The sequence below is a fragment of the Canis aureus genome, chromosome 37, assembly GCF_053574225.1.
Source record: "Canis aureus isolate CA01 chromosome 37, VMU_Caureus_v.1.0, whole genome shotgun sequence".
Lineage (NCBI taxonomy): Eukaryota > Metazoa > Chordata > Mammalia > Carnivora > Canidae > Canis > Canis aureus.
In genome coordinates, this window is record NC_135647.1 from 17554602 (window position 1) to 17626690 (window position 72089).

General features: G+C 36.6%; 1 long non-coding RNA gene across 1 annotated transcript; it reads right to left on the reverse strand.

Annotated features, from left to right (window-relative positions):
* Window positions 1–17270: 17270 nt before the first annotated feature.
* Window positions 17271–40535, reverse strand: LOC144306872 (uncharacterized). Its single transcript, XR_013373933.1, has 4 exons — window positions 39998–40535; window positions 27535–27706; window positions 23636–23701; window positions 17271–17467 (listed from the first exon to the last, which is right to left on the reverse strand). It is a non-coding gene; the product is annotated as an uncharacterized LOC144306872 (long non-coding RNA).
* Window positions 40536–72089: the final 31554 nt, after the last annotated feature.

Consider the following 72089-nt stretch of genomic DNA (forward strand, 5'->3'; position numbering starts at 1 on the left):
TGCTTATATGAAGCACCTACACATTTTTCATGAGCAAAATACATTTTTATTCCTGCAGCAACTACGTGAATACTTTTTTTCATACTTCCCTCCCTCATATAGAATGAGATAGTATAGATTTGTGTATTCTCTGTTCCATCAATAATTTTTTTTTTGCATTAAGAAATGTGTATGATTTTCAAGCCACATAATGCATTTCCCAAGCAGATTAGGAGTCTCCAAAAGGTACGACTGAGGAGAAACATGAGCATTGGATTGAGCAAAACTTGAACCAGTTGGGAGCTGAAATTTTATATATATATATATATATATATATATATATACACACATATGTATACATAGAGTAATTTTGTTTATTACTTATGCAACAATATTGCAGGATATATGATTGCTTTAGGGTAAAATGATCTCTTCTGATTCTGAAAGATTGAAATGAAATTAATCTCAATTCTTAAGTTATCTATTATGATAAATTATGCCATTATTATTTGCAATTATCAAAGTATAATGTGCATTAGATATGTGGCATGCATATAAAAGACTTTGTCAAGCTATTTTTATATTTATTTTATTAAGTGCTTATATTGTGTTGGGTGTTAGTATGTACATTTTTAAGGCTTTATAAATCTAGATCCACAGTCCTTTATCTGGAATCCTTGGTGCTGGATATGTTTTGGAAGTCTGACTTATTTTTTTCATATTTCACAAGGGTAATACACAGCAGATAGTGCACAGTATATTACAAAACACTTTCGGACAGCTCTAGGACAACATGCTGTTACTAAGTGCATTAATATACCTACAGAAGAAATCTAAATAACCACCCCAAGTTGAACAAATTAAGACTAAAAAGTATTTTTGCATCAAGTAATTTTGCTGCCAAATTAATTCATACCAGGTAAGACTTGGCCAAATTTCTATGTACGCACACACACACAATCTGTATGTATGTGTATAATGTATATATCTGTGTATATATATAGATACACATATGTGTCTGTATATATATATATATATATATATATAATACACACACACATATAATGAATTAGAGATGTAGCCAAGTGTAAGCTTTTTGGGTTATTTTTTCTTCCAATTTAAGAAAATATAAATCCATATTACAATTCTCCATATTGATAGCAAAAACACACTAAAGACACATCAAGTCTCTAATAAAGTACATTTTCAAAAACTATCAAGAAGTATCTCAGTAAGAGGAAAAAAATTAACTACATATAGGGCTCTGTAATTTTTTTGTCTAGCAGTTTTACCACAAAGATGTTTTAACAGACTAAGGGTTTAGTAAGGGGATATAAAAACAAGCTTTTACTAAAAGAAAATCCGTGGTTCTTTTTAAATCTGCTGATTTGATCTGTAACTATAGAAGCATTCTTCATTTATTAAGCTAATATTCTGGAGGTAAATGGTCTACTCAGGAGAGGCTAGTATAAACTACAAAAGCTAATTCTTCTAGATTGTCTTTTTCTCCAGACAGGCTAATTCATGAAATCGTGTATAACTTAAAAAGCATCAATAGCTAAAAGGATCCCAAATAGTCTGGAAGTTTTCAATGCTAATGATTGCACTACCAATGATGTCAGTCGCTTGGTGGTGGGTTGCTGATGTCTCCCTTACACTTTCTCTCTAAGACCCCTGGGTCCATCCTGTGACTTGGATGACCCTTCCACACAATGACAGCCTCACTTGCTTCATGATGCTGCAAGGTAATAATTGCAAGCCACAGCAGCTTCAGAATTTTATAGCTGAGAGAAAAACTAGAAACTTTCCAGACAAAAACCCCAAATTTTCTAGCCCCAAACCATGATTCGGAGAGAATAAACATGTTTGAGGGTGACATGAGAATCCCTTTTGAGGATTTCGAGGTTTGAAATGTGAAAGTTTGAAGCTCTGCTGTCTGCCTTAGTGAGTGACACTGGGTCCCTGGGTTTATAAATCTCTAAAATGGTTTAAAATGAGGATGGTGATGCATATCTCACAGGGTGGCCATGATGATTAAATGAGATCACAAAGGGATAAAGTGTCTGACAAATAATGGGGTAAATTAAGGGCTGTTATAATTTTTAAATAGAAAGGGCCATGTTCCTATGAGGTAGAATTGTGACGATGATTCAGGTTTCTTGGCTTTTAGCCCACTATTTATTTTTATTTCTATTTATTTATTTTTGTTATTATTATTTTTTAAGTAGGCTCCCTCCCTGGGTGGCGCAGCGGTTTGGTGCCTGCCTTTGGCCCAGGGCGCGATCCTGGAGACCCGGGATCGAGTCCCACGTCAGGCTCCCGGTGCATGGAGCCTGCTTCTCCCTCTGCCTGTGTCTCTGCCTCTCTCTCTCTCTGTAACTATCATAAATAAATAAAAATTTAAAAAAAAAAAGTAGGCTCCCTCCCTCTTCGCCGCCCCCCGCTTGTCCCAGGATGGATGAACCCAATGCTGGGTTTGACTCACAACCCTGAGATCAAGACCTGAGCTGACATCAAGAGTCAGACACTCAACAGACTGAGCCACCCAAGTACCCCTGTGCACTATTCTTATCCACATTTATCTGGAGGTAAGGAACCATATAGGAATATATAATTTTACCTGCTAAAAATAAGAGATGCAGTTTTGTTTGGCTCACAGCAAGCCTCAAAAAGTATAAGCATATGAAAAAGTCTAACAAATTTAAGAAAGGAAAACAAACAAACAACAATATACATTTTAAAATTCTGGACAGCCTGCAAAGGAATGTATAAAAATCTAGGGAAATATTATCATTTATTTTAATCCTATGGACTTGAAAACACTTTTTGAATAATGTTCGCACCCAAAAGAAATTTTGTAAACCAGAAACCGAATATTCTTGAGTTTTTTAAAGCAGTATTTCCTTAAGAAGAAAGCGGCTTAGTTCTTCAGTGACACAGAAAATTCCTATCATTTTCACTTTGTTCCAAAATTATATTAATGGAGTTTTTGTCATGGGAATAAATTAAAATGGGGCATACAGCATGTGGAACGTGATGGTATTTCTGCACCATGCCATTTACAAGAAAACAATCTCATTTAGATTTTATCACTGACCGCGTGGCCCGCACGGGGCATCACCTGGAGCCCATGTGGAACCTCCTAACGCACACGGGTTCATTCAGTGAGAAGCATGTGATTTTTTAAAAGGTTTCATTTAGAATTTCTCAGAGCAAGTTTATGAAAGGATCACTTATATTTAGATTAGAATGGGCTATTCCTTGAAGCTATGCAAATTTCAGATATACTGTATTTAAATCCTAGTTTTCTGACAGAAATGGAAGTTGAATGACAGTGACCAAAAACAAAACAAAACAAAACAACAACAACAACAACAAAAAACCCACCAAAACAAAACAAAACAAACAAACAAAAATAGAGATACTTTGGTAAAGAGAACCAAAAACTGGGACTTTAAATATAAAAATATCTAAGCTTCTTTAGGATCTTCCATCTAATCTTGTTGCTGCTCAATATGCTCCTTTCTTATGTAAAGGATAAAATATACCATTATATTAAGCCTCCATGTAATTTAATAACGGCAGTAAGAAAGGATCTAAGAACAAATCACAGATCGGAACAAATCAAATTCAGATACAATTATATGCAGGCCATATTAAAATATAAGAATTGTCATCAAAGTATTTATTTATGTTTAATGAGCTTTTAAATGTTAAAAGGTAAAATATACATTTTTTAAAATGTTTTTAGGATTTGGATGGTTGCTTTATTTTTATCATGGGCATATCCCCATATAATCCAATTGTGATGCAAATCGACATATTATCAAACCACAGTATATTCAGTGCACCCATAAATTAGAATCTTCCAAATTTGTCCTTTTCTTCAGATGTTTTAGGAATAAGGAAAATCAATAAACGAGAGTAACTCTTATTTTTCTAGAACTTGATTGGAGCCTAACATTACATGGACTTAGAAAACTTTCAATGAAAAAAAAAAAGATTCTGAAACCACCTATTTACCATATCTCACAAAATCCTAAATGCTTGCACAGGAGGTCCTCTAAGTGCTGAGGTGGATGGGGTGCGAAGGGGGGAAGAACACACCATGAAGGAGAACTTTTTAATCAGCATCACTGTATTCAACAAGTTTCAAGCTGATTGTTCCTCTGGTTCTGTGAAATTTATGCCTTTAGCTACTATGCTTCAAAGGAAACAGAACCACCCACTGGGTGTGACAGTCAATATCCTTCTCTCTTCCATTTTTTTCTGCTTTTCTAGCCACAATTAAAAAAAAAAAAAAAGTTTCACATATACTTTGGAAAGAAACTGTGTATGACCCAGCAAATCACACCGAGACATCAGGGCTCAGAAGAGCCAGGAAAGAGGCCAAAGACGGAGTGGAAGAGAGAGAGCAAGAATACAACACACGTTCCCAGGATAAATCCGACAGGAAATCGCAGAAGTGAGGCACTCAGCCAACTGCCATATGCCCTGACAAAGATACCAACAGCAGCAATGAGCACAGGGAGCTGTTTTATCATTAGCCCCTCACCCAGCAGTGGTGGAAACTCATTTAGCCCCATGCTGGACTTTCATTAGGCCAGACTCGCATCAGATGGTCCTGTGTCTTGGCTCCAGAGCAGTGTGGCCCTGTGCTGGGGGAGGCAGCCACGGCTCAGCTCAGCAGGGAGCCCAGATTGGAGCCTTCCTCTCCGACAGATGCCAGGGCCGCAGTGGAGGCACAGTGGCAAAGGAGGCTCAGTACCAGGCTATCCTTTATGTTGGCATTTTGTGACATGAACCCTTTGGAAAAGGGAAAAAAAAAATTAAACCTTCAAGTTTGTTTTTTAACCTTACTTCTGAAGAATAAAAGGTAGAGCAAGGGAAAAAAAAAATCCACAAAACTGAAAGCAAAGAGGAAATGCCAGACATCTTCCCTTGGAACCATAGAAAAGGAGCTGAGCAGACACTGGCAATCTTCTTCTTTTTTTTTTTTTTCCACCTCAGGACTGTAATAAAAAGTCAACGAAGCAAGGGATGTCAATACAGTCTAATAGCAAAGATGTGAAATTTTAGAGGACCTCTTTTCTTCTCTTTCTTCAGGGTGTTAAGTGGAAAAATATTCAGAAATAGGAATTGTGTATTAAGTCAAATAGACACACACTCGTAGGGCAGAGATATTTCTTAAGAGAATCTGAAACTTACATCATAGCTGTGATTTATAGGAAGGAGGGATTTTCAAAATTGAATTGGAGTTGATTTCTTTTAAATCAGTAATCATTCTATTAAGAACTATACAAAAAAAGAATAAAGACAGCTGACGCTATTTTTTGCTCTATTGGCCTTTTCAAAGAGGTAAAAATCATGTTCAATATTTGAATCAGTGGTTATTTTAAACTCCTGATATCACTATGCTTTATTATGTTATTATGTTTCATTCTCGGAAAGTTTGTTTTTAAATATAATAGAACCCAAAATGTATCCTTTCTTATTTTTTGTTTACATTTCTATGAATTGCAGAACAAAGAGCAATGATCTAAGTGAAAAACATCATTTTTGCTCTTTTATTTCATTCATTGAGTTTACTTAACATCAATCATAAATGTTATTACCTTATATATAAATTTAACTTTCATATCAATATGATATATTAAATAATGGTTGTGCAAGTTATTTCATATTCACTTGCTATCCTATCCAATATCCTAAAATGTATATTTCAATATAATTTATTTGCTTGCAGCCGATTGAAAGGCAAAGGTTTATAAGAAAGAAGCAGGGAGGGGTTTCCTAATATTCCTATATTTTCAAGTGGAAGATCTGTTTAATGTATATTTAGAAGATTTCAAGAAAACAGTAGCAAATTACACAAAACCTAAATTATCTGTAAGGATATTCTGAACTCTGAGTGTTAGGCAACAAACCGAGGGAAAAATTAAAGAGTTGTCAGCTTCTAATTTTTTTAAGAGACGAGTGACTAGTTATTGCTAAAGTATCCGGTTCTCTTTCCTAGTCTTCTCTTGGAATGAAGTTTGCCGATATCTTTAGGTCAATGGACCATGGGCAGCATCCTTGGTGCAGTGAAGCCCCTTTTAGTACATTTCACTCCAGGCGTCTCTATTCCTGTTTGTCAATGACACGTGGCTTATCGTCCACTTAATCATCCTGGTTTATGTCAATTTATGGACATGTTAGGGAACACTGCTGCAGATGGTTCCTTTTACTGTTTTTTTTTTTTTTTTCAAAAGAGCTGCTGGCATTTTCATATATTCTTTCACTTATTTAAATAAAAAAATGATTTGGAAAAGGAAAGGCCTATTTTTTTCCACTAAGTGCTGCAAAAATAATGCAAAATTGTGTTTTAAGGAAAAAAACATGACAAGCATATATGCAAATACGATATAATTCAGTCACTCAATCAAAAAGTAAAGGATAGTGAAGCTGAAATTCCTGAACTACCGTTGAAATGTTAAGATCAATTTTTTTTCTGATTTTTAATCTTAGAGGTAGAGCTAGTAGACATATGTATGATGTGTGTGCATTAAAATAATGACCAAGGATTATACATACAGTCCTGCTGTCTAGATGTTTCAGCTGCTGTGGGGTAGTTATTAGCAGAGACAACAATCTAGCTGTACCATTAGCAAACTGGGCCAAGCCTCTTCCATGCACCTCAGGTATGAGAAAGTTGAGTACGCATCACCCCGTAGAGCAGGTGGGCTGTGTTGAAGCGCCACCTACTGAAACGTCGTGTTCTCCAATCCTGCATGCCCAGAGTTGGCATTTCCTATAGCATTGGCAAAACTGGTTCAGGGGAAAAAAATGACAGTACAAATGAAATCCTATTTTTGGCAAGCAGGGCTCTATAAGTGTGTCAGCTTCAAACTTTACTGATTACAGCAGTTTGTCTACGCTAATGCATTTGTGATCTACCTTTTCCAAAGAAGAATAAAAACCAGAAAGGAGCATATTAGCTTGCACGTTCATAAACTGGGTTGTTTATGGGTATATGAAAAAGAAGGGAAGGGAAAGAGGAGGGTGGGACGGTTTTCAGTGCATTTTACACATTTGCAAGATTTGGTTCCGAATGAAACAGATCTGTTTTTGAAAATCATACGATCTCACACACACAAACACACACACACACACACACACACACACACACGCACAGCTCTAACAGATTAGAAGATTCTAATGAAGCAGGTTAGATTAACAAGTAGATCTAAATTCACCCGAGCCTTTACCTCTTCCAACTCTCTATTCCCATATTTAAAGCATCTGAAAGAAAAAAGTCCTTAGAAAGAACTGGATATTTTATCTCACCTTAAAAGTGAGAATAAGAATGTCATCCAGCCACATTGCAAACAGGATGGCTAACTTGTGACCAACTGGACAAGCTTCAGTGACTGATTTTGAGATTGGTGGAGGTATTTTTAGAAGTTTTAAAACAGAATATCATGTTGCATCTTGTGGATATCCGTTGAACAAAATTATTTTCTTTCTAAAACAACACCTTAAAAATATAATGCAGCATTTCTTCTACAAACTAGGCTTGACCTTAATGGGGAAAGTCATTCAGCTTGAAAGCATATGAGTTTCTGTTTGTAGAATTTAGAGAAGGGCATCATTTTATTTTGTTTTTCTTTTGACCTGGATTTTTAAAGTGATGCAAGCAGCAAATCCATGTTTCGTAGAAGTATAAGCTATCTATTTAAATAATACGTAGCAGGCTAATTCTGACAGTGCTAATATGATTTTGTGAATACATCCTTAAAGTTTATTTTTAAATAGCCAAAGTAAAAGCTCCCAGGTATATATTCTTAAAGGTAAATATATATTTGCATGATATACTTAGGAGTAGGGCAGAAGTAAATATTAAGCAGGAAAGTCATTTATATACTTAACCACCATGGTATCACCTTTACACAGCCTCCCTTTTAGGCTGTTGTCTTTTACGATGTTAACTTTTAGATTCAAAAACTTCCAAAGGTTATATCCCTTGCAACACTTACTCTCTTCTATGAACAACCACTGCGTTTTCACTACATAGGAAGTTTATTTGCCAAAATCAAAATTAAAACATATTAAGGGAATCCTTCAAAGTCACAGAAGAGCAAAATAAATTTTAGAAAATGGCTTAATCCTCTGCCTCAAATATAATTGTTCAACTATGCATTGTGTCTTCAATGCAAAAAGAACTCGTAATTTAAGGATTTAAAATATTTTTTCACATGTAACATTTTAGGGATTGTTCTAATGTATTTTTAGGCCATTGTCCTTAATCAGAATTGAAAGTTGCACCCTTAGGAATTGTGACCCTCACAAGCACTGGGACTCGCTTTTTGTGGCCTCCACTAACTCATTTAGCTTAAAAAGAAAGAGAGGGAGAGAGAGAGAATCCTTTTCCCTATTCTCTATGAAATGAGAGTCATATTAACTACTATTTCTCCCTGTAAAAATACAAAAAAAAAAAAAAAAAAGAACACACTTAAATCATCAAGGTTTTTAGTGGGTCTTTTCAAAACCAAAATTTCAGTACTTTGCTGAAAATGCAAATTTAATTTTGAGCTTAACTGATGCAGAGTTACATTTGGAGATAGGTACCAACACCTATGCTGGACATGGTCCTATCAGAAGAGCAGCTTCAAAAACCATCCTTTTACCAGTTTTATGTAAATGACTGAGAACTAGTGCCAGGTTCAGTATGCCGTGCTATCCAAAAGCAAAATTACAGATATGATTTGTCAAAAGCAAGTTTTCATTCTGCAATGGACTTTTAAGGTTTTTCAAATATCTACCAGAATAGAAAAGGAAAATCAGGGCAAGAAACACCTGTGACCCTGAATAGCAGTCCATCTCACTTAGCAGATAGGAAAGAACAGAATCCCACATAAGAAGGAGCTTTCTCTCATTTAATGGAAGCATATGGTGTTCAAATCTGCCCTTGCAGAAGAACACAGTGATCAAAATATGCACGTTTTGGGTCCTAATAACTAACACCTAAAATAACAAAGCACAGAAGCACAAACAGAATCGTGAACATATTGATACAATGGATTAGCCTGTACCTTCTACTGTGTCTCAAACACCATATCACTCGTTCAGTAGTTCAGCCCCTGGGCAGAACCCTGAGTAAATAAATGGACCCTGCCCCATGCTCTAGGGTCACCATGCTGTAGCTTGTCTTACTGAATGGAGAGCAAATTCCAACATGGAGAGCACCCTGCCTCATTGCTCTGAGTAGGACTGCGAGCCATCCAAGGCAGCTGGTTACTTCCTGGCCATACACTATGGGCAAGTAATTCCGAAATTAAGTACTTAAACCCATCCATCTAGTTGATAAGCAAAGGTACACTTAGGTGATTCCTATGACTATTAGACAATTATTTGAAATAATTATGCTTTCTTTACAAACCTCAAAATTGGCTTAATTTGTGTACTTTGCTAAAAGATCAGTGCGTAATCAGTATCTTTAAGGAATGGTTCTAATTTACCATATTCTGGATTTCATTTAAAGAAATCTGGAAGGACTTTCAAAGCAATGTGGCTTTTTCAGAGCAAAGGAAAAGTATATCTTAAATGGTATTTGGCAGCTAACATCCCCCAAACAACACCATCACTAACTTGTTTGCAAACTATGATTCCCATTAACTGGACAGAAATGCCCAGTTTTCTCTGAGGAGAGTCCTGATCCGCTCAGCGAAACAACCCTAGGGCAGAAGTTGACGTAGTAAAGTGAGGCCCAAGGGTTAAGCATTTAAGCAAAGGACTCAGGGAAGGTATGTACATGGCACAGATCAAACTAAATTACTAATATATTTTCAATGTGCAACATCAACCAGGGCATTTGGGTATTATTATTTTAAGAAATTAGTATTGGGGCTCTATTATTATTGGTGAACAGTGGATTCCTAATCAGAAGACACACTATTGAGCATCTCTATATGCCAGGATTTTGTAAGGCCTTTGCATACATTACTTTACTAATACTCACAATAATTATATAAACATTAAGCCATTTTACAGATGGAAAACATGCTCAGAGAAATTAAATGAACTTAAAAATAAATAACTAGGAAGTAGCAGACCCCTGATCTATATACAAATATTTCTGATTCAAAATGGATCTATTCCAAAAAAAACCAAAACCAAAAACAAAATGGATCTATTCCATTTGTAATTTACTCTTAGTTGACGATTTTTGATGCAAACAATTTGATTTTTATATATTTGCAGCTTAGAATAAAATTCTAGATACCTTTCCTTTCTTAAAAGCAAGTAACTTGTTCTCTCTATATATGCGATTTTTATGATCTCTATAGACAAAATTTTACTAAAGAATATTTCCACTTATTAACCTAAATACTTGTCAGAAATTGCTTTTCTTTATAAAAATAACAAAATATATAGCTAATTAAAAAAACAAAACTTTTCTATACTTACAAACCAAGAGAATTCTATAACCATTCAAAGACTATTACTCAAAGTAATGTATATATAAAAAGAAAAGCATACTAAAATGTTGGTAATTGATCCAAATAAAATCAATGTGACATTCGTTTGCAGTTATTTATATTACTTTTCTGAACTTCAAAGCAGCAGCATCTAAATGTTTGTCCAAAGTTCCCAGTTTTAGTTTTAACTGTGGTTATTTAGCTTGTAAAGCACAATGCTGGCCTAATTTTCAAGCTCTAGACCTTATTAGTGAACAAATTTCTATATTTAGAACTTCATATTAGTACTTGATTCCTCGCATACCTAATTTTTGGTGCCAAGACCCTGATTTAGGTTCTTAAATGCATATTTTAAGCAGCCAACTATTTCTTGTTGTAATTGGATTAAGTTGTCAATGATAGATAATAAAGCAGATAAGATATGCCAAAAATGTTTATACAAAAATTTTAAGATTCCAAGTTAGCAGAATTTCATTTCACTTATTACCATAATCCTACAAAAACCCTAAAGTCATCATTAATAATTAGTTAGGTTTATAAATTAAGTTACTAAATTAGCAGATCTAAAATGATATCACTGATTCCTTTCCTCAATTTGAGACACCTTATATTTATAATAATCCTACTGGATTTACAGCATGAGAAATTGGCAACCACCCAGGTTACCTGATATCTAGATATTTTACTTACATAATGGCAGAACTGAAGGCAAGCTTAGGAAACAGCAAGCACATCCTCTCATTTCATAGAGGAGGTCAAGTGACTTACCAGGATCACACAGAGAACCCAGGATTCTTGGTTTCTGGTCCACTGGGTTTGCTGCTCCCTTTGCTGCATTTAATTTAAAGATGAACGCATAACAATATTTTGTGGTGGAGCTCTCTAATAGAACTATGTTCAAAAATCATCCATCTATACTAAAATGCAACTCTTCTCAAATCTGGATGTAAATTTGTCTGAGAAACACATAATTTGCTGTATGTGTTTACAGATTTGGAACTACATGCCAGGGCCAGTTGTTTTGAGGGGGGGTATAAATTATAGTTATGTGAAGATTATGCCTACCACCCACCCAGTCGCCACACATTGTAGGGGTTATCTGGTTTACCTGTGATGGAAATGGCATTGCTGATGGTGGTTTTATGATTGGACTTAAATTACACGCCCAACGGGGAGTAACTCTTTGGAAAATGAGGTCACTGAAGATTTCTCCTGACTAGGTGAAGTACAAGAAAAGCAGGGGAAGAGATGAAGTGATAGAACTGAGTCAAGATGGTAGGTACCTGAAACCAAGAGAGCCTCGGGTCTCCAAAATAAACCAAAGGCAAATTAAGAGGCATTCTTTTAGCTCTTTCCTTCCATCTTTCATCCCCCAAAACAGTAGAAATATTCTCCTTCCTTATGTGACGTCATCTGCTTCAGTTGGGTGCTTTGAGTCTATAACCTGAAAGAGCTTGTCCTTAGCTTTCTCATTGCTCTTCCTCTCTTAGACTTGGGAGCAGCCAGGAAAGAACTATCTCTATTTGTGACACTCAAAGGCACAAGGTTTCCTAAATAAATGAACATGGAAACTCCTTCACCAAGAAAATTCCAACATCAGAGAATTCATAGGAAAACAAAGGGAAAGGCTTCTACAGGGATTTATCCCTACTGCTCTATGGGAAAGAAAAGTGATGTGACTCTATCCAATGCAAGGACTTCTTCAGAGGTAATGTTTGCTTTAAGCTTGAAATATTTTCAAACTCTTCAATGTTATGGAATGTCTCCTATGTGAACCTTTCTCTAGTTTTCTCAAGGAATCTAATTATCCCTTATCTCTTTCTTTCTAAAATATGGGATATTCCATATATTGTCCTATAATTACTTACAAGCCTGCCCTCAACAGCCCACTCAACTAACAGCTCACAGAAAGTTTGCTATGTTTTTATCTTCCTCCATGGGTACAGGCTCTGTCTACCTGGAAAATCCATCCTCTCCCTGTCCAACACCCACAGGAAATGCACATTTGTCTTGAGAGACCCAGCTCCTCTGTAGAGTACGTGGGTGTTCTTTTGTTTCCTAACATACTCACCCCAAATAGAATTAACCACATTCCAACCTGCCAAGTGTGATATTCCAGCACTTTTATAAACTATTTAATATGGAGTCTGGCGTATATTAGATGTCATTATAGTATAGAATTAAGAACACAATATCTTGAAATGGTTCCTAGATTTTTTTTTAAACTCCTGGCTTAATTGTCTTGAGGGATTTCATATAGAACATAATGGGTATTTAATAAAACAGAACAAAATACAAATGAAGCCAGGCTTTCTTTTATAAATGCTTTTATTCTCCCAAGAACTAGGGATAAAAAAAATGAACATTTCAATTCCAAAGAGAGAAATAAGGAAAATGCATGGAAAACAATTTTTTTAAATAGAAAATCCCCCCTTTTATTTTCTTTTTCATTGTTTCTTACTAAATGTTTTTATTTTATTTTTTTTTAATTTTATTTATTTATTCATGATAGAGAGAGAGAGAGACAGAGACACAGGCAGAGGGAGAAGCAGGCTCCATGCAGGGAGCCTGACACGGGACTCAATCCCTGATCCCCAGGATCGTGCCCCAGGGCCAAAGGCAGGTGCTAAACCACTGAGTCACCCAGGGATCCCCCTAAATGTTTTTAAAAATGTTAAAAAATTATGTCACCAGAAGGTCTTTGCTGTGACCATAGCCCATATTCAGGAGATTAAAAAATATGATTTAAAATCAGATACTCTTGGGGCCCCTGGGTCGCTCAGTCAGTTTAGTGTCTGACTCTGATTTTGACCCAGATCATGATCTCAGGATCATAGGATTGAGTCCCATGACAGGCTCTGCGCTCAGCACAGAGTCTGCTTGGAATTCTCTCTCTCCCTCTGTGTCTACCCCTCATCCATGTGCATGCACTCTCTCTGAAACAGATAAATAATATATTTTTAAAAAGAAAAATAAGTAAAATAAAAATAAACAAAAATAGATACTCTCTGACCACTTTATTGAAAATATTTGGTATTAATTTTAAATAGCATTTTTTAAACCTCTTGATATGCAGATAAACTGGACAATGAAGATGCAAGCCACCCTATTTTCAAACCCTATTTTCAAAAAGTACCATTCAGTCAGGTTGCCTAAAGCATGTTTATTTAGCAGACATTTATGTTGTGCTTACTATGAGCTAGGAATCATTCCAAACTTTTAACCTACCAATGTGTGTAATGACATCACTACCTTCTTGTCACAGTTGAGGAAACTGAGGCACACAGAAATTAAGCAAGGCCCAAAGTTACATAGTAAGTGGTAGAATTGGCCTGGTAACTCAGACATTCTGCTTGTGGCATTCACACAATGGTGCCATGTAACAACCAGCTGATGACTAAGGACTCCACATGTCCCTTGGCTTAAATGGGAAATAAAAGAAATATGTCCTAGTAAAAGAGATTTTAGAGTTTAAAACTTTGATTGAGGAGATGATTAAGATGCATTCTTCCTTTGTGGCAAATGATGTTGTTGAGGAGTACTGATCTATAGCAGGATTTTGCTTCCACACAAAATACTTCCTCTGTTTATGGTTAAAGTGCACAGTTACAAGTCATTTCCCCATCATTTCCCAACTGAGTGACCACCACTACCCAGGCACCCAGGCATGAACTTCAGAAACCTGCCTCTTCTTCTCACACCCTTCCCTCCCCAGCCCCACCCTTTCCTCCGTCACCCAAACCAGTGCATTTGGCTTCCTTACCCTCCTTTGACTCCATTCACCTCTCCATCTGCATTGCTGCAACCTTATTCCAGCCCCCAAGTCCTCATCTTGGTAACCACCAAGGATGGTCCCCTGGTTTGGGGCTCTGTTTGCCTACTTCACCCACTTCGTCCATCATATAGCTAGCTACAGCACTGGGTGAACTTTCTAAAAGGTAAATGTTGGCATTCCATCTCTCTGCTATCTCATTTTCTATCCATCCAGGATAAAGTATGAATCCCCTAGGCTGGACTAAAAGGCAATAAATGACCATCTAGCCTTCCATCGCCAAATATGGTAGCTAGTAGCTACATGTACATTTGGCTCTTGATATGTGGCTAGTCCAAAATGAAACGCGCTCTAAATATCACATATGCTAGATTTCAAAAGTTTGGTATGAACAAAAGAATGTAAAACATCTCTTTAATGTGCTTATATTAGCATATTGAAATGTGAGCATTTGTCACTTTGGACATATTGGGTTAAATGGAATATATTATTAAAATTGATTCTTTTTTCTTTTCACTTTTTTAAAAATGTGGCTATAAAAAAATTCAAATTACATATGTGTCTTGTATCAAAATTTGTGTCACGCTGTGCTGACTAGCTCTGTTGAACTCTGGGCAGCTAAAAAATACATCACTGTGCCTTGAATGCCCTTCTTCTACCTCTCCACCCCACAACCCGCCTTGGTAGAGGCCCATTCATCTTGAAACATACAGTTTCCCTACAAAGGTTTTATTACTGTTCCTGCAGTCTGAAAAGACCTTCACTATGTGGGCACATACTGACTTCCATTCCCACAGTCTATGCCTCAAGTACATCATCATCATCATCATCATTATCATCATCACAGCTAATGTCTATGTGCGACGTACTGTTTTAAGGGCTTCCCATATACTCATTGAATCTTTGCAAGAACTCTAAGGAGGCCTCCAGAACTATTTAATGCTCAGAGCAGTCCTCTGTAATGGGTGCTATTCTTCTCCCCATTTCACAGATGAGGCAGAGATAGAATATCCCCGGTCCCTCTTCCAGGTCCTTGCACCCGAACCCTGCCAGCCCTCTAATTTCCAGCCCTCAACGACCCTACTCCAATTCTCCCTGCCTCATGCTTTTGCTCATGTTGAACTTTTGCTCTGCAGAATTGTCACACTTAATTATCCTATACCAGTTGTTTGCTAGCTAATAATAATGCCCATGAGAGTTGTGGTTAAAATCCTCTTGTTCACTGAAATATTAGTGCCTAACAGATACCCAGCACGTAATAACCAGTCAATACTTCCAAACAAAGAAAACATAATTACAGGCTCATTTTTCCTCCTTCTGGACTTTGTAGGAACTGTAAGACAACAAGCAAAACATAAAAGTAACAGTGATGTTAGTAATACTCAAAACCACCTTCTATTGAATACCTGTTGTGACAGGTGTCATATACATTTACCCCTGATCCTTACAACCCCGTGAGCTGGACATTACTGTCCTCATTTTCAGAGGGGAGTACTCAAATCATTACGTGTCTTGTTGAAGAAAACATAGCTTGTTAATGCCAGGGGAATGATTTAAACCTCAATTTGTCTGGCACTATTTCACAAGCTTGTGAAGCTACAGGAAAAACACTTCCTGAAATGAAGAGGCTCAAAAGAGTAGGTGGAAAGAACCTTGAGTCCTTCTTCACAAAAAGTCCCTCAGTGCTGTTTCTTATGAGTAAAAAGCTGACTCTAAGCGGACACTGGCCAGCCTTCCTCTTCCTCCCCTAGCATGCACAGAAATGAGAAGCAGAGGAGGCTAAACATAAAATGCTCTTTTTCTGGGTCTGTGCAGTGCTGACTGCCATTCACTCCAACACTCTGCGGAAGTTCTCTGGTGACTCTCCCCACCTCACCTGCCTGCTCAGGGGGTTTCCTTATGACCCTATTTGGTTACATAATATACATGAGCTTTTTTTTAAAAAAAGTAGACATTTTTCTATATTTAAGGATTATCTAAACTAATCGTGAAATGGAACTATTGTCCATTGTACAATTCTGTATGCATTTCACAAGTTCCTGAGTACCGATTAATTTAACAAATACTAGTTTAGGTGCTTAGCAATCCAGAAACTCTCAATATAAACTCTTAAAGATTTACAGTCTAATGAGGCACTGGGGATGCTCAGGGCTAAATATATTGCATACTTGCTATTTGCTAGGTGTGGATCAAGGCATGATTTTAAGTGTTCATTCATATATGCCCTTAAAACAGCCAATATCATTCCCAATTTACACATGAGAAGACTGAGGCACAATCAGAATGTTACACGGGTACTTTAATACAAACAATATGATTGGCATCACAATAGATTTTGGTATTGCATAGCAAGGGGGTCTAACAGAAAATCTGATGATTCTAACCAAAACAAATCATGCCAATTGACTGGTTTCTTTGTTCTTCCTAGATGACAATGATTGCTAAGTTATTAACAAGAAAATATTTCCTCCTCCTTATCCAATACTAGAATCTTCATAATATGCCAATCGCATGTCATATAGGTATGTCCATTTTGTTAAAAGCATCACATTTATTTTTTAAATGACATGTAGGGTGATAGATTTCTGCACCACTAAAATGTTAAATAATATTCAAAATCTCCTGAAGTTATTTAGATGCTATCTTTATTTAATATACTCATAAAATGCTTTTCAAGTATGCTTTTCAGAGTGTCTAAAATAATTATTTGACTCACGCCAGTCGTTCAGACATTCAGTGGTAAATAAAATCAAATGCAATTATGTGAATGGGCATAATTTTATTGACAGAGGGGTTTAGGCTAAGCCAGAGAGCTGAGGACAGCATTTTGGCTCCAGAGTTGGTCAGATGCTCTTTTTTTTTATGATATTCTGCAGGCTTTGGAGGAGGCTGTGGTAGAAAGACTCCAAGATATGAATTTAACCCCTGTATTCAAACCCATCAAAAAACCAGCAGAGAGATAAACCATCTAATAAGGGTAGAAACAGTGGGGGGAAAATGCAGCTTAATGTCTGCAGGGCGCTCTCTAGGCGATGATAAAGAAAATCACGGAAGTTTAGGGATTGTGGATCTAAAGTTGATTTATTAAACAGTCAGAAGATTTTTTTGCACGATATACTAGCTGTTAATGCATAAAAAAACCTGCAGGACTTCTCTGGAAATGTTTCTGTATTGATTTCATCGTTGCTTGAGTCAGATATGGATGTTTTCCTTTTATGCAAAATGCTGATGTGTACCGATTTGTGACTTCAGGAATTCTCTGTAGGGCATGAAAGTAACCATATTGTAACAGTTTGAAATTGGAAGAACCGCATTTTCCATTTATTTTCACTTACTCAGCAACAAAGCGCTAAAGGCCAATGACAATCCTTCTCCTTCCAACTCATCTCATCCCCAAAGACAGAAAACAAACACTTCTGTTCTTTGACACGTTGGATCCATTTCTTGGACTTTTACCCCTTATTAGCACTGCATTAATTCTTCCTGCTTCTGGATTCTTTCTAAAAATAGCTACTCCTTAGAGTCCACTGTTTATTTATCGAGAAACATTATCTCCCAGAGAAAACAATTACCAGGTGATGTTCTAACAGGTTATGGGTGATATTGATTTGAAATGTTCCATTTGCAGTGCTCAGTAGAGGGTTAAGTAAAGGGACAAATTAAGTTGTGCAGTCAGTTGAGATTTATAATGCATATATGGTCCATCCTTCTTTTCGAGAAAGGCTTTGCATTTTTCCTTTACTTGTGCACTTTTAATTTCTAGGACCTATGTCAGTGTTTGTGTACATCTTCATCGAGAATGTCTTTGTGGCAGTTGCGGACATTTAACAGGTAAGCCACAGTGATTCTAATCACATCTCTGTATCTGTAAAGCAAGATGGACCTTGTCCTAGTCTTTGAAAGTCAAAAGGTCAAACTGTTGAGAAAGGGGATTTCCTTGATGGGTTTGATGTCTAGGTGCTGCTTGTGACAGTTCAGCATGTCCACTGCTTAGTAAAAAAATGACTGAGCCTCCATTCATTGGTCCTTGAGTGAGTTGACTCGACCTGGATGCATGGACATTTTGTGTCCTTGATACTCCTGAGCCATTAGAGCCCAAAAATGCAAAGATAAAAAAAAGAAGAAAGCACAATGAGCCAACTACCTAAGCAATAAAAATTTCTTTATATACATGTGTGTATATATCTATTTGTATATGTATGTATCTATCTATATATCCATATCTATCTTTCTATATATAGATCTCTCTATCATCTATCTATCATCTATCTACATAAACAATGGTAGCAAGGGAGTATGGCTGCAGGAAATGAACTAAATGTAACGCTCTGAGTTGGACTGATATCTTCAGGTTGACTCTCTTCAATTGCAAGCATCATATTAGATTCAAGGGGCACACTCCTTATACCCAGTAAAGATTTGAATCCAGGGAAAGGCAAAGTTTAAGAGTATAAACTATCCTGGGCTCAAACCCCATTTCTGCTCTTGCTATCTCTATGATCTAGAGCATGTTACTTAATCTTACTGAAATGCCTTAGATAGACTTACTGAAAAGCGGGTAGCAATCACAATATCTACCTCATAGAGTTTTGGTGATGAGTAAGATAATCCATATGAAGTGCTCAGTTCGGAGTCTGATAACATTAGGTAAAAGCTTGGTGAGTATTGCGGAACAATATATTATTGCATTAAACAAAACCATTAATTGATTTCTGCTTACCACCATACTTTAGTGATGAAATTTTTTTAAAAGAAGTTTTTATTAAACACTGGAATTTATTTTTCTGAGGCCGCTGTAATTCAGAAACTATTTGTGTTCACTTATGTAAGATGCATACCTGCACACAACATATAAATCAAAAAGAGAACTTAAAACTGTGTGTGAATCTGTAGTTACTTAAAAAGAAGCTTAGCTAAAGATACAAGAGCATCATGTCTGAATTCTCGATGATAATAAACATGTTGTAAAGAAAAAATAAGGGGCACCTAGGTGACCCATTTGGTTAAGCATCTGCCTTTGACTCAGGTTATGATATCAGAGTCCTAGGATTGAGCCCTGCATTATTGGGCCCTACTCAGGGAGGCATCTGCTTCTCCCTCTGCCCCTCACTCTGCTCATACTCCCTCTCTCATGCATGTGCTCTCTCTCTCTCTCAAATAAATTAAAACCTTAAAAAATAAAGAGAAAATAAATGTATCAGAATAATACAATGATATATTACTCCCTTTAATAGTGATAGTGAATATGAAATCTATTTAACTTTAAGGGTCACTATGTTTTAGATATTTATTTAGAAAACAACTCACAGGGACACCTGGGTGGCTCAGCAGTTGAACGCCTGATGCCTTTGGCTCAGGGAGTGATCCCAGATTCCCAGGATCGAGTCCCACATCGGGATCCCTGCATGGAGCCTGCTTCTCCTCCCTCTGCCTGTGTCTCTTTCTGTGTCTCTCATGAATAAATAAATAAAATCTTTATTTAAAAAACTCACAAATTAATAGCTAAATTGAAGAAACTTATGAAGTTTTACTCAGATTGTGGATTTCTACCATTTAAAAGGCAAATATAATTATTTATAATTTATAGTAAATATTGATACATTAAATTTCTATTATTTTATTTTTATTATACTATTCTATTTTTTTAAAAAAATCACTCTTTCCACCTTTCCATTAAACTTTCCACATTTATTTTAGTCTTTTGTTCTCTCTCCTTTCTCCCTATTTGGAATCCCTTTTTTAAACTTGCATTATTGGCACACCTGGATGACTCAGCGGTTGAGAATCTGCCTTTGGCTCAGGGCGTGATCCCAGGTCCCCGGATTGAGTCCAGCATCAGGGTCCTTGCATGGAGCCTACTTCTCTTTCTGTTTATGTCTTTGCCTCTCTATCCCTCCCTTTCTCTCTCTGTGTATCTTTCATGAATAAATAAATAAAATCTTAAAAAATAATAAATTTGCCTTATTTTTGTAGTTCTCCCTAAAAACATAACATGCACTCACAAAAACTTTAGAGCTAATATTCATCAGCTTCCTTACCAACAATAGAGGAAACAAACCAAGAAAAAAAAAAAAAAAGAAGACTGAGGAAAAATGTACCTCAGAAGGAAGAAGTAGAATATGGATTTGAAGATGATAGAGTCTGTATCAAGTGGTCAAAAGGCAGAAACCACACCAGCTCCAGAAGCAGAGAGCATATGATATGAAGAGTTGATGGCTAGCCATAAAAAGATAAAAACCAAAGATATTGCAGAGGTCCAAATTCTGGAAGCAGCGACCATGCCTAGGGCTGCTAGGGGGAAAAGCAGGAGGCTGGAATTAGGAAAGCTTGTGAGCCACTAGGGAAGCAGCTGGCTCTTCGGCTGCTGTAGAAACTACAAAGTGGATGTAGCTGCTTCTGCAGGATGGCTTTGCCAGCGCTGGATGACTTGAGGTCCCAGAGACAACCAGGGACAGGAGAGCTGCGAGGAGCCCAGGAGAAAGAAACAGGAAAGAGCCAGTTCCCCCTCTCTGCCCCAGCCTTGCCACCTCCTCCTGGCATCTCCATCCCAGAGTCCAGCAAGGAACTAGCACTCCCAAAGCAGAAGCCGGGTGTGGGGTCCCCACCCTGCCTCACAGGGCAGCACAGATAAGAGTGGGTTTGGCCCTGACAAAAGCTAGTAACTTAATTACTGAAACCAACTGCACCATAGATCTCTGTATCTGCGTGGCAAATCTGAACCTGAGACTTCCCTGTCTGGGGCAGGGGGGTGGGGAGCGAATACAGTGATGGGGGTGGGGAGGTACAGTGATCATACTTAGAAATAAGTGCAATAATTATTTTCAGAAAGATATTTCCTGTTTTTTGTTGTTGTTGTTGTTGTTTGTTGTTTGTTTCCGCTTTCCGGTTCTCAAACTACTTCCAAAACAGTTCCTGGCTGCTGAGCTTGGGTGCTAAAGATGCTGATACTTTATAATCAAGTTCAATAATGCTTCCTCCAAGAGAATGCCATTAGAAGCAGTTTTAGTTATTCAATATTTGTGACAATTCTCCTATTGTGTGCCTTCCTGAATGCCAGACGTTGCCCTCAACTGGAAATGTTGAAAATTCCAGATACATATATTTTTTCCTTCCTTCCTTCTTCCTTCCTTCCTCCCTCCCTCCCTTCTTTCTTTCCTTCCTTCCTTCCTTCCTTCCTTTTTCTTTCTTCTTTTTCTTTCTTTCCTCTTTCTTTCTTTCTTTTTCTTTCTTTCTTTCTTTCTTTCTTTCTTTCTTTCTTTCTTTCTTTCTTCTTCTTCTTCTTTCTTTCTTTCTTTCTTTCTTTCTTTCTTTCTTTCTTTCTTTTTTTCTGATTGAGGCATGCTGGCTGTGGCTCCTCGTGTCTAGTGCTTCAGGGCTGCAGGCTTGTTGCTCTCTCAGGACAAATTCTGTTGTCTGATTGATTGTTGCACGGCCCTTACTGGGGAAACTCTGGCTTCCCCGGTGTCTCAGTCTTCTCTTCATGGCCAGATGATCACTCAACTGGACTGCATTTGACATCCTGTCTGTCTGCCAACCTCTGCAGTCTGGTGCAGTCAAATCTAAGACTAGGCAAGCCACAAGGTGAGTTCAAGTTGAACATTCTGAGGAGGATAGTTCAGACACTGGAGTTAGCCAACTTCAGAGGCCCCTGTCTGACCAGGTAAAAGGCAGGATCGCCTTGTCCTCAAAACTCTCCCATTTTCAGCAGTCTGCTGGGGGTCCAGCCTCAAAGTCTGTTTGAGGAAGGGCTGGAGGGTTCCTATAGGACTCCAGCTCTCTCCCAAGCTTGTTATTATTCTCTTCATTAATTCTCAGACTGTCCTAGGGGAGCCCTTGTCCACCTGCCTCCCCATGTTCAACTGTGCCCTGGCAGCAAGACCTCTCACCTGAGGTGAGGTCTCCATGGTAGAAGCCAGGATAGGTCTACCCAGCTACATCCCTGTTCAGTTGGCAGTCTTGCTGTTTTCTACCTGCAGTCCTAGGACATGTATCTTTTCTCAGTCTTAAATCTCATGCAAGAGGTCAATACACATTTGAAATTTTAAAAATATAAATGTCTGCAGTAAAAAAAGAAAAATGTGACCATGTGGCCAGCTCCTCCCCAACAGAAGGTAAGCGGTGTGCCTTTGAGGGTCCTGGGCACCCGGACTCTCCTGTGTACCCCCTTCTATCATTATGTGAGCACTTTGGATTAGGCAGGTCATGAGCATAACTATCAGTTGTATAAACAAGGTCTGCAGCATTATTTTAATTATCCATTAGGGTGTTCACTCAGAATTATTTTGGAAATATTCTTTTTTTATTTTATTGAGGTAAAATTGGTATAGTTGCTGGTGGATCTCTTCCTTGTAACAATGACTGTTCTCTGGCCTCTGTAGTCTCTCCTGATTTTTCATGTCTTCCAGTAGCCTTCTCCAGCCTGCTGCCAGCCAGTGAGGAATGACATCTCCTCTTATGGTCTTTTTTTTTTTTTAAAGATTTTATTTATTTATTAATGATTTATTCATGAGAGACACACAGAGAGAGGCAGAGACATAGGCAGAGGGAGAAGCAGGCTCCTGCAGGGAGTCCGATATGGGACTCGACCCTGGAACCATGAGCTAGGCCAAAGGTAGATGCTCAACCACTGAGCCACCCAGGTGTCCCTTCCTTATTCAGGTCTTGATTCAGGAGATGCATCTTCTCATTTCTGTGCCACTATGAAGGCTACCCTCCATCTCTACCCAGGACATTTTCATTTTTCATTTCTTTAAAAATAAAATGATTCTGTTGACATTTCAGTTGAACAAATAGCTGATGTTTATGAACTCCCCACTGATACTTTAGATGTGACCTCAAACCTTTTCTTTTACCAGGGAATACTCTGGAGACTCTATTTTTTACTTTCATTTTTCATGAAGTTTGGAGTCCTTTGAAAATATTAAGGGGATATATTTTTTTTTAAATCTATCAACAATTTTTTTTTTTTTTAAAGATCTTCTTTATTTACCTAAGAGAGAGAGCGAGCACACACCAGTGAGGGAGGGGCAGAGGAAGAGGGAGAAGCAGACTCTACACTGAGCAGGGAGCCTGACTTAGGACATGATGCCAGGACCCTAGGATCATAATCCAAGCCATAAGCAGACGCCCAACCAACTGAGCCACCCGGGTGCCCCTATCAACAAATTGGCTTTCTGTACTTTAACTTAATAGCAAATTTTATTTTATATATTGTGATTATACACTGATCTTTAATTTTCAAAATTCTGCTATCACATACTGTTCTCTATTTTTCAGTCTTCCTATCCCAGAGCCCAAGATAGCTTTTTAGCAGACCTAAACATGAACAAAAATGCCAAAGAACAATGTGACCTAATTACAAATGCACCACCTACAATGATATAAAAATTGGTTTAAAATATGTTCAAAGCTGCATCATTAATCTTACCCTAAAAAATGCAGAAAATCACAAGCCTCATATTGGTAGGATGGAACTCTGGGATCATTTCCAGACCTAAGGAGAAAAAAGAAGCCTTATTTCCCTCCTCACCAGTAAGTCATCAGGAGAGTTAGAGTCTCCCAGTCCAGCTGAGGACCTGCATTTCCCTAGGTCATTCTCCCATTAACTACCAACAATAGACATAGTTCTATAATTCAAACAATGATACACCGAAACTGATATTTGGTTTCCAGAAACCACACCCTTTACTGAAGAAAGCCTTAGGATATTATCATCATTTATGAGCATAAAGATTCAATTCCATTTTTTAAAAATTACCAAAACAAGGTCTGCAGCATTTTAATTATTCATTAGGGTATTCACTCAGAATTCTTTTGGAAGTATTCTTTTTCTTTATTGAGGTATAATTGACACATAACATTATATTAGTTTCAGGTGTACAACATAATGATTTGATATTTGTATACACTGCTAAATGATCACCACAATAAGCCTAATTACCATCTGTCGCCATACAAAGTTATACATTTTTTTTTCTTGTGATGAGATGAGGATTTAGGCTCTTGGTAATTTTCAAGTATACACTACATACTATTGACTGCAGTCACTATGCTTTACATTACATCCCTGTGACTTATTTATTTTATATTTGGAAGTTTGTGCCTCTTGACTTCCTTAACCTGTTTTACCCATCCCCTCCCTAAAAATGGCATCCCCAGTCTTTACTCCCCGAGAGCACCTCTGCAGCCCCTCTGTGTGGTAAACCTGAAGCCTGCTCCTCAGGCTCAAGCTCCAGGATAAGCTAAGAGGCCTTTGTTACAACAAAGCTAGGAGTGTGTTTCAATTTGCTGTCTATGTAGGGCCTTGGGAGTGACAGCCTGCTAAGTACAGTCATTCTGGTTGGTATAGTCCCATAGGACACAGAAACACAATCCCTGCCCCCAGTCATGGCCACCAGAGCCAGGCCATCAAGGAGACACCCCAGCTAGTCCCTGTGCCCCCTACTTTAGTGCAACAGCAAGAAAGCACAGGGATGAGGCCTGCCCCTGCCTTTAGCCAGACAGCAGGAGACTACAAGGATGGCGGTTGCCTGCATGAGCTAGTCAAGCAGAGTCCTCAGGGGCCTCTGCCCCTCTGGCAGGCTCTGTAAGATTAGCAAATGGGTCTCCTTCAGATATAGTCTAGGCACTTTTCCAACTTCTGCTTTTATGCTGAGCCCTGGGGTGAGTGAGTTGCCTGCAAGCCCTAAAGAGTGGTATCTCAGTCCTCTATGACCATTGGGTCTCCTGGACATAAGCCTTGTGGTTTTTCAAAGTGAGACATTTTGGGAACTCATCTCTCCAGTGCAGGCTCTGAGGGTTGGAGTGCATGCTTTGGAACACAAACCTCTTGCTCCTGAGGGAATAACTCCTGTTGTGTGAGATCCCTCTCAATTACAGGTCACCATACAAGAGTAGGTTTTGGGCAAGACCATCTCTGTCCCACCTACAGACCCACCTTGTCCCACCTTGTATTCTTTGTTGTGGAGGAATTGTTCAGGTAGTCTTCAGGTCTTTGTCAGAGGGAATTATTCCTCAAGTAGCTGTGCATATGGTGTGTCCGTGGGAGTAGGTGAGTTCAGGATCTTTCTATGCTGCCATCTTGGACTACCTCCCAGAAATATTCTTTCAATAATACTTATTATTGTATAGTTTAAAATTTTCAGAGGGCACAGGATTTTCTCCTCCTTTACTGGAAAATATTTCTTTCTAAGCTATAAATATTACAATCTTAACCCTGATAGATGACTTCTGATAATAGAAGAGACCCATAAGATAGTTTTTCAAAAGAGATATTTACCAATATTCCCTGGGAATGCTTAGCATTTAAATAATTATACTTTTATGTTGATTTAAATGAAGTGGCTGAGACTCAACTGTTTTGACCTATAAAGTGGCCATTTCCTCTGGTTCAGCCTAGCCCTGTGCCTGGTCCTACATGCTTATGACATCCTATAAGAGACAGTCCTGCAATGTGCATTATCTTCTTTGATCCCTAAACTAGTCCATTTTATGGTAGGGAAACCATTACTATTTCCTTTTTACAGATGAGAAATCTATGCTTTAGAAAGATAAAATGACCAGGCCTGGATCATATCACTTCAAAGAAGCAAAGCTGGTACTTCTGGCTCCAGGCTCCACACTCCCTGCAGAGCAGGGCCTCCACATCTTGGTGCATGGGTTGTGTTGGCACAAGGATGCTCAGCCAGGAAGGTGGAGAATGGAGGCTGAAATAGAAGCAGTGATCTCTCTGCCCTGCCCTACGATGGGGTGCTCTTTTCTAGTTTACACAAAAATCTGGTCATATGTAAACAGAAAGAAAATAATTTCCAGATGGTAGGACTAATCTTTCATAAAGTGCTCTCATTATTAAGGTTTAGAGTTGTTTTACCAATGGAGAAAAGGCTGTTGAGCTACTGTGTTACATAGAGTGGTCCTCTTGGTTTGTTACAACTTTATTTGTTAACTTCTTAGGGGCATTCGTGTTGTGTAAATTACCATCTCCCATGATGAGGAGCTGAGAAGTGTGGTCAGCAGAATTCATAAAAGTCTCCAAATTTCTGCCCCCAGGTATACATGCCCCATGTTCACCTCCCCTTGAGTAGGGACAGAGCCTATGAATATGTCAGGATAGTCCCTTCTTGATTGCATTATGTTATATAAGTGTCTTTCTTAGTCTCTTGGATGAAAAAGATTCTCCTGCTGGATTTTATGAAGTAATCTATCAAGTTATGAGAGCAGCATCAGGAGCTGGAAATGACCCTTAGCTGATATTCTGTATAAATAAATAAACAAACAAACAAACAAACAGGGGTCTCAGTCCTACAACCACAAGGAACTGAATTCTGTGAACAACCAGAGTGATTGGAAAAGGAACTGGAGCTCCAAAAGATATTGATTTCAGCCTGGTAAGACCCTGTGAAAAGAACCCATCTGGTCTGTACCTGGACTCCTAACCCACGAAACTATGAGATAATTATTGTGTCTTGTTTTAAGTCCTTAAGTTTGTGTTAATTTGTTATGCAGCAATAAAATACTAAGATAGGGAGAGAGTGCATCAAATTTATTAATGGTTGAACTACATGGGGATCAGATTAAATTATGTCAGTATTTGTTCTATTCTCTTAAATTTAAGCAATATATGTATCTATGTGATGGGAATGGCCCATAACCCACTATTTTAAACACAAAAGTGATATTACATCAGCATATACTTTTTACTTATTCAGTCTCTCTAAAACAACATAAAAATAGATCTTCTATGATTGGTACATACACATATTTGCTGTTTTAATTATTATTTGTAAACTATGTAATATAATGTTTTTGTTTTCATTTCATAATACAGAAAGTTTAAAGAAATGCAGTTTTGTTGATTTAAAAAAACATAAAATAAAAAATTGCTGGGTTATAATATTAGATTTTATTGACATCTCTATGGTCCTGTTTGTGTGTGTTAGTTCCACATTATAGATGCATACATTAAAACATAAATTACTTGAGATAGTGTGCTGAGAACTAGTAATTGGCAATATTGGATTATGAACTTTTCTGACTCCTAAATTCAAGATTACTTGATAATGGCGCACCTACAAAAGTAAAACAAAAGAATATATAAAATAACTATAATGCAGAAACCTAGAGTTTTCCCCACAATAGCAAAACTAGCTATAAGATATTATACTTTGATTAGGAGCAACAATAATGGTGAGTGTGGTATATAAACTGGTCTCCTCCTTAACTATGTTAGAACTTCAGATGCTTGGGATTAATCTCTTAAGAGAATTTTCCTGGTTCTACTCCTTGTTAATTGTCCAGAATAGCATTTTTTTTTTTTTTTTTTTTTACCTTATTGATGCTGATTTGAGGAAGTCTTGCTTCTTCAGAGTTCTGAGCTTTTTGCTCATTCTTTCAGGAGATGTTTTAACTTGTCTCAAAGGTTTTGGAGTCTTTCCTCATCTACTTTATGATCTGGATCCTCCCAGAGGGTGCCAAGGACATACTGGGTTTGATCACAGGCCTGTCCAGTCCAGGTTCCATTGTTCACAATGAGAGGTGAAAGTTTGAACATTAAACTAATAAGCTATGTCCAGTTTTTGTTTGCTACATATAAAGTATGCAAAATAAATGATTTTATCTATAGAAATCACTTGCTAAATATATAAATGCTTAATTACTGAATTTTTTTTTCATAAATTAGGTATAAATTATATCCCATTGGTTACTGGGAGGTAGTGTCTGTAATCAACCAGATAAGAGATATCCATACACAAGTGCTTAAGAATTATAAGTTCCATATTATACAGAAAAATATAGGCCAGAAGAAAACAGCAATATTTTTGCATTTTTCTATAATAAAGTGGATACAATGGATGAGCAAGAAATAAACTCAAATATTTTATTTTATCATGACTTGACTTCAATTAGTTCTGGAATAATGGACTTCCGTTTGAAGCATTTACATAAAAAATAAAATCAGGTCTTTAAAACTTGGAGGACTTTAAAAATTTTGATTGCTAGTCACTTAAATTCATTTTATATATATGGTCTAACCTACCATAATCTAAAATAAAATATAATTGATTATCTTGTAATCTGTGAAGAAAATGCACTACATAATAATGTTCATAGAACGATAACAATTCATGTAAAAAATTCTGGTGGAAGAAAGACTAAATATCAATATTGTTTTACTTTTAGTAGTAAAAACATAGATTATTTTTCAACTTTTCTATATGTTCATTTTATTGCATAAGGAATACTTATCATTTCAGTAACAGAAAACTCAGGAATAATATTTGGACCTCTAGAAGTTGTTGTTGATAAATAAAAAGGAAGAGACTTTGAGAAGTCACTGATCTGGGGTATGTTCTACATAAGCAGTTTCTGGATTCCAGGTCAGTGAGTCTTTGGTTTCCTTATTTATTGACTTAAAGAAAAAAAAAAAAAAAAAAAAAAACTTCTCGCAAAATGTTTTTACCTCTTCTCTGGTTAGTTTGAAATATGATCTTATTTATTAGCAAATCAACCTATAATTATCTCCATTATCTTTCTCATGGTTTAGCCCAACATCAACTATAATCTTGCCTAGTATAAAAATGGTGTCCCCACATGTACTCTTGCTCACCTCAATTTTTAATTCATACTACAGAGTTATTTTTACAAACACAGACTGTAAAGAAATAGATTTCTATTGACCTTAATTGAATCCTTACTATAGTCTAAAAGGCTATCTAGCCCCCTTCATACCTCTTCAGTCTCATTATAAACGACCCTCTTCTGTTTCCATAATCCAATCACGCTGGACCTTTTGCTTCAGGGCTTTGCATCATAAATCTTATTTTCCTCTCATCTTGTTCCTTGCTTAATGTCTATTCTTTCAGTTCTCAGTTTTTATGTCACTTCTTCTAGGATTTCTACATAGATCCATACTTGACCCTTAGACAAGGTCAGCTTGCTTTCTTTTAAATTTCAATAGCACAAGTTAGACCCTCATTATCTGTCATCCCCACTTGACTATCTACTTAAGGAGGGCAAGGTCCTTAATTCCTTTGTGTTGCAGTCTTTCCCCCAAACCTACAACAATGCAGGCACTACAACAGGGCATTCACATAGCCCACACTTGAAAATACTTGTTGAATAAATGATGGATGGGACTGCTTTGCTCAGATGGGACTGAATCGGTTCCTATATACCAGCTGTCCCCAGTGTGCCTGCTCCTTTGCAAGCTGGAGGCCTTCTCCCAGTTATGAAAGAACACAGAGTAAAGACAGAGAAATAACGTCCCACTCCTCTTTGTCCTAACATGCCCTGAACCATTGCTTTTTTTATAAACTGTTGGGTCCTGGTCATTTTGTGTCAGGAATAGAGTAGTTTTTCTTATAACCCCAAAGAGATTCCGCTTTCTCTGTATTCATGAGGAGAATAGGGCTAAGTGTGTGTAATTGCTGGCTCTGGTCCTAATCAGAAGCTTGGAGAACTAAAAAACCCATGACATATTTCTTGTCTTCTGTCTGAGAATTTTCGTATTGACATCAATCAGTGGTCAGCTGAAAAACTGCAGACTGTGTGGAAAGGGGCTGGGGATGGAAGAAGGAATGTTAGTACTTCATCCAAAACAAATTTCTCAATTGTTTGACAGTTGTTGAGCAATAAGAAAGATGCAGTCAATTTGTATGTTTTTTTTCACTTGTGACCTGAAGTCTTTTGGCAAGGCACCATGCTCGTCAAGAATAGTGGAAGAAACATTGCCATGGTTTCTTTAAGGCTTTAGGGTCTAAAGAACAAATACAAAAGATACAAAGGGAAGGTAACAGTATTAATAATATCATTAACATTTAGATATAGCTCTGCTTTTGTATGCTAATGTAAACCAACAAGATCAAATACCAAGATGATTTTTAAGCAAAGTTCCATAAGACTAATAATGTTGAACATACCACACAATACAAAAGATTTATCTGTAGCTTGAGTTTTCCAGGGATTCTTATTTCTATATCTCACTAACTGTGGCCTCAAATAGGGTTTGAGGGATATAGTCCAGCCCCAGAAGGCATCAAGATCCTCTGGGTTCTGCCATAGGCCTGTTCTGTCAAATTGTTCACACAACTTTCTTCTGAGAGGCAGAAAATTGGAATGATTTACATGGTAAACTCTTAGGAAAGAAACATGTGAACTGTAAAAGCAAAGGACTATGAAGAACTTGGAGACGATGAGCTCTTGGAGATTTTTGACCCTACTTGCAAACTAAAAAGTTAGACTGCCATGGTTTCATGGCTCCCGGGAGAAGACACGAGACTCCTGGGTCAGAGACAAAGGACTTTAGCACTGTAACCAGCACAAGTGTCATGGTTGTGTTGATGTCCCTTGTCCCCCAATCCTCTAGAGGTGACACTGAAGGACCCCGTTAGATTCCACACACATTGTGGGTTTGTGTCACAGCCAAAGAACCCAAACTCAAGAAATCGGAATATCATATAAGAGGTTGCAAGCATGCCTGCCCTTTGTACCAGAGCTGGACATTGCCACTAATTTCCAAAACTGGGAAAGATAGTCCCTATGCTCATAAGGAAGGCAGAAAAGTAAGAAAGCCATGGGTGATTGTGAAGTAAATTAAGGAGGAAAGAATAGTACATTTTTCTTTTTGTTCTTTTATCTGTCTTGGCTTATACACAGAAAACAGAAATCACTATGATTTTCTATTTGTGTTACACTGATAAAATTAAACAATCCTGCACAGCACCACTTTGCTCATGTGTAAAAGAAAAACAATTCTACTGGAAGTTGTCATGTTTGTTGTGTGTATCAGGGCGAAACCTGTGAAAAACACTTCCTTTACCTATGGGAAGCTGATACCTCATAAACATGTGGCCCTTTCCTGCAGAGTGTAAAGATTGGTAAATAAAGAGCTCTCTGATAGAAAAGTGCTAATCCCTGTGAGGTCAATGAGTCCTTTGAAGACACCATGGTTCTATTCAGTGCCCTGGAAGAGTTCATTAACCCAACACAAATAGACCATTTACTTCTACCTAGAGGATCATGCTAATTAAATTGCTCTGTTTACCCACCTACGTCCCAATTTTCTATGAATACATGAATGTCTTGAGTCTCATTCCCAACGTCTTTGTTGAAGGCAAAGATGATTACGGATTCACACTCTCTAACTTATACTTCTGCTGTAGATCCAGGCTTCCCTGGACGTCCTCAAAACCAATTTTTAGAATATTTGTCACAAAAGTGTTATACTTAGTAAGGGTAGCCCAGATGGAGAAATGTTAATGTTTTATATGTTTATAAATGTTTGCAATAGTTATGTATGGGCAAGTTTTATTATTCATTTTCTTCTTGCTAAAATTCAAAGAGATCATTCTTCTTATGTTAGGCTAATTTCTACATCTGTGCTGTCTATTCCATCCTCGGGAATCTTAAATTGTAAGCAAGTCATCTCTCTTTTATATATTCAAACTCCCACCTGTGTCTCTGTCTGTCTCCTATCTCTCTCTCATTTTCTGTCTCTCTCTCAACTGAAGCTTTCCCACTGACTTTTCAGTATGGTCATGTCCCCTTCATAAAACACCAACAAAAATAATCTCAGGGCATCTTATCTCCTTCTGGTAAGTTTCTTCTCTATTTTCTCCACTTCAAAGCCAATGTTCTCAAAAGAATTATTTTTTTGTCATTGCCTGTATCTACTCATTTATTCCAATATGGATTTGTTTATGAATCACCGAAATCATTTTCATCAATGTTAACGCTCATGTCCTGTTCACAGGATCTGAGATTTCCAATTATTTTTTTATGAGACTTCTCAACTTCAAAGTTTTGACTTTTTCTTTTTAAATTTTTCTTCCATTGGCATTTAGAGCCTACCATCTCCAGGTTTTAGTTCTTACCTTTCTGATCCTCATTTCTGGCTCTTTTTCAGGGTCAACTTCATCTACCTTGGATAAGAAATGCTGATCCTAAGGATTCTCTTTTTTATTGTATATTTTTATGGACTTAAAACATATCTGTTTATAGATGATTTATAGATGTTTTACCTATGTACAACTTTAGCCCAGATAGCCTCTGATTTCTGAACCCTTATCCATACACCTTTTTCTTTTTGAGACTAGAAGTTACCTACAACTAATAAAATTTTCTAGTTAAAACTCACTAATATTTTCTTGACCTCCCACTCCATGCTACCCCAAACACATCTCCACCTTATAATTCAAACCAAAAACCTTGAGTTGTCTTTGCTACCTTCCTTCCCTAAACTCATCAGCAAATATCATTTTCTTTCTTCTTCTATAGCTCTGACATCTGCAGTACTCCATTCTAGATCACATTTTCAATATCTTCCTCAAAGATGACCATAGTGGGCTTCTAAGTTGTCTATCTGCATTCACTCTGGTACCCCTCCAATCCATCATGAAAATAAAAATTTTCAACATGTACGAATGTCTGCCCCTCCCCCCAAAAAATCCATGTCAGACTTTTAGCCTCCCATTGTCCTTAGAGTATGCAAATTCTTGAGTATCATCAACCATCTTTTCTCCAGACACTCTGTCCATGTTCTTACTCTGTTGGGCTTTGGCTCTTTTAATCCTTCGTGTCATTCACACTCTTTTCTCCCCCATGGTACTTGTAACCAAATCATTGCCTTCCCTTGGAGGTCCTTCTCTTGCATTTTCACATACTCCCCTATAAATCATCTTTCAATTATCTGGGCAAGTGTCCCTTGCTCAGGAAAACTTGTTTCAATTCTTTGACCAGGTCTTTTCCCTGTTATGTGTTCTCAGAACATAATTGTACTTCTTTCTTGTAGCTCTTGTCAGAGGGGTAATTTTATATGTTTGCATGATGATTTAATGACTATTTGCCTCCTCCATCAATATAATCTGTATGGAGTTAGAGAGCTAGATCTCTTCTAATAGAGAAGTTAATCTATGTTTTTCTCACCAGGAATTATCACAATATGAGGCAATGAAAGGCACTTGGTAAGTGATTAATGGCCCAAGAAATGAAAAAAAAAAAAAAAAAACCAAATGAAATCCCCCAGCAGGTTTGGAATAAGAGGCTTATAAAATAGAAGAGAATAAAAGATGATCAATGAGAGAAAGAAAAGTGGAAGAAGGAGAAAAAGAAAGAAAAGAACATTGAGAAAAGGAGAAAAGAAACTTGTTTGGTGAAAAAACAATTTATTAAACATTTGGTATGTGCTAAGTATTGTGTTAAGTAAGATACATTGCCTTTGAAACCAATCCAAAAGATGAACTATTTTAATTTCTGTTTTACAGATGAGACAACTGAGGCACAAGGGAGTTCAGGATAATAGGATGTGGAAATGTTATAATTTAAACCTTACTCTTTTTGAATGGAGTGAAATAGATTAAATTAGAATTTTCAAACCCAAAATTATAATTTTGAATTAAACATTTAGTATAACATAGGATGCCTAAAAACTTTTGAGAAGGTCTTTTGTGTGGTCCCAAGGTATGTATAAAAATAATCCATCATTTTAAGTAGATCAAGTGAAAAAAATCAGAAAAATACTTAACTACCATATGATTCATTTTTTATTGTCAGAATAGTGTTTTTAAATTGTAAAATGACCATTTATGTGAGGTAGCAACAACTTTCTTCCAGTTTTGATTGAGATATATTTGATATACCTTTGTATATATCTAATGTGTATAAGATAATTTGATCTATGTATATATTATAAAGTTATTATCACAATAAGTTTAGTTAACATTCATCATCTCACATAGTTACAACATTTTTCTTATAAGAACTTTTAAGATCTATTCTCTTAGCAGCTTTCAAACATACAAAATAGTATTCTTAACTACAACTACCACGCTATCCATTATATCCCAAACCTATTTATCTTATAATAGGAAGTGTATACATTTTGACCACCTTCACCCATGTTCCCCACCTCCTACCCTCTGCCTCTGGCAACCCTCAATCCTTTCTCTGTTTCTGTGAGTTTGTTTGTGTGAGATTCAACATATATATCAGATCATAAAGTATTTGTCTTTGTCTGACATTTTATTTAGCATAATGTCCTCAGAATCCATTCATGTTGCTGCAGATGGAAGCATTTTCTTTTTTATGGCTGAATAATATTATCTTGTGTGTGTGTGTATGCGTGTGTATTCCTTGAACTCTCTTAGTTTAAACATAGCCTTTAATACTTTTGTTTAATAATCTATACTTTCTATATGTTTTGTATGCAACATATCAATTTAGTATCACAATCACTCAATAAAGGAGATAATATCACTGCAAATTTGTAGATTTGGAAACTCAAGTGGAAACAGACTAACCTATCTGCCAGACATCACTCAGTAGGAGTAGAGCATGGCACAGGAACATTAACATAACTTTCTACCTCAATCCTTGCAGTTTATTGGAAGCTAGTTGGAGAAAATTGTTTAGAAGAAAAAGAAATTGAGCTTTCCTAAATGTTCAGAGGAAAAAAAAACATAAATTGCTAGTTTAATAAGGAAAGGAAGGTATTAAAATTTCAATAAGATTTTATTATTAACAGCTACATATTTTGTGATTTTAGAATTAAAAGAATAGAAATCAAAATAAACTTTGTTTTAATCCTAATTATTAGCATCCTATTCTAATTTTACTATTCTTGAGGCATTTTCTCAGTATTCTTAATTACTTTTAACAAGAAGCAGGTACTAATGGTCTGAAAAGGATACACACAAAAGAAAAGCTAAGTAAAACTTTCCTCACAATACATTTATTGTTATTAAAAAACAGCTGGAAGTCTAATAGCTATGATAAGAATAAATTATTTCTAGAAAATACATAGTGTCTTCATTAATAAACCATGTCAAAATTTAAAACTTTGTCAGTTTGAATAACTGCATGTTTTTCACATTTATGACAAGCCTATGTCTCTAGTGTATATGCACTTTTTCCCCCTTATATTAATCAATTCTTAAAAGCCTCAGCAGGTCAGGTAATGTCATTGATTGCCTTGTTAGTTTGGGAAAACATCTTATTTCCCAATTTTGCAAATAATTTAGAAATCTCAGTTTTCCAGGAGTTAAGAATATGCCAATTCCATCTTTAGTCAGTGGAAAATATTTTCAATAAATAGAACAAAATCTGCCAGTAATGTCCCAGCTCAGAAACTAACTGGAACACCAAGTTAAGAAAGGAGAATAGAGGGAAAAGATGAATACAGACACATGCAATTTCAGAACCTCTACTTTGATGTCATTAAAATAAATGAGGATATGGTGAATTTCCTTTGCTGGTGTGTTCATAATGATCATATACTAGAAATGATTTTTTAAAATAGATTGAGATGTGCCCTAGTGGCTCAGGCAGTTAAGCATCTGCCTTCAGCTCAGGTCACGATCGCGGGGTCCTGGAATGGAGCCCCCTGTTGGGCTCCTTGCTCAGGGGGGGCAGTCTGATCCCTCTGCTGCTCCCCCTGCTGGTGTGTTCTCTCTGTGTGTCAAATAAATAAATTCAAAATAATAAAATAAAATAAAATATAAAACAATTTAAAAAATAGATTGAAGGAGATTAAGGGAAAAAAGAAGTACTAACATGGAAATAGTGAGAAATGATACTCTTCTTGCTCCTTAATGCTTTATCATGACCTCCATATCAGCTATCTGAATTAGTGCACTTTATATCATCCATGTTTCTCACAAGTAGATATAATTTATGAGTTTTTCATGAACATGAAATATCTCTCCTTTATTTAGACCCTATTCAATTTCTCTGTCGAAGTTGCATAGTCTTGTACTTCTTTTGTTAAATTTACCCTCAGGTATTTTAATCCCTTTATTGCTATTGTGAATGAAATTGTTTTCTTAATTTCATTTGTATATGTTCATTACTAGTACCTAGAAATCTATCATCTATCTTATCTATCATCTATATATCATCTATCTATCTATCTATCTATCTATCTATCTATCTATCTATCTATCATCTCCTGTGACCTTGCTGAGTTCATTTGTTAGTTCCAATGTTTTTTTTTGTTTCTGTTTTGTTTTTTTTTTTTTAATCGGGGAGGGCGGAGATTGCTGAGGAAGTTCTTTGGGATTTCTTTTTTAAGATTTTATTTATTTTATTTATGAGAAACACAGAAAGAGAGACAGAGACATAGGGACAGGGAGAAGTAGGATCCCCACAGGGAGCCCAATGTGGGATGGTCCTGGGGCCCCAGAATCACTCCCTGAGCAGAAGGCAGATGCTCAACTACTGTGCCACCCAGGCATCCCTCTTTGGGATTTCTTTATATACAAGATCTTGTCATCTACAAATAAAAACAATTTTGCTTCTTTCTTCCAATTTGGAATTTATTTTTCTGCCTGCCTCTTCTGGCCACTAACATTTGCACAAGATTAAACAGAGGTAGTGAAAATCGACATCCTTGCTTTGTTCCTAATCTTAGGGAAATACATTTAAAATTTCACAGTTATATGTGCTATTAGTTGTGAGGTTTTGTTTGCTTAGTTTTGTTTTGTTTTGTTTTGTTTCTTTTTTAGATATCTTTTATCAGGTTAAGGAAATTTTCTTCCATTTCTTATCTGTTGAGTTATATATTTAGAAATGGGTATTCAATTTGCTTTTTCTGTGTCTAGTGAGATTTTCATGTAATTTCTTTCATTTATTATAATAGAGTATATTATGTTGGTTGGGGTTCTTGTATTAGACCTTGCATTTCTGGTATGAATCCCACGTTGTCAAGTGGGATTAATCCTCTTTTATGTATTGCTGGGTTCAATTTACTAATATTTCATTGTGGAATTATGTGTATATAGTCATGAATGATATTGATCCATAAATTGTAATGCATTTACTTGGCTACAGTATCAGAGAAGTATTAACCTATAGGCTGAGTTGAGATGTCTTTCCTCTTTCTCTATTTTTCTAAAAAAAAAAAAAAAAGATGAATTATAATTTCTTCTTTAAATGTTTGATAGAATTTACCAGCAAAACTGAGTTTTCTTTATAAGTAGACATTTTTATTACTAAGTCAGCTTTTTTAATTTAGAATATGTCTATTCAGATTTCTTGTTTTATCTTGAGTCAGTTTTAGTAGTTTATATTTTTCTAGGAATTTGTCACTCTAACTTGCTTAATTTATTAGTATAATATTGCTCTGAGTGATTGCTTATAATTCTTTTAATTTAAAGTCTGTAAGAATGTCCCTTCTTTCATTCCTAATTTTGGTAATTTGTATGTTTCCTTTTATCCTTGATATTTCTAGCTAACATACTGTCACTTTTATTGATCTTGTCAAAGAATCAACTTTTAGTTTCATTAATTTCTATATTGTTTCTGTGGTTTTTGTTCTAGTCCTTATAATTTTATTTTTCTTCTTGTTTTTGGTTTAGTTTGGTATTCTTTTTCTCCTTTTTTAAGTGGAAGTTTAGTGTTCTAATATAGGATTTTGAAGCCATAAATTTCCCTTAAGCATTATGTTAGCTTCATCCTACTTAAGCACTAGGTTAGCTTCCATCCCATCACAGAAGTGGAGAAGCCTCAGAATAAAATTCCAATCTACTCATTTGTGGAGAATCTCTGACAGAGGCATTGTTTGTTTATTACTTAAATGAGAGATACAATCTCTATAATAAAAGACTTTTGGTTAACCTAAAAATAATTTTATATAAAACTGCAATGCAGTATAAATATCATTACAAAGAAAAGGTCTGGATAAAATAGTCATGTTGTTAGAATATATCCATCAAAAAGGACTTTGATGTGCTTAAAAAAATTCTCCTAGCTGAAGAGTCAACTACTTTCTTTTATTTCTACTCAGGGAGAAAAAATGCATATATTTGCTATTAGGAGAAAAAGTTGAAATGAATTATTCTATTTAAATAAGACTCATTGAATTTCCGCCTACATCAGGCTCAATGCCAGATATTGGATCCCAGTATCAAGGAACTCAAGAAACATTAAAGAATGACTATTTGAATAATAACAGAATGTTAAATATCACAAGGACATAGTTTTACTTAAAAAAAATCTAATCATTTTGCAAAAAATTTTCCTATAGCAGGAAGACAAGATATTTCAAAATAAAGACAAAAACAAAACCCCTCAGAAAGTAGGATGGGTTGTTTTACTATTTTATTTTACTATTTTATTTAGTGAAGCAAAGAAATGAGTGAACAATCAAAGAACATTGAATCTCCCCAATTACCATCACCAAAATGTGAGCAGATAAAAAGAATCCTTCTATGTTAAGAATAGTCTAAACCCAGGGGTTTTCAGCTCTCAATAAAAAGACAATGATCACACCTCTACCTCCCTTTGTTTTTTTTTCTTTTTAAAGATTCATTTATTTATTTGAGAGAGAGAAGAGAGAGATAGAGCTTGACCAGGGGGAGGGGCAGAGGGAGAGCTAGAGAAAGAGAGAGAAAGAATCTCAAGCAGATTCCCCACTGAGTGCAGAGCCTGACTCTGGACTAGTCTCACAATCCAGAGATCATAACCTGAGCCAAAATCAAGAGTCAGAAGCTTAACTTGAGCCACCCAGGCACCCTTCCACTGCTCCCTTCCATCTCGCCCTCTCTCCTTCTATCCTCCTTCCCTCCCTTCCTTCCTTCTTTCCTTCCTTCCCTCTTCCTCTCCCTTCTCTTGTTTTCTTCCTCCTCCTCCTTCTCCTAATTCTTTGTCTCTTTCCCTTTCTTTCATTTCCCGTTCTTTCATGAAAATAGAATGCTAATGTCTTGAGATGAATTATCTCAGACTTTAAATCAAGATGGTGGCACAAAACCAATATCTGAGTTAAAAGATTCAGGACAAGAAAGTCATAGAGCTTGACACCTATTCAGCCTAGTTCAAAGACTGGAAAATATTTTAGTTTTAAAGTTTCAAATGGTAAGCTTTGGTTCTATATTAAATAAAATACAGAAGAAGATTTTATTAACATGAAACAATTAAAGTAAAAAATACTTTGATGATGCTTAGATGTAAATATTATATACAATATTTAAAAGTTAGATTTACATTTGTAAAATTCTTCATTATTTTATTGTGTGGTTAAAATTCTCTAAAGTTTCATCAAAGAGATCTATTTTTTAGCAAATATATCTTGAATTTATAGGTGTACTATGAACCTGGTATCATAGTGTGTGTGGGAACAGGCACAACATATATAGGATTTGTGCCCTGCTGTAGAGGAGCTAGCAATGATATAGTGAAATGGCACTGCATGTGACAAAACTACAAATACTAGACAATGAATGGTAAGTAGCAAAAAAATGTTAAAAGTACTAATAAACTATGGATGGATGAGAGCTTTTCCATTTGGGATGGCAAAAAGTATTTTCAGCTTAAAATAATAAAATTAATTTAATTTTGTTTGTATTCATTGGAAATTATGCTATTTTAAGCTCTTTTACTATCCTCTGCTGTAAGGTGGGGACAGGGATGCTTTAGTGTATTGGTGTCTCTGATTAAATATGTAAAATTTAGTAAAATTAATGTACATCATTAAGCTTCCTTCTTTAGCTTAGAATTTGTTGAATATCTTGAATAATTAGTTCAACTTGGTTTCATATTTTCCCAAATAATTGTTTCCCAAACTTAATTTTCATTTAGTTTTGAAATCATAGTACAATTTTAAGAAAACTTTAACCCATATGTTTTTATTCGCCAACTCTTAAATTGTTTAAAGTACATTATTGTTTTTAATATTTTATGTTCTAAAGAAGTCTGTTGAGTTATTTCAATGACATTTTTATTCTCATTATAAAACATAACGATTAATTTTAACCAAGAATTACAAAACATTCTCGAGGAAAAGAATCTTCTCAGGTCTTACCTCTTTTCACATCTTCTTTCTTGAATGCACCATCACCACAGGCATAAGACCCCAAGTGCAGCCGTATAGGGTAAGAAAGAAGAGCTAGAAACAAACCAGTCAGGACACTTGTGGAGTAGCTTCACTTCCAGTTATAAGCAAAGAATACATTCAGATTTATGGCTAGATCAAGCAGGATTGGGCATGTTCACTAGGTTTGTTGTATATCTCCTCTGTAGTGATTCAAGTGAAATGACTGAGATACAATTAGTGATGGAACCATGTCAAAATACAAGATATTTATAAAGAAAGAACTCTAGTCAATTTGTAAGAGTGGTTGAATGAGATGAGAAGATCAATGGGTAATACTCTTGCATTCTTTGGAGAAGACACCCTAACAATCCAGTGGCAATAGGAGAGCTTCTATACTGAACCTATGAATTGGCATCACACATCTATCAATCCAATCACTGTTCAGTCCAAGATAGCCACAGCTCTAGAGAAGGAACCTGAGTAAGAGATAACCAGAGGAACTACATTACATCCAGTTGAAGTTGGGAGTTGCTAACAACATCAGAACACGGTTCATCTAGAGATTCTAACGCAGCTTATCACTGAAATCTAGAAATCCATGATTAGGAAATAATTTCTTTGGCTAATTTATTTCCTCTAAAACCATTCAAACCATTCCATTAAAGGAAATCCAATAATTCTCAACCGCTGAACAGTAGTGATCACACTTATCAAAATCTTTTGAGGGCTTATGAGTTTTTATGGGGGAAGATGGATTATTTTTTATTTCAGAGTTTTGATAAGACTAGATATATTTGTAAAAAGTCTTTAAGAATGAAATAAATTTGCACGAGGTCCCATCTACATAGTTTAAAATAGACATAGTAGAAAGAAACTTTCTGCCATGCTTATCACCTAACCCAAAAGCAATCTGTCAGAGGAATTTTGTAGTTGGTTGAGTTAGTTATAATCTAATAAAAATCAAACTTAATATATTCTGGCAGAGTTCTGTTGGTGTGAGTTTTCATGAATAAATTTCATGAATTTTTTCCCCCTCTGCTGAAAGGTAAAATGGCAAGGTAGCAGTTAGATGTTGACCCATCTCTACTGGGATGGGTTTATAGTACACAAAAAAATGGTGAGTTTTCTCCCAAGGTTTTAGAGTTATCAGCAGAATACTAGAGGTGAAACCTCAACCTAGAGAAAGCATGTATGGCAAATCCCTAATCTATCAGGCTCATAATCGAAGCCTTGTATTATGAATGCCTGGATTTCTTTTCTTTTTTTTCTTTCTTTGAAATTCAGGATGATTTTAAATGTTCTACTGATGTATTGATGTATTTTCTCACTTTAGTATTACATCTTCATAAAGGAAGACATAATTAACATCCATTTTTACAGATGTAATAACTGATACTTACAGAACTACCTGAAAGTGTAACCTTTGAAGGAAGGGGAAGTGTCTGGCTCTATTCAATGATATTATAGTTCCTTCTTCCCTCCAGCAAATCTTTCTTTGTTTCCCTGTGTGAGAACCACGGAGATTCTTCAAGAGACCTTCTATGAAAGTATTTTTATGCTTTTCAGAATAAAGTTTCTGAAGTCCATTCTAGGGCCAGGTAAGAGCTCAGACTCAGGATGTGTAAAACTATCCATGGGATCTAATGTCTGAGTAGGCTGATAGATTCCTTTTTGCCCTTCTTCCTTATTGCAGTGGAATTGAACCGAAGTTGTAATTCTTGGAGAGTTCCAGAATGGTAAATGCAGTTCAAACCCAGATGCTAGCTGCTCTCTGCATGTTAAAAGGTAATTGAATAGGAGCAAGTACAAGTGCAATTGGATATGTAGGCTAGAGGCACTAAGTTGCAGCCTTCAAGAGGTCACACTGAAATGAATTTTTTAAAAGGACTATAAAATTGCATCTAAGATAGATGGGGAGCAAAAGCAATATTTAAATGAAATTGTTATGGATATAAGTCACTTTCCAGGCATTATAACTATTTCTAACATAAAATATGTTTTCACTTCATATATAAAACATTGTTATTATTCACATTTTATGACATGTTAACATATTAAAACTTAAATGTTTAATGCATATATTAAAATTTTGTGTCATCATTAACCCGGCTGATGAATTCTCTTTGAAAAAATAATGGAAAAGATATATCAAGAGAGATAATTTTTACAATTAGAATAAAAATATGTAGCTTAAAGTGTGGTAAGATAAAAATGTCTAACTCAAAGTTCCAAACGCCTCTTTTTCTTTTTTTTTTTTACTCATGAGAATCCTACTGCCATTTGTTTTCCTATTAAATGACATTTCAAATACTTTACTATAAACATAAATAATATCTCCTTTCAAGAAGGCAAATGACAAACTAAATTTGAGATCTAGCTACATTTCTAAACCCTACCCCGAACTAAATAGATGAACAGTTGCTTTATAGATTGTATCTGAAGAATAAACAAAGAGAGACAGTAGGTTACAGAAAACATGTCACTTGAAACTGGCATCTGCCCTTTAATTCAGGAACATCATCCTAAACCCTGTCACTTCTGTTGACATCTGTTACACATCCAGATACATGAGGTTCTGGAAAAGCTCAATCTGATTTGCAGTTGGTTAGAAAAAAAAAAAAAAAAAAATATATATATATATATATTTTTTTTTTTTTTAAACTGCTTTGATTTATCTATAGTTATGACTTCTTTTTTATTAGCCTTCAAAATGGGGAAAACACTGTTCACATACTGACCCACCTAGATTTAAGTAGCTGCTTTGGAGACTCTGAAGGCCCCAAATGCTCTAACTATACATCCTCTGTGATATAGGAAGTTTTCATCATTTTTTTTTAAAAGATGTATTTATTTATTTATGATGGACATAGAGAGAGGCAGAGACACAGGAGGAGGGAGAAGCAGGCTCCATGCTGGGAGCCCGATGCGGGACTCGACTCCGGGACTCCAGGATGGCGCGCTGGGCCAAAGGCAGGCGCCAAACCTCTGAGCTACCCAGGGATCCCGGAAGTTTTCATCATTAAACGACTTTTTTGAATTAAAGCATCTCAAGACCTTTGTTAGATGTATACATATTTCCTGAAGTGTGTAAACCATGAATACAGTTACACTCATGATCATCAGTTGTCACATTAATAGAGAAAAGATCTTTTGCAATAAAAAGAGGAAGAACTACCCCATGGGACAATGAGTAGAAGACATCTAGAGCTTTTGCTACTCAAAGTGTGGTCCTCTGATTGTACCAGTAGCACCTGAGAGGTTGTAAGGAAAGCAAATTCTCTAGGGGCACCTGTTGGCTCAGTCAGTTAAGTGTCTTCTTGATTTGGCCTCTTGTCATGATCTCAGGGTCATGAGATTGAAGCCCTACACGCCCCCTACAGCAATCTCCATGTTCAGCATGAGAGGTTCTGCTTGAGATTCTCTCTCTTCCTCTCCTTCTGCTCCTCCCACTCATGCTTCCTTTCTTTCTCTAATAAATAAGTAAATCTTAAAACAAACAAACAAAAAGCGAAATGCAAATTCTCAGACCCCCTCCCCCACCTACTGGATCAGAACGTCTTGTGGGTGGAACCTAGGAGTCTGCCTTATAAAAAGGTCCTGATGAGTTCTCCCATTTGTCAATCACTAGTCTAAACTTGAGAATAATAAACCCCTCTCAGTATGAGAAGAGGAGATGAGCAGAGCTGGAATGGTATTTCACACACCACTTATATTTATTTCACACATTTATTTACATTAATTCATAATCTCAATTACATTTACTGGGAAAAAATCATGGCAAATATTAAGTGGCCAGTGTGAGTGTTTTACCTAAACAGTCCTATATTTGCATATACTATACTGGCATTAATAAATTCAAAATACTCTCCCCAGAACACTTACTTATATAGACTTTAAATAAATATATAATTTCTAAGGCTTTGGAGTATTCCCTATGGAAAAATTTAAAAGAATCATTATTTATTTCAATATTTTTAAATGTGAAGGTACTGCTAAATCTTTTAGAATGAGTGGTACACAAAACAAAACAAAAACAAACAACCAAAAAACTTCTATACGTGGAGTGGTTATTTCACATGTATGTGGATGACAAAACCCCCACTGAAACATGTGATCAAAGGAATCAGGAACCTGTGAAGTTATCAAGAATCTTTTAGTTTGTAGATTGTAGTTTTGCTCACTAAAGGCAATAAAGCCTTTGAACATGTGCTATTGCTAAATACCTACTCGTTCAGTTGACCTCTCTAACTCAAATGGAGAATATTGTACGTGCCTCTGCTGGACCTCATCTTGTTAGATTTAGTTCATTGCTCAAGCCTGCTGAGAATTTGTCAGAGCCCAATTTTATCATCAAATGAACTCACCATTCTACCTTGTTTTGTGACACCTAGAAATTTTGTGCATATGCCTTATTCATGTGAACATTTTTTTATGGAATATCCTAGAGGCAAGACAATTTTAGAATCTATAATTTTTTCAAATTTTAAAAAGAGGATATAGTGCATATAAGATATATAAGTGAATCTGCTATGATTCCACAGGAACACCTTGTGTTGTGCAATATGGTGCACTAGAATTCACAGGGCTTGTGGGAAAAATAGGTTATGGTAGATCAGCCTGATCGTGTGAAATTTTGCCATCAGAACAAGGAAAAAAAACAACAAAATAACTGTCCTAATAAATTTATAGGAATGTTGTCTATTGGCATTTGCACCTACTATCTCCCAATAGTTAATCCTTCATAAAATGAAGCCATGGAGCTCTTTAACTCTGGTGATATAAACCCTGAAGGGTGTTTAATTTTAATAGCAACCATTGTCATCCCAAAAACAAAACTGAAAAACACAACCCAACTTTAACTCAAGGGCTTTAGTCATCTGATTTTGGCTGGCCTCTTCACTATTCATTCCCACTGTTCCCTTCAGAAAAACATTCTTGAGAGCACACCAGCAGGTTATAACAGCTCTGGGACTTGGTTTCCTATTCCCATGTTTGCATTTTTCTCTTCACTTTCTTTACCTTGAATTATGTCCCATACTCTTCTCAGTATCCAGTTTTTACTCTCAATTAATTATGTATTTCAAGTCTCATCTCCTTTTGTGACAAGCCCATTTTGGCAATGTCTCCTATATTGCTCTAGAACTAATTACTAATTATGTATGGCAATCCTATCGTACTCAACATATAAAGGCCTGGACTGCAATATCATATAGATATTGTGTAAAATATATATGTGTATATCATAGACATGCAATAATAGATATAGATCTTGCATATCAAATATATATCATATGTATATCTATTCCCATCCTCATTTTTTAACTCTCCATCCTGAGCTACTTCATGTCATTAAAATGGCAGAAGAATAATTTACTTAATAATGCATCCATTGTTCAGTTTTATTAGTCAGGATTCTCCAGAGAATACATATCCTCCGGAGAGAATATATATCTAGAATACATATTCTTTATATGCATTTGTTGTTTTGATGGCTATTAAATCATTATCCATAGAAGTTCTATAATGCAGTGTACTGACTGCACTATTGGAGAGTTTATTTCTTTAGACCCTTCCCAACACATGTTACCAAACTTTCTAAACTTTGACAAAATGAGCGTTTACAAATAATATCATATTGCTTATTTTTAATTATAAATGAGTTAGGATATTCATTAAAATGTTTAACCACTGGGGCTTCTGTGTGGTATAGTCAGTTGAGCATCCAATTCTTGATTTTGGTTCAGGTGGTGATCTTGAGGTCACAAGACTGAGTCACTCTTTGGGCTCCACACTCAGGCCAGAGTTTGCTTAAGATTCTCACTGACTCTTCCTCTGCTCCCTCTCTCTAAAATAAACAAATAAATCTTTAAAAAATATGTTGGACAACTACTTGTGTTTTCTTTTCTGAAGAAGTTATTCGTGTCTTTTGTCTATTTTCCAAAAACTTAGATATTTTCATGATAAATTAGAATTCGTTCTATAACAAGAGAATGAAATAGAGTATATCATTTTATGTTGGCTTGCAAACTTTTTGCCAAATTAGCTGTTTAATGAGTCTGTTTTCATCAAAAGGATGTTTAAAGACTTTTCATGGATGTCAAAAATTTAAATTTTAACTGAAGTCTTATATAAATATAGGTAAGTTCAAACATTACATGTATACAGAGCAATGAATTTTTATTAATGAATAAAGTTCATTTTTGTAAATACCACCCAGAGCAAAAAACTACTCCATAAATAGCCTCCCGATATGATACTCCCAGTCACCATCACTCTCTCCCCAAAAGCAAAGTCAAGAGCCTACATTAATTATGCCTATTTTTAATTTTTAAGTAAATGTATTTATTTCTAATGCTTATTATATAGTATAAAACTATACATATTTTTTAAAGTTAGATAAGGTATGTATTCTTTGGATATGTGGCTTCATTTGTTCAGCATTGTGTTTCTGAGATTTACTCATGTCATTCTGTGTCCCATTAGTTTATTCTTCCTGCATTGCTGTGAAGGTGTGCTAATATATTAGAATTGGCTTCATCTGCTCAGGCTGCTTTAGCAACATACTAGGGGCTGAGTGACTTCTAAAAAAAACAGAAATTTATTTCCTACAGTTTTGGTGAGTGGAAGGTCAAGATTGGGATACAAACATGGTCAGGCAAGAGCCATATTCCAGCTGACAGACTTCTTGGATCCTTATATGATGGGAGGGGTCAGAGAGCTCTGTAGGATTTCTTTCCTAAGAGCAATAATCTCTTTCATGAGGATGAACTTTTATGATCTCTTCACCTTCCAAAGGCCACACCTTTTAAATCTATCACACTGGGCATTAGGATTCCAACATGTGAATTTGGGGGGCACACAGCATTCAGACCATGGCAATAATTTATTCCTCAAATGTTGTTTGAATTTCTGACTACTTTAAGAGTGCTGTTAGATGATGCCTGCATAGGTCTTTTAGAGTACAATGTATAGATTGCTGTGGACTATATACTTAGGACTGGAATTGCTGGATTGTAGCAAATGCTTATCCTCAACTTTAGTAAATGTTATCAACAAATGTCCAATATGATTGTAAAAATTTTCACTCTCATCAACAGTGTATCATTTGTCATTTTGATATTAGTCATTCTGTGTGGTGATGCTTTACCGTGTTTGCATATGTGTTGTATTCTGATGACTAAAGAAGTTGATGATCATTTTTTTTTTACTTTCTCTGTTGACCATTAATTTTAAATTTTATATTGTATTGTCTTACTTTTGCTATCTTTGGGTTTAATATGTGTCCTTTTTCTTTCTACTTGAGAAGATAGATTGGATCATTTATTTTTAACCATTCTTCTTTCCTACAATATGAATTTAAGCCTATAAATTTCCTTCTAAGCATTGTTAGCCACATTCCCTAAGGTTTGATATTTTATTTTCCATGTCATTTAGCTAAAATGTTTTCTAATTTCTATTCATTTTTTTTTTAAAGCCATGCATCACTTAGAAGTGCATTGTTTAATTTCCAAGCAGTTGGGGGGAATTTCTAGTTTTCTCTTTCTTATTGATTTCTAACTTAATTTCATTGTGGTCAAATAATGTACTTTGAATGTCTCAAAACTTTTGAAATCTGTTGAGGTTTTCTTTATGATCCAATATGCGGTCAGTTTTGGCAAACATTCCTTGTGCATTCTGTTGTCATTGGGTGAAGTGTTCTGATGTCAATTAGATCAGTTGGTTAATTACATTTGTGAAGGACATACTCTAAGATGGCCTGGAATTATTTTTGCCTCTGGGTAATCAAACCCTTATGTAATTCCTTCCCATGGTGGTTGGTGGATCCTATGACTTGCTTCTAACCAATAGAATATGATTATGTTATATAAGATTGGACTATTGCTATTGTAGGAGACTTTGTCTTGCTAATTTTGATAAGCATGAAGGGACCCCATGTAACAAGTAACTGAGCCTCAAAACAAGCTATAAAATGAAGGTAACACCTAGTCAACAGGTGGCAAGACACTGGGACTCTTGGTCCAACTGGCAGCAAGAAACAATTATGCCAGGAAATGTGTGATCTTGAAAGCAGACCTCAGTCAAGCCTTGAGGAGAAATTGTAGCTCTTGGCAATACCTTGATTATAGCTTTCAAATAAGACAAGGAGGCCCCAGTGAAACCATGCCAGGACTCTTGAAACACAGAAACCTTGAGGTAATTAATTAAGTAGTGTAAGACTAAATCTGTGCTGATTTTGTTATGTAGGAACAAGTAACTATTATTGCATCATTTATAGCTTTGATATCTATCTGAAATTTTTATATCCTTATTGCACTAGCCATAGAGAATGGTGTGTAAGACTACCCCACTTTTTGTGGTTTTGTCGATTTCTCCTCTTAGTTCTAAAACTTTCATTTTGCTCTACAAATGTTGAAGTTATATTTTTGATTGTACATAAATTTAGAATCTCTGTCTTCCTGGTGAATTTACTCCTTTGTCATTATACAATATTCTTTTCCTCTCTAATAGTATTTTTTGCTTCAAATGACTGTTAAAACTTTTTTCTTTTTCTGATTTTCACCAATCATCCAGTGATACACTTAGTTGAGATTCTCTTTTTATTTATCTATTTGCTTCACAAAATGTATTGAATTTGTGGGTTGATATCTTTCATCACTTTGGGGCTATTCTTGGCCATTTTCTCTGTTCAGGTCCTTCTTCTGAACCACTTATTTCTACTTGGGATGCTCTACTCACATGCATGTTATCTGTCATTTCTCACATACCTCTAATTTTCTTTCATTAATTTTCATAATTGTTTTCGTTCCATTTCAGTTTCAATATTTTCTTTTGACCTGTCTTCCAGTTAAATACCAGTAGTGTCTTTCAATGTATGCGACTGCTTATTAAGACTCAAATAAAAATAAGTCTCATATAATGAAGTCTTAAGTTCATCTATTCAACACATATTTACTGAGCAGCTACTTTGTGTCAACATTGTTTTATGCCCTAAACATATATCAGTTAAAAATGAATTAAAAAATGACAAATATATTTATCTTCACACAGTTTACATTTTAGTATGAGTAAACAGAAAAAAAGTCAATAAATTAGTATATAATCAATTAGAATGTGAATATACTATGAGAAAATTAGTGCAGAGGCTGATGGAAGTAAAGAATATTGCAATTTTTAATGACATGGAAAGTAAAAGTTTCCCTGAAAAGGAACATTTGGTAAAGATTTAACAGATTAAAAGACTTAGCCAAGGTGCCTGCTCAGCATAGTCAGTTGAGCATTAGATCTTGGTTTTGGCTCTGGTCTTGATCTCGTGGTGGTGAGATTGAGCCCTACATTGGGCTTTACCCTCAGTGCAGAGTGTGCTTAAGATTCTCTCTCCCTCTCTGTCTGCCTCTCCTTCTTGTGCCCTATCTCTCTTTCACTCTCTTAAATAAATAAATAAATAAATAAATAAATAAATAAATAAATAAATAAATCTAGCTTTTAAAAAAACTTAACTATATGAATTTTTGAAAGTATTATATTCTAGGTAGTCCTGGAGCTGGAATATTCTTGGAAAATTCAAGGAACATCAAAAATACCATGTTTGTGGAGCCAGGTGAGTTATGGGGTAATCTGAGAGATCAAAGGGAAAACTGGTGATCAGTGCAGAGAAAGTAGTGGAATCTTAAGTACAGGCTGTGAAATCTTTTAAATCATTATAAAGATTTTGATTTTGACTTGAATAAGTTGGAAAAGCATTGAAGAATTTTAGGCAAATGAATGACTTGATCTGACTTACAATTTAACAGGATTATTCTGGTTTGTGTTGTAAATAGTTCTAGCCCAACAAAAATGGAAACAGAAACACTAATTAGGGGACTGATTTTAATAATCCCCATGTGTGCCATAGTGTTATGGACAACGGTGCTACAGAGATTGTAAGTTATGGTGAGAATTTATTGGATTTTGAATATACTTTGAGGGCAGAGTCAATAGTATTTAGTTTAATGCTGCCTTATTTAATAATGAAATCATTTATATCTGTGTATTTTCTACTGTGTCTGGCTTTGTCTATAACATATATGTTTCATATTAGGGATCACATATCATTTTAATCAGTTTTATCATTGACAAATAATCTAAGATTTAAACATTTCTAAAGGATTGGGGTTATTTTTACAGGGAACAGGTAATTTACCTTGCCTTATGTTTAAATTGTATTACATTATGGTGAACAGATTAATATTATCTTTAATAGCTCCTTTATTAGTAATTTTAAGATTATCTTTGTGGTGCAGTATAGTCATTTTTTTTTGCAAAAATCTTTAAGCTCTTTGAAAAGATAGTATCTTTTCCATAAGCAAAAAGTTCAATATTGTACCTATTGAATCCAATTTTAAAATTAATTATTGAAATTCTGTTTATGCATATGTATTTTAACCTAATTGACTTTAAATATAAAAATCTCTGATGTTATATTTCCAAATTTATTTCACAATTTTAAGCTATATTGCAATTATGCAGGTTATCCAAACTTATTTCAGATTTTTAATATAAGGAATATATAGATGATCCAAATAGCCATATCTTTTTTTAATATGACTGAAGTTTACATTTTGTTTTGCTTTTTAAGGATTCCTTTATTTATTTGAGAGAGAGAGAGCACAGGGGAAGGGGCAGAAGGAGAGGGAGAGAGAATCTTAAGCAAACTGGGCACTGAGTATGAAGCCTGATGTGGGGCTTGTTGTGGGGCCAGTCAATTAACTGACTAAGCCAGATGGGTGCCCTGCTATCATTTTTTCTAACCAGTAGTCCTTGATTGGCAAAATAAAGATATATCTATATAGTACCTGATACTTGCCAACAGGAAGAAAATCTGGTATGTTGTTTGTCCCCACCTTTTCTAGCCCATTAAAAGCCTCTTCCTCTAGATCTACATTTGACTATCAGATTGATATACATAGTTCCTAAGAAAACTGGTAATGTTTTGATAGAAAAATCAATGGTTCTTTTTTATTTTATTATTTTGATGAGAAATAGATACACTCCAGAAATAGGGGGTTATTTTAGAGATAGGTATGGCAATGAAGGAGACAGACATATCTTGGGATTTTAGGAAAAACTCTTCAGTGATATTGCAAAGATGTTGGAATATAGTTCAAGAACTGAAAAGATCCAGTGTGGCCATAAGAATCAGGCTCTCTTGTTTAACTCCTACAAGCATATTTCTTGGATATTCTCAATGGTTCACCACTTCTATGACTAAGCCACCTTCATCAACCATCAATTCTCTTCATCTTCTCACATCTATCAGCTGAAAGTAGATAGATACCCACTGAAGTTCATGGTGTTGTTAAAATGTCTATATTACCCAAAGGAATGTACAAAATTAATGCATTCCCTACCAAAATACCAACAGGATTTTTCATGGCACTAGTACAAATTATACTAAAATTTATATGGAACCCAAAAAAGGATCCTGAATAGCCAAAACAATCTTGAGAAAAAAACAAAGATGGAGGTATTGCAATCCCAGTTTTCAAGATACTACAAAGCTGTGGTAACAGACACGTGGCAAACTTGGACTTTTTTTTTTCTTGATAGCATCACCTACATATGTTTGATTCACAAATTTAGTCTAAGTCATCATCTAAGCATCTTTCTCATCTCTTCCCATTTCTTTGATTTCAGAGCTATTCCTTTGATTCAGGTATACCTGGTTTCTTCCTTACATTAGTAGAGGGCCCCCTTCTTAAAACTTGAATTGGTTGCTTTGTGGTCTATTCCCATTCTTGTGGGTACAATATTCTTCAGTGTAACTGGATTGCTCAAAATATTATGCTCCAGTTTTTCAACATGATCTTAAGGGTTTATTTTTGTGTCTCTATTTCTTTGCTTAATCCTCAAGAATAAATTGCTCAGTTTCCTGAAAGGCATGATGCTCTATCATCTGTTCTTTCTGGCTAACATTCTGGAAAATTCATACTCATCATTCAAAACTCAGATTAAATAATATTTTCTGTCACTACTTTAGATAATTGTAATCATTTTTCCCCTCTGTGGTCCTATAGCATTTCATACATATCATAACAATTCTTAATGGTTTTTTTCTGTGTGTTTTGTTTTTCTTTTAACATTTCTCTTTCTTAATCAGTATTTTGACATTCTTGAGGTCAAGATTTTTGTCTTATTCTTTGTGCCATGAGTAACCACCTGAAATACTGTGGACAAAAGAAGTAAATACTTCTCATGTATAAAAATACAAACGATCTGATGCTTCTGGGTTAGTATAAATCCATCATTACCTTAGAATAAATGCCCAGGGTATATCCTTCAGATAATGGGAAACAAATTTATTTTTCCATATAAAGTAAAAATAAAACTGCATAGAGAATATTAAATATCTTGTTCCACTGAGGTATTCATGAGGTTTGTAAATTAAATTGAAATTCCTCCCTGAATATAAATCCTAGATACAAGTCAAGTGTTCTTAGGGGACTGATACTAGAAAAAGAAACAAAAAGAAAACCAAACATTAGGTTTTAGTCTAAGAATTTGAGTGCTTTTTTAAACCCACCAAATATAATCAGATTTATATTTATTTTTACAGAAATGTTTGCTCAGCTAATGCATTCCTAATCGAATAATGGGTGTTCCATGATGGAAATTTCAAATAAAGTTCTTAAGGCTGTCAAAAAGTAAATAAGCTAACTAGAATTATATTTCTTTGCTTCCCAGTAGAGCTCATAAATACTTGGAGAGGGATATGGTGTACTTAGAAACAGACCAGATATTTACTCAAATGTAAGCATAGTCAAGATTCACTCTTTCATCCCTCACCCCCAACTAATGATTTCACACATACCTTCCGATGAGATATCTTCATTTTTGTAAGTGACAATTATCTCCACACCCTGGTAAATTTACTTCTTTTTTGTTTGTTTGTTTGTTTGTTTGTTTGTTTTTCTACAAACTCCAAACCACCTCAGAAAGAAATCTACAAGTTCATTAACTAGCCTATTTTGTATAAAAAATTATCGTTCCTCATTAGTTTTATTTCCATGGCTATCAACATGAATTTTACCTTCATGAGTGAATAATGGTTGATGAATTTTTACACCTCTGCAATGCAGAGTGCACAGATGAACAATTTTGGTGAAGAATTTTGAGTTCTTTTGGTGGAAACTTTCAAATGTCTTTGATACAATGCTTTCAGCCCATAGGGACTTTCCAACTGAACATAAAGCTCTTCCACTTTAAGTTTCATAACTTACTAATGCAGTGCCCTTGAATGTCCAAACTTAGACACTGTAGAAAGCAGTCTATAACCAATGACACATTCATGAAAAACATGAATTTATTTTCAGTTTTGTGGTTCATCAGGGATTTATAATTAAGCCAAGCTTTCTGAGATGTAATTATGAAAGATCTGATTAAAATAGATTTGGAAGCATTGAAAGAGAATGGCAAGAGTTCAGATTGTCTGTGTTTACTCTTGTTTGAAATATCTCTCAATGAGAGAGATGAGAGCAACTTTTGTAGGGTTGAGAATCTACTTTGTTTGAAAAGAATTTGGTTCACACGTTGTGAGACAATTTGAGAATAATTAGATTGCTGCCCGCTGAGCTCATGAAGCATTAGGACAATTGGCCTTAGAAGGGAATAGTCAAGAGGACATAACCCATCATTACTACCCTAGAATGCTGAAACATTATTGAGGGTTCATTTTTTCCATACTATCCCAGACAGGAAATTCAACATGACTCTTAAGAAACCTTTGAGTTTTAAAATCATATCTATGCATATAACGTAGTAAAGAAAAAAGATATCTAAAGGCCCTCTGTATAATCATCTTCATTTGCATTTATAAAAGCTCCAGAGACAATGCATTTCTTGGAAAAGTCACAGCTGACCTGATGCTTGGTAAACTTACTTTTAAAGAATATTAACAAGGGAAGTCTAGCACCTACTTTCAGGCTGTACCTCTCATGTTCTAGGTTCTGAGATAAACACTTGTTTATTTTATTTCATTCCGACCAGAGATCGGAATGACCTTACTCTAGGAAATCTGCAATTTGTCCAAGGCCACATCTCTGGAAACTGAAATGTGAGCTTGGTTCCAAAGCCTTTGATATACTGCATATAAGAAAGAAGGGGAGGGGGGAGCTACCTCTTATATTCAAGAAAAATACAGAAGTTCACAAACTTGAAATGGACAAAAACTAGCAGCACTCTGGAGGCTGAACAGTATGAGCAGGTTATAGCACTTTTTACTTGAGTATGGACTATCCCCATGGCTAGATGACACTGACCCTGGACACTACCACTGCTGCAATAAATCCATGGCTCTTGCTGCTTCATGGGTCTCTGTCATAGGTCCTCAGCTCTTGCTCCACTTTTGGTCACAGGTTTAGACTCAGTTGGCCAAAACATAGCCACATGTTCATATCATGGCTCCCAAAAGATAGGGGAGGGAAGATCTGCTACATATTAGGCTATAGCCCACTAGCTTCCACTAATAATCTACACAAATGAAAATTCCCCCAAATAAGAAGCTTCATATCCAGTCTGTGCAACCACGTGACCTTGGTCACCATCACCACTTCTCCATATATTCAAGTATCATTTTCTAAATTGGTTCCCATTCTCATGTTTTCATCCCATCTATCCATTCACAACAGAGTGGTCAGAGCACTCCTTTTAAACATGTCAGATCACATTACCTCTGTTCAACACACCCATGAGTTCTCATCTTGCTCAGAGTAAAACCTTGCATCTAATTTTCAGCTACGGGAGCAGAATTTAGGGAACAAACAAGGAGAGATAGTGAGGCACTCAGGCCTAGCAAAATTAGGAAACTGTCATCCCTAGACCTAAATGTGCACAGTAGTTCTTCCCATGGGAAGGTTGGTCCACAGGGATGTCTCATACATAGTGGGTCTGTGTCATTGCTAGAGAACTCAAAGCTTGGGGGACTCCAACTTTAAAAGCAAGCTGCTCAATCTTTGTCCCTTAATAAAGACATTTTTTTCTTATGTTCGATTTCAAACCCACAAGCTACTTTAGAGGAAGATACCATGACATCTCCCAGAGCTATTCATTTAGTCTGGGACAAAAGCTAGGACAAGACAAGCTAGAAGCAACAGAGTTATAGAGAATTATTCCCCAACTGGTGCTAGATACATGTCTATATTTTTAAAATCTCCTTATATGTTTCAGGATATCCAAAATATTGCATGACAATATAACAAAATAACGTGAATCTTTACACAGTTAGCCTTGGTTGCTATCTATGTTCATTAGATGAAGCTTGCTAGTTGTACTGTTTCCTATTAGATATCTTTGACACTGAGAGAAATGCATTAAGGTACCTTACGGTTATTTTGGATTTTTAACTTATTTTTGTATTTCTTTAAATTTTGGCTTCAATAGCAATGCTTTTTGACACATAAAATGTGTTTTTCATTTCTATTATGTTCTAATGAGCTGTTGAATTTGTTATTTGTGATTCTCTCTATCCTTAATATTCCTTTTTCGTCTGAAAGATTATCTTGTAATCATTGTAATCTGTACCATATTTCTTTGTGAAAATGTCTGTTAGCTTCCTGGCTATAAATGAATAGTCCACTACAACTGAATAACCGAGAAGATTTTAATAATAAAAAGACTATTTACAGAGTTGTGGACAAGATTTGAAGAAACAAACAGTAGATTAATACAGGAACTTAGGAGTGCTGGTATTTAAGTTCCACTTGTTTTGAAATCTTCCTTTTCCCATTCCCCACAATTACTTGTGTTTTAGTGGTATTGATGCAGTACAGCCAATTCATTCACAGGATCATGCTTCTCATGAAGCTGTCTTTCCAGTCCATTCCATCAGGTATCCCTTCCTCATCTCTGGTTGTCTCAGACACAGCTGGTAGTATGTGCAGCAATTTTTAGGCACTCTAACAAATATTTTTAGCCTTAAAATCTCCAGTTGGAATATAATGTGAACTTTAAGCTCTCATCCAAATGAAAACTTCTAATATTACTCAGATCTGACCTGTGAATTCTGCTAACTCAGAGAAAGGAAAAGGGAGCGTTCTGTTCTTTTACATCTTCCCTGTTTTTCCCTCTTGTCTCCTCCACTCACTGAGGTGCTATGAACTCTTAAAAGATCAGGGAAGTCAGGAGGAAGGCAAAACTTATCTCGCTAGTCCATAGTTACAATATGGCATTTGTGCCTTAAATGTGTAAATGTTTTAGTGCTGTTTGTTTGTTTGTTTGTTTTATGGCTGCTCTCAGCTTCTAGAAGAATCTCTTTAGTCTTTGCATGCGACTCTCTCCTTATAATCGGTAATGCATGTTGAAATGTTCACGTGCTTCAAATCTCTCTGCCCAGCCAGAGAAAACTTTTTAATTTTAAAGGACTTGTGTGGTTCAGTCAGGTCTCCTGGGATAACCTCCTAAACTGAAGGTCAAATGACATGGAACTTCAATTTTACTTGCCAGCTCTCTTTATGGCAGTACCAAGATTTGTGTTTAATTAAGTAACCAGGGGATTGGAATTTGGGGAATTACTTTTATAATTCTGCCTTTCAAAGTATGTCTCTGACCAGATCCTCCCTAAATGCACAATTCATTGACTCCATTCCAAAGTCCAAACAATGACCATTTTTATGTGTCAATTTGGTTAGGCTAGAGGCAACCAAACACTGAGTTAGGTGTCAGTGTAGAATTTTTATTGGTACAATTAGTATGTATAAGTAATTGACTTTATGTAAAGGAGATTATCCTTGTTAGTCTTTGTGGGATAATTCAATCAGTTGAAAGATTTTAAGAGCAGAATTGAGAAGAAATTCTGCCTGTGGATGGCAACATCCGTGTTTCCAGCCCATTCCTCCTGATGGTCTGCTCTATCAATTTTTACTTGCCCATGATGCAGTATATCTATTTGTTTTATACATGTATATGTGTATGTATATATATATATATATATATATATATATATATATATATATATATATATCCTATTGGCTCTGTTCTTTTTTTAAAAGATTTTATTTATTTATTCATGAGAGACACAGAAAGGCAGAGGGAGAAGCAGGCCCCATGCAGGGAGCCTGAGGTGGGACTCGATCCGGGGACACCAGGATCACACCCTGGGCTGAAGGCGGCGCTAAACCACTGAGCCACCCGGGCTGCCCCTGGCTCTGTTCTTTAGCAGACTCCTGACTGATATAGTCCATAAGGGTTCTGTCCCATAACAGTATTACTTTACTATCAGTTTATCAATGTGCAAAATCTCATATAAATATGATTAACTTGAAAGTCCCAAATCTCATCATCTACATCAGGTGCCGAGAAGGCTTCCAGTAGAATTCCTTCTGGGTTAGAAGGCTGCTGCATCTGTTGACCCAAGAAACTAAAGATGGAGTTATGTGTCCCTGGCACTACCAGTATACAACGGTGGCTCAGGCCTAGTCTAATAGTCAAAGACATTCCAGTTCAAAGAGGAGGAAATTGAAAGGTTAAAAGGAGTCACCAGCCTCAAGTAGTTTTGAAATCCAGTCATCAAACTGCTTTAGGTTTCAACCCCTGGTGTTAATTCTTTGTGGCTCTCATTTTCCCTTTTTATTCATGCCCTCCCCCACCCCCCCAACCGCTGCCACTGAATTTTTCTTCCATGATCTCAGTCATCCTTTCTGTTACACGGATTTGCTACTAGACAATTTCATTGACCTACTTCCTATCAGAAGAATATTGAGGGTCTGAAACCCTCTTTCTTTATACTAATTTTCAATTAAAAATAGAAATTCTATTTTTCCTTAAATGGTTCTGTAATATTTTATGGTGGACAGATTCCTGCAGTAATCTCCAAATTTAAAAACAATTCTTTGCACCTAGTACAAGGAGTTGTTTTACAATTTGTCTCTGACAATTGCGATAGGGGAAGTCATTGTGATTGTCCCTGTTGTGTCTTGTTTATTATGGTTTCCCTTGGGTTGTGTTGTTTCTGTGTCTGATCATTGCCATTGAACAATTATATTTTTATTAATAATTTGAGGCCCATGGTGATAGTATCTTCATTCTTAGAAGACTCAAATGGACTTTTATTGGTATAATCTGGAATGAGCTTAATCAAAATTCAAGCTTCAAGGTTCCATCAACCACTCTTACAAAGTGTTCTTGTGATTACTTTAATTTGGGGTAATCTTTTTGGGATATTGATGTTTAAGTCCCCAACTTGTTAGTTGGGGTGAGCAAAGTTAAGACTCCCTAACTTGGGCAGACTGCCTTACAACTTAGCTTTTTATGCATCCATCTGGATATATAATTTCCCTCAAAACAAAAACAGCTTTAAAGTGTTGGATTTTTCTCTCTGGATCCTTACCTTCTCTTTGAATATTAGCAAGTAGTTTCTTACTATCAGTAAGCTTTTGGGAGCTTTCAAAATATTTTTTTAAAAATATTGCATACAGTTTTTTCAGTTGTCTCCAATAAAAGGGTTATTCAGCATATCCTTACTGCAAGTTAAGTTTCTGAAAAAAGAGGATTTCAAGTGACTATTTCACATGAACAAAACTTCTGAAGCTCTGGGCATTCTAATAAGTCTAGGAAGGCCTAAGATAACATCCCTACCCCCACCTGGATTCAAAATACTTAACATCCCAGGTGCCTGGGCAGCTTAGTCAGTTAAGCCTCTGACTCTTGATTTTGACTCAGGTCATGGTCTCAGGGTTGGGATCGAGGCCCATGTTGGACTCAAGCTGGGCATGGGGCCTGCTTGGGATTCAATCTCTCCCTTTGCTCTCCTCAGTTGATCTCTCTCGCTCTCTCTCTCTGTCTCTCTCCAATTAATTAACTAATTAATACTCATTATCTAAGGTCCAGTATGAATTCCACTCTCTTCTATTTTCTACTTTGAGTTCACTCTTTGTTCCTGGCACATGGCAATTTCCCCTCCCCAGGTTTTTTAGATAAATTAGGCATTATTTATTTTCTAGCTCATTCTTTTTTTCTCTAAGACTTATTTATTCATGAGATACACAAAGAGAGAGAGAGAGAGAGAGAGAGAGGCAGAGACATAGGCAGAGGGAGAAGCAGGCTCCTCTTAGGGAGCCCAATGTGGGACTCGATCCCAGATCCTGGGATCAGGCCCTTACCTGAAAGGCAGGCGCTCAACCACTGAGCCACCCAGGCATCCCTTTCTTTTCTTTATTTTTTTGTAAGCTCCATGTGGGGCTTAAACTCATGACCCCTGGGATCAAGAATCACTCACTCTACTAACTGAGCCAGCTAGGTGGCCCTAGTTTGTTCATTTTTAAACATTGCAGATACAACGTTTATACAAATAAGGAAGTTTAGCCATGTATTTCTTGTTGTGTTTTTTTCCAAGGTTTTTCTGCTATCTTAGGATAAAAGCTCTTTATATCAACTTACTCTGTGCAATGTTGGAAGTGCTCCTAACACACATACACATACTCTTCACTGTTTAGGTTTCTCTTCCTCAAACAAAAGTATACAAGTGCTACATGTACTTTATAAGCTATTTGTGTAGATCTCATTTACTTTTATCTCCGACTAATTTACAAAATTCTGTTTACCCTTTACTACATTTAATGGGGTTTAATGTTACTACACAAGAAAAAATGTTATCCACTTTTGATAGAAAAATTGATATTGTTACCACATAACTTCAAAGAGCATTTTTTGGCAACTTTCTAATATGAGAATATCAATGATGTTGCCAAGATTTAAACTTAATTACTATTCTGATTTTTTGTGTGTGGAAAAACTTACCTGACTCTCCAATAGTCATATGATCACAAAAGCAGAAAATTCTGCTAATCTGTAAAATTCTATACAATAGATTATCTCTAGGTGTCTATCTAGGTGTAAGTAAGCTTAACTATCCAAAGAATGAGCAGATAAAATCTTACATTTAATTGCAAGACTAGTCCTAGCTTGGGGAAGAAAAATCCAACAGAAGCCCATCTGGGGATAATTTTTCAGAAAAGCTAATACATCAATTTTTTTCTGTGTTTTTTTTTTCTTTTTCCAAACCAAGTACTCCTCTATCTTGAGATTATACTGACAAACTTAGTGTTGAGTATAAGAAGGTCAAAGAATTTTAGAGCTATTGATTGTGTAAAGATTCAAGGAAATGGCACCATAATGCCAGAGTAGATTTACAGAAAAAGTGATAATACTTTCCAACACTAATGCTGTAACAGCAACTGGGTGTTCTACAATTCATTTCAATTCTGGTACTACCTGGAGTTAGTGCAGACCTCACAATTTAAAGGCTTAGTCTCACAAGACTCTCTCCACTTCAGTCTCAAGTGTTGGGTTTCCCCAAGCCATCTAAACTTTTGTTTGATTTAGATAAAAATTTGGTAGTTCCCACAACCTCTTCTTTAGGCTAGATAATTTGCTGGGGTGACTCACAAACTCACTGAGAACACTATACTTTTGACTATAGTTTTATTATGACAGATACAACTCAGGAACAGCCAAATGGAAAAGACCTATGAGGCAGGTCTGAAAAGGTCCCAAACAGAAGAGGTTCTGTCCCCATGGAGTTGGGGTGCATCACCCTCTCAGTCATTGATATATTCATAAACCTCACTGCTCAGAGTTTATATCTGGAATTTCATTACATAGACATGATTAATTAACTCTTCGGCCAAATGATTGAACTCAATCTCTGCTCCTTCCTCTCCAGGGAAGTCACAGAATGAAAGTGAAAGTTCCAAGCCTTTAATGAATCCTTGGTCTTTCTGGCATGGCTGACTCCTTCTCTGAAACTATTAGAGACCCACCATGAGTCAGCTCATTAGCATTAACTCAGGTATGACTGAAAATGGCTTATTATAAAAAAAACAAAAGAATTTCTTATCATTCAGAAATTCCAGATGTTTTTGAAGCTGTCAGGAACCAAGGACAAAGACAAGATATATTCTTTATTTTAGTACAGATACTTAACAAATTTTGTCATAAGCTATAAGAACAGGGTCTATATTTGGGGAAGAACATTTAGAATCAGAGATAGGAAAAACATAAATATTCAATCTTAAGGCAACATGTGAAATGGGTGTATATGAGTGTACCAAAGGATAAACACAAGTAGGAGAATAATATACGAATAATTATCAAAGAGAAGAAATGATATACATACTTCTAATAAGTCTTGCTCATGAACAAATAAATCCAAGTGACTATCATCCCAATATATTAACAACATATCTGGCTTGGTAGTAAAAATCTCCTTGGAATTATTCATCTCATCAGGAAAGCTTAGTTTATATAGCCTTGAAGAAAAGATTTAATTTAAGATGAAATGAGTTTAGTTTCTCTGAATTTTTTTTTCTGGTAAGAACAGCTGTTCACATATATTTGCCTATTCCCCAAATTCCCCTTGCCAGGACCCCAGAGAAATCTCCTCTGTAATTCAGTAAGAATTATATTATTGAGAAACTCACCTATTCTCATTTTATTATTTGTAACAGCCAAGTAGTGTCAGTATGTTGTAATCTGTGATCATACAGTTCTACCCTATGTATATAAGATGATGAGGAACAGGGAGGAAAAGATCACATGAGGAAGCAAAAGTCAATGTCATATTCCTGGAATTGACGCTGTTTTAACGTGTGATTCTATGGCAAGCATATAACCTGCATGAACTCTAATGTATTCATTAATCAAATAAATACACTTGTTAGATTTAATTTTTAATATTTTGGTTCTATTTCTATTGACTTCAAGCTGTAGAATAATCATCTGACCTGTATACACGTATACATACAAAACTGCTTTATGCAAATTGGCAGTACTTCAGACTATAATGAAGAACTGAAAATACAAATCCTTGTAAGAACACTTTAAAAAGGGGATTCTAATTTTCATCGATTAGTTTAACTATCCTTTAATAAATGCATATGTAAGCATGGAACATAACTTTGATAATGGATCAGATATAGGCTCTTGTCCCCTTGACTTACTTTTTATTCCGGTCGCTAATACAGTAATCAGCATTTTATCACCCCACCAGAATTGTACTTCTTGCTGTACCAAGGCTCCCCTGATGTCATGGCAGGGAGTCACATAGAAAATCACTAAAATCATGCATGCACAAACTGGTTGTGATGGAGAGTTTACAGCCTATGGAGCGATCTTGAGCAATAGGAAACGAATCAGGAAGGTAACTGTCCTTTCCTTCTATCCCTCAGGAATACAAAGCTGAGAATTATTCTGTGCATTTTTTGGAGGGACTCAGTTGGCTGAGTGTCAGTGGTCCTCCACAGTGATCAACTCAATAACCCCTACTGTATTGGATCTCCCTTCTTCCTCATTTTAACCTCCTTGTTTCCATATCTAGTGCTCTGTGACCACTTTCCAAACAAATCACCTGCATACAAGCTAATAGCTTAGCTCTGTTTTTGGTGAGGACATACTAAGACTAAGAAAATTCATACTAGAAATATCCTAGAAAGCAGATCTTCAAGAGAAGATTCTGGTGTTGGGCCACTCACTGGCTCCATGGCAATAAAAGCCAGGTGTAAGGTTGCATGGCGGGTGGCATTTAGTAGCGTTACAACTACTAGAGCTCTCACTGGTTTTGGTTTAGGATGAATGCAAGTTAATCCCTGACTGATCTTGAACAATTAGAATTGATGGTAAGTCTAGGCCAGTAGTGTCTTGTTCACTGCTTTAGGAGACTTGCAAAAATAAAATAACAGGTTTTTAGCTGATAATCATCAACTTCAAACATGTTGTGAAAGCCAGAGGGCTCCATGTTTAAAGAGTTACTTATCTTCTCTGGCTGCAGGATAGATTGTGCTATAAACCAGACATTTGAGTATAGGGGCAGAAAAACTAATAATAAGGAGAATAAATGTCTCAATGGGGTCCTATGTGAAAGTGCCAGGATAAGAGATGATACATGACACCTGGAACATTTGGGATGATAAGCCTGAGGTTCTTGGATGCTTACATTGTGCTGAAAACTCCTTGCTGGAGAAGAACATCATATTTGTGCCTGGAGTCCCTATAAAGGTCTCCCCTAAGGTAAACACATCTCAAGTCCAAATTTAGCTCAATTCTTTACCTCTAGTTTAATCACTAGAATCAGGTTTCATTATGGGCCATATAAAAATATTCTATTCTGGTAGGAAATATCAAAACACTAAAACAATTGCAAAATATGGCTGCTATGTTCCAGCATGTACTAGGGAGTGGATCTTGAGGTGAAATGGAGGAATGTGGAATGAAAAATGAATAAAGAATTTATTGGCATGCAAGCCTGCTCTGAGTTTGCTCTGGCAGGACTTTAACTTCCCAGAAAGTACACTGGAATTTGAGTACCCTATAATCCTAGGAGGTCTCCTTGAGACTTGAACACAGCAGCTCTAGTAAATGGATAGAGATACTGGAACAGTGTTGAATTTTGAGAAAAATTCAAGCTCAGGAGGTAGGAATGATATAATGGAATTTTTTTTTTTTTTTTTTTTTTTTTTTGCAAGGCAAGAGAACTCACCATCTGACTATGTTCCCTTGGAGGACCTAAAATAAAGTACATGCCATCACTAAGAAAAGAATATTGAAAACTTTGGTAGTGGTTGTTCCTTGTAGCTTGGAGTTCCCAATAGGATATCCTGTTGTATAACTGAGCTCCCTAAGATTATGAATGGTTCAGAAACAACAAAGGCCAATGGTGACACCTAATTCATAGAGTCAAAGTACCCACAATTAATGAAACAGATAGAGACCCAAAGTGGTAAACTTCATTAATGAAACAGACAGACAGACCCAAAGTGGCAACCTTCATTTTCAAGGATGTGTCATGATAACTTTTAGTCCATGTTACTCCTAGGTGCAAGATAGTAGACAGCCAAATGCAGTATGGTTAGATCTTTCTAATCCTCTACCCCTCCCCCTTGCAAAAAACAAAAACAAAACATACAAGAAGAACAAAACCAACAACAACAACAAAAACACCAAGATCTGACAAGCAAATGACTAAAATCAGCTGGTGTGATGAAAAATTGAATACCCAACCAATATTCAAGTCCAAACTATTTTTAATGCCCAAATCTCATTGGAAAAAAACAACTTTGGACCATCTTGAAGTAGAAATCTCCAATCCACCCCAAAGATACAGGTAGCCATGCAGCAGTGTGCTTGGGAAATGTGAAAGCACGGATTATTCTATGTCTGTTGGAAGCAGAATGTGAGCTGACACTAATGAAGTGAGCCTGAGTTAGGACAACGGTCCTCCAGTTAGAAAGAGGCTCGTGGAGGCCAGGTGATACGTAGAGTGCCATCTCAAGTCTGTCTCGCTTTTTTTTTTTTTTTAATTTTTATTTATTTATGATAGTCACAGAGAGAGAGAGAGAGAGAGAGGCGCAGAGACACAGGCAGAGGGAGAAGCAGGCTCCATGCACCGGGAGCCCGACGTGGGATTCGATTCCGGGTCTCCAGGATCGCGCCCTGGGCCAAAGGCAGGCGCCAAACCGCTGCGCCACCCAGGGATCCCGTGTGTCTTGCTTTGAGTCCATTTGTATATAGCAGTCCTTTCCAAACCTTGCTACTCATTGAAGTCATTCGAGGAACTTTCAAAAATCCTAATACCTTCTACCAGCTTGATCCTCCAACTAGCATGAAAGCCAAAGATTAACATTTGTAAATTTCCCCATGATAATTTCTTTGGTTTCTGAGAATATAGTGGGATACATATACTGAGAAGCTAGCAGAACCCTCATAATAGTTCTCTGAATTATAGACGTAGGAGCCATGATGATAAAAAGAGCCAAGAAGTCTTTGACATTAATCTTCCCATGTGATGGTGAGTAAAATTGATATATACTTTGAATGACCTAATAAGAGTCACACGTGCCACATGGAGGGAAAAACCAGATGAGGTTTCAGAGTCTGTAATATCACTGTTTCTTAGGTATTATTATTATTATTATTATTATTATTTTAAAGATTTTATTTCTTTATTCATGAAAGACACAGAGAGAGAAAAGCAGAGATATAGGCAGAGGGAGAAGCAGGCTCCACCAAGGAGCCCGATGCGGAACTCGATCCTGAGACTGCGGGATCATGCCCTGAGCCAGGGGCAGTCACTCAACCACTGAGCCACCCAGGCATCCCTGTTTCTTAGATATTAAATGATGTCATGGACTGGATGTCCCTCCCCAAAATTCATTTGTTGAAGCTCTAATGCCCAGTGTGGCCATAAATAGTCTGGAAGGCATGCAAAGAAATCTCCTTCAAAGTAAAGGACCAAATGTTACTCCTTATATCTTTCACTGAGAAAGAGCCACAGCACTTAGTGAAAGAATATTTGAATCTTTTTCAAGCCTTCTATTGAAGTTTACTATACCTATAGAAAAGACATATCATTAGTGGAAAATGGTTTCTGGTATGAAACTACTAGGTTCTAGTGGACACTAAGTATGTCCTCATGAATCATCAGTCAACTATGAGATCAGAGTTTCCCATCAGGACTTGGGTCACCAAGTCAGGAACCACAGCAATCCGTTGTACATTGGAAATAGCACGTTCAGAATCAGGCTGGAGCAACTTCAGAAAGTGAACTGGTAGTACAGACTCCCACAGCATCTATCTTTTTTTAAATGATGCCTCTTGGAGTGCCTGGGTTGCTCAGTCAGTTAAGCATCTGCCTTTGACTAAGCTAAGGTCATGAACTCAGGGTCCTGGGATTGAGCCCCATGTTGGCTCCCTGCTCAGCATGGAGTCTGCTTCTCCCCTTCCCTTTCCCTCTGTGCTCTCTGCCTCTTTCTCTCTCAAATAAATGCATAAAATGTTTTAAAAAATAAATTGATGCCTCTTGTTAAATCAGAATTATTCACTCACTTGAAAATATTGACCAGGAAGGAAAAAATCACAGGCCAATTTCAAGGATAGGTCAGCCAGATACATGCATTCTTGTCCAAAACGGGCTGCTGCTGAATGATGTTCCACTTGAGATGGAACATCTTTTTTTTTTTTTTTTTGAGGGATTCCAGCTTTTTTTATTTTTCCCATTTTACACAAAACAAAGTAGAAGAATACAAGATTAAAACTGCAAAAGTAGTTAATTGGTAGAACATATATACACAAAAAAATCCAGATAGCAAGATAGGCTTATCTACAATAAGGAAACACATGTAAAAATTAAGGTAGTTTGTAGTTTTCATATTAAACATTAAAAAAAAAGATGGACCTAGAGGATGAAGGTGAAAGGAAATGCTCCCAGTGGACAGAGCTGCAAGAAATATGGCTCAGTTTTTCAGTTGGAATGGAGAGGTACAGATATATATGAACTCTGGGCAGGACAAATGTCTTGGCTGGTTGATCATGGAATTGGAAAGAGTAAGATTGGAAGATTACAAATAAAGAATTTGAGTGAGGTCATGTGGATGGACCTTTAAGACTAGTCCAAAGCCAACTCTGTCTCTTTATATCCTCTGAAAAGAATTTAAAAAGAAGATACAGTCAACATACCATATGATGTCAAGCTAGTGCCATGCTATAACAAAGGGCTCATGAACCAAGCAACCATGGAGGCAGGCAGGGACATTATATATGCACAAAGCATCATGGGTACTCTCTCATCGGTTGTAATTTAACTAGATCCACAGCTGAATGACAAACCTGCTGACAGAGAATGATGGTAAACCTTCTAAATGACAGCAGCCCTTGGAGAGAAGATGCACTTAGTGGAGGCTGATTAGAGCCCTACCACCCTGGGAGGGCAGTGAATTATACTTACCAGAATTGAGAGCATCTCTGGATGTGGGATTGCCTTACTAGCTGCAAACTACCAAAATGCCTGATTTCCAGCATGATACCTGTTGCAACATCATGTTAAAAGAGGATCCATTCTTAAAGAGCCACATTACCAGCATCTGCTGGCCCTACTGTACAACACATCTCTTGGAAGCAGCCTGGCTAATATTAGAGTAGAATGGCCAGTTAAAGGCTTAGCTGAGATGTCTGCTTTGGAACTAAACTCTGGGATTTGGGTGTTATTCTCCAGGATAGGGTATGATGTTGAGCTCACAGTTAATACTTAGTACTGATTACCAGTTGATGCCCACTAGAACTATATGGGCCCTGGAACCGAAAAGTGAAACAGGGTAGCTAGCCTCTCCCATCACTATTTTCAATAAGCTCCATAGTAGAACATGATTTCCTGTCTCTGAACACGTAGATTTTGCTAGACTAAATGTTCTAGTCTCCAGGAGAATTACTTGCACCCGGGCACACAGTCTGGCTTTCAATGGATGAACACCCAGGCCCCCTGGGCTCCTAATGCCCCCTGGATCAACAGGCAAAGAGAGTTACCAGAATATCAAGAATCACCTACTCTAACTACCATGAAGAGCTAAGGTAGCCACTACAAAATCAAAATGCGGGGAGCAAAGAGTGTATGCGGAACTGGAGAGAGAGTCATAGAGGCAGCTTTGGACTCTTTCTGCTCAGTGATCACTGAATGTAGGCAATCACTGCAATCAGAATAACAGAAAAGGAAAAGTAAGTTAGTGCTAAATCCTTCAGGGATTAAAGCCTGGGTCACTCCACTAGGCAAGCATCCTAAACCAGGTGACTGCTGAGTGGAGGTAAGGGAAGTCAGATGGCTTAGAAAGCGCATGATGCAAATAAATGAGTATCTCAGGAATGTGACAGCTTGAGGGACTGCAGCTTGCCCCACAAACCGAAGCTGATTGCAGAGATAGCAATCTGCTACCACATAAGCAAGGAAGGTTTTGGCTTAACAAAGGACACAAAAAAATTCGAATTGTGTAAGGGATGGGTCTTCTCTTTTACTGGAGCCACCAATCTACTGGAGCTGTACAAACAGCTTTGTACAGGTACAATCTGGCTGCATCTTGCCTCAGCTCCCCTATGCCCTTCTAGCTTTCCACCTAGGGGCTGCTCTGAAGCCAAGTTTGGGGAATGCTATGAAAATCCACTCAGCGAGGCACCTGGGTGGCTCAGTGGTTGAGCATCTGCCTTTGGCTCAGGTCATGATCCTGGGGTCCTGGGATCGAGTCCTGCTTCTCCCTCTACCTATGTCTCTGCCTCTCTCTGTGTCTCTCATGAAAAAATTTAAAAAAGAAAGGAAAAATAAAGAAAAAGATAAAAGAAAACCCACTCAGCATTCACAAGAGAATCTTGGAGATATGGGCTGGAAAGATTTCATGGTAACTCTTAACAATAGGGAAGTAGGAGGCAGTGAATAAATAAATGCTCCCCGTTCATTCCCCAGGACGCATATTCTACATAGCTTCTCAGAAGGTCCTGATGAGTTTGAGCTACAATCCACACAACATGACTATTTAGATGACATACCCTCTGTTTTAAATGTTGGTTTTCTTTTTAATCAGGTATGGTGAGGCCAATAGATCAGGAGATGACTATTACTGAAAAGATATTTTGTTACAGTTCCCATGTCATGCAGGCCACACAGAAGGTCAGTGCCAGGGTGAGTCAGGAGGCCAGAGCCGGAGAGCAGGGGAAATGTGAGCGAGGGCCTTTATTGTGGTGTTTGCAGGAAGGAATGGGAGAGGTAGGGAAGCAGGCTCAGCAGGTTGTCCAGTTTGAATACTTTCAGTAGGTTCCAGGATGTAGGAGCTTCAGGTAGTTGTCTGATACTTGGTCCCCGGCCAGGGGAATAGTTGCTTGGGGAGCAAGAGCCTGACCAAGGAGGCTGTTTGGAGGGTATGAGTGGTTTGCATGTGAAAAGCATGCTCCTAGGAGACTCATTTCTCAGCCCTAGGGGTCAACTCTCCCTGGGAGTAGAAGTCCCTCTAGGGTCAGCCCAGGTATCAAAGCATCAGAAATACAGAAAATAAAAGGACATGGTTAATTAATACCCTTGTGTTTGATTTCCTCCCTCTTTCCCTGATATACTCTCTCCAGTTTTCACTCTATGCTCTAAAATCTCTTTACAAATAAATTACCTTTACACAGACTATACTCTTACTCATAGTTTTCATAAAAGGGGTGAGTGCAGAGAGTAAGCAATGAGTGTCAGGGGGTGCAGACAAAAAAGATTCATTCCAAACCACTCATTCCCCTCTAGATTTCACTGAAATGTCTTAGATTTTGACCATACACCTATTCAACAGTTTCATTCTCTGTGACTATATGACTATATGCATGTTGCATTTCTAAAGAAATGATTTGTGAACATAAAGATACCATGTTAAGAAAAAAAGTAGGACTCACCTGGAAGATGGTTTTAGAGATTAAAGAATTGTGGGGTTTTTGCTTATTTTTAATCATTTTTTAAATGACAAACACTGGCAGCTGGAGCCTCTCCTTGATGATTAGTAAAGCTTAATTTAAAAGTTTGTATTGTACTGCACGAGGAAAATGGAAACCTAATCACACATGGAATTTTATTCAAGAATAAGAAGTGGCATAAAAGGCCATAATCAAGAATGTAGTCAAATAAATCTGACATTCTCTCAGACATCCCCCTAAGTGGTGTGCTATTGTCTGCATCAAGACCCACAGGACTTTCTTGGGTCTTTGAACACTAGTGACCTCAGTGATCTATGTGTGTTACTTCATTCTTGCCCCTTCCTCAAGACCCGGTGATGCCAATCCCACTAGAACAAGGAAAAAGCAGTCCCCATTCTACATTGGCCAATATTGGGGATTGTAAAAACCAGGGCTCCGTCTTCATCCAGCAGCACAGCTTGGTTCTCTGTCTTCTGAGCAACACATCCTTCCATAGTGTTTTCATAAACTGACCTCAATAATGGAAAACAACCAAGAAGTGCCTTTAAGAAGGTCATTACAGTCGTCAAATCACTGTGTCGAACGCCTGAAATGAATGTGTGATAAACTTTGTGTGTCAACTATACTTCAATTTTTTTAAAAGGCTCATTTGATAGCATTCATTTTTTTAATTACTGAAAACGAAGAATTACATATAAAGAAATCCTAAATTATCTTGCTGGCTTACAGAAACGGGGATGAAGAAAAGATCTACACTAGATTCACCACCCTGTATTTCAAAATGGGAAATTCCTTGGCACGAGCCATCAATTTTCCCTCTTCTGAGATTTCCCTGTATACTTTCTGAAGGTGTCTGGATTTGGAAATCCAAATACTTCAGGGACTAAATTATTTAGAAATTACCCTGAATACCAAATTAGTGAGATTACCTAAAAATAACTGAGGTAATGTAATGCAGAAGGTAACTAATGACCTGTAACTGCAAGTTCTTCTACAACTGTCCCTTTAGGGAGTACTTAATGTTTCTCAAATGGCTTCTGTGAGAACTGGGTGGTTCAGAAGAGTCGGTAATAAGAGATGATACAGTGATTTTGCCATTATGTCTTGACTTGAGCAACATATAAACAAACCATCCTTCCAAACAAATATATTCATAAATGCTTGAGGAATGCATCAAATGCTGATAACAGCCTAGAAATCTGCACTTCTAATCGGACTTCACAGGCTTCCTTGTCAGAATCCATTTTGCACCGCAGACAGCATCAGTCCTCTGCTTTTCTACAGCAGTGGGCTACGTTATCACTCTAGTGTAAAACTTCCATTGCGAACAAGTTAATCAGAAGTTCTCTCTTCATTTGTACCTATTTCAATTGGCCTTTATATAGGTAATCAAGTAATTTAGGGACTAAAACAGAGAATGGAAGACTGGAGGATGAAGAAGCGTTCACTATAAGGTGCAAGGAGATAATCACCAAAAGGGAGAAAAAATAGAGCTGAAAAGGAATTTATAATTAAGTATAGCCAAGTTCTTGATTTCGTAGATGGGTGCAAAATGAAGCAAGATGGGTTTAATTGACTTGTTCTAGGTGAAGCTCTTAAGAAATACCACAGGCTCAGGTCTTGCCCCTCACCTTTTGGAGGCTCTTTCCTCGGCGACACACTGCCTTGCCTCCAAAGGCATTAGGATTCAGCCCATAGGATCTTGCTGCAAATTACTGACACCTGGGACATAATAAAGGCAGACAGACTAACCATTGCAAACCAGGTGGTAACCCAAGGTTCCTTAAAAAATGGGTCAAGGTGTCCCCATTGTTTGTACCCATCACTAGATGACACTAATTAAAAAGTGAAAAATTGGGGTGCCTGGTGGCTCAGTCAGTTAAGGATCTGCCTTCAGCTCAGGTCATGATCCCGGGGTCCTGGGATTGAGCCCTGAGTCAGGTGTCTTACTCAGTGGGGAGCCTGCTTCTCCCTCTCCCTCTGCTTACTGCTCTTGCCCTGCTTGTGCTCTGTGTGTGTGTGTCTAATAAATTTTAAAAATCTTTTTAAAAAAGCAATTATAAAAAGAAGTGAAAAATTATAGGCAAGTAACATCCCCCTTCTTACTACTTTTTATTTTACCCCACATCATACAGAAAAGAAGATGAGGAAAATAGGAAAATGGGAAATCTGGCTAATCATTTGATCTTACTTGCTAATTAAACTAGCTTCTCTGACATTTTAGAATGGCAAAAATTTTCTTTTTTTTTTTTTTTTTGCAAAAATTTTCAGAGACATCTTGAAACTATCATCAGATAAGTGAATCGTATCTGTGAGGACAAACCAAAGGGTAATGTCAATGTGTGTGAGTAGGAGAGGAAGCTATAACTCTTCCAAAGAAATGGTCCTGAAATTATTTAGAGTCCTATGTAGAGAAAGGATGCAGTCTTTGGAATCAGATGGGCCTAAAGCTGCTACACTTCCAGCTATGCACCTCATCTCTTTTGAGGTTAGCAAACTCAGGTACAACATAAAACTGATAATACCACAGTCTACTCTGTTGGGATTAAATGGGAAAATGTATTTAAAGTCAGTGACAGGGATCCCTAGGTGGCACAGCGGTTTGGCGCCTGCCTTTGGCCCAGGGCGCGATCCTGGAGACCCGGGATCGAATCCCATGTTGGCTCCCAGTGCATGGAGCCTGCTTCTCCCTCTGCCTGTGTGTCTCTCTGCCTCTCTCTCTCTCTCTCTCTCTCTCTCTCTCTGTGTGACTATCATAAATAAATAAAATAAATAAATAAATAAATAAATAAAGTCAGTGACATAAAATAAATACTCAATAAGTGTCAATGATCATCATTTTCACATGCTATCA